Below are 72,089 nucleotides of genomic sequence, written 5' to 3' on the forward strand. Positions count from 1 at the left end.
TCAATCACCTCACAATAATCTTAATTGACTAGCGAAAGAAGATATTGTGGAATCACAAACGATGAGACGAAGGTGTTTGTGACTACTTTTATATCTTGCATATCAGAGATATCAATCTCAAGCCAATCTTATGATTGTACACAAATACGATAGAAACAGCAAGATCGGATCACACAACTACAAGAAAGTAGTATCGGTCTGGCCTCACAATCCCAATGAAGTCTTCAAGTCGTTAACCTACAGGGTAACGAAAAGAAACCTAAGATTAAAGGAGTATCGACTCTAGCTAATATAACTAGTATCACACAAGAGGTGTGGGGATTAGGTTTCCCAGTTGCTAGAGTTCTCCCTTATATAGTCTTTCAAATCAGGGTTTGCAATCAATGTTAGCTTAGTAACAAAGCATTCAATATTCACCGTCAGATGAAAACCTGATTAGATTCAAGATAATTTCTTTCAACCGTTGGATCGAAACTTAGATTGTTACACACAAATGAAATGCACGTTTTTAGGTTTGTGTAACCGTACCCAAACATGTACATCTAGTTGGTCCAAAATTAGTTAACCAAATGGTTAGTCGTATGAGCACTTTCATATCAACCATATTTTTATTTACCATAACTAGTTCAACTGACTCAAATGAACTAGTTAGAGAGTTTTTCAATTGCTTAGATCTTATAGAAGTATACAAGACACAATTGAAGCAAAAACGATTTGATTCACTCAAATCAATTCATGAACTTTATAGCCACAGTTTGCAAATATGCATTCCTTAGTTAATATAAGTTTAAGTTCACGAATAACCGTTTTTAGAAAATAACCAACTTAAGTATGCGGACTGGTACACGGACTTAAGTACCCGGAATAAGTTTGTTTTCAATTCACAAACTCCAGCATAAATTCTCGGTATGACAACTTCCGACAGTACGCGGACTTGGTTCGCGGACTCTTGTTCCGGTTTTCCTGAGCAGCAAAGTACGCATACTTTGGTTCAAGGAATAAGGACTTATACATGTATGAGTTACCTCACAATGTTTATATCCAACCATGTTTACATAATCTAAACTCTCATTTCAATCATTGAAACATTCTTAGAGGACGTTATATGATTGTTATTCACAAACCATTTTTCGTCAAAGCCATTTTCAAGTAATTGAAACGTATCATGACTTTCGTCACTAGTAAAGATGAACTTGGCCAAAGAGAAATCTTACCAACACATATTTCGAGAAATAGACAAACGAGATAAACTCGACTCGAAATAGCAAATGTGTATAATCAAAGTCTATATAGCAAAACGACTTTTGTCTTAAGATATGAGATAGAGTAGATAGACTTTTGAGTGATAGATAAGTTCAAGTTTCCACATACCTTTTAGTCGATGAAGTTCCACCAGTTCGTTGAGTAGTTCTTCGTCTTTGTATGATGATCGTCATGGAGTCTTGAGCTCAACTACACTCTCTATCCTAGTCCGAGACTTAGCTATAAGTAGACTAGAAATCAAGACTTATAGTTTTGATCACTAACATTGACAACATGCTTGAGATGGCAACGCATGCGAGCTCAACCGAGCAGTGCTCTAACATGAGGCAGTATACCTGGCAACACAGTAGTGAGTGTTGAGGAATTTGAACGTCTCAATACTAAGAGGAAAACGTGTTGAGGAAGTATGCCTGACAACACAATAGTGAGTGTTGAGGAATTTGCACGTCTCAACACTAAGAGGAAGGATGTGTTGAGACAGTATGACTAGAAACACGGTAGTGAGTCTTGAGAAATTTGCACGTCTCAACACTAAGAGGAAATCGTGTTGAGGCAGTATGACAACACAATAGTGAGTGTTAAGGAATTTGCACGTCTCAATACTAAGAGGAAGGATGTGTTGAGGCGGTATACCTGGCAACACAGTAGTGAGTGTTGAGGTGTTTGCACGTCTCAACACTAAGAGGAAGGATGTGTTGAAGCAGTATCCTGGCAACACAATAGTGAGTGTTGAGGGATTTGCACGTCTCAACACTAAGAGGAAGGATGTGTTGAAGCAGTATTCCTGGCAACACAATAGTGAGCGTTGAGGTATTTGCACGTCTCAACACTAAGAGGAAGGATGTGTTGAGGAAGTATGCCTGGAAACACAGTAGTGAGTGTTGAGGAATTTGAACGTCTCAACACTAAGAGGAAGGATTTGTTAAAGAAGTATTCCTGGCAACACAGTAGTGAGCGTTGAGGAATTTGCACGTCTCAACACTAAGAGGAAGGATGTGTTGAGGCAGTATGCCTGGAAACGCAGTAGTGAGTGTTGAGGAATTTGCACGTCTCAACACTAAGAGGAAGGATGTAATGAGGCGGTATGCCTAGCAACACAGTAGTGAGTGTTGAGGAATTTGAACGTCTCAACACTAAGAGGAAAACGTGTTGAGGCAGTATGCCTGACAACACAATAGTGAGTGTTGGGGAATTTCCAAATCTCAACACTAAGAGGAAGGATGTGTTGAAGCAGTATACCTGGCAACACAGTAGTGAGTGTTAAAGCATTGCTCGGTAGAACTCGCATGCGTTTCTATCTCAAGCATGTTTTTCAATGTTAGTGATCAAAAATATAAGTCTTGATTTCTAGCCCATATAGCTAAAGGTCTCGGATTAGGATAGAAAGTGTAGTTGACCTCAAGACTCCATGGAAATCATCATACAAGACGAAGCACTAGTCAAGGAACCGGTGGATCTTCATCGACTAAAAGGTATGTGGAGACTTGAACTTATCTGTCACTCAAAATTCTATCTACTCTATCACCTATTCTTGAGACAAAAGTCGTTTTGATATATAGACTTTCATTATACACATTTGCTATTTCGATCCGAGTATAACTCGCCTATCTATTTCTCGAAATATGTGTTGGTAAGCTTTCGCTTTTGCCAAATTCATCTTTACCTAGTGGCAAATGTCATGTTATGTTTTAATCACTTTGGAAATTGCTCTGACGAAAAATGGTCTGTGAATAACGGCTATATAACGTCCTCTGAGAATGTTTCAATGATTGAAATGAGAGTTTAGATTACATAACCATTGGTAGGATATAAGCATTGTTGTGGAAACACATATATGTATAAGTCCTTATTCCTTGAACCAAAGTTTGCGAACTTTGTTGATCAAGAGAAACGGAATATGGCGTGAGCGAAGTCCGCGAACTGGCGGAAGTTCTCGAACCGAGAATTTCTGCTGTAGTTTGTGAACTCCTTCCGTGCGCTTAAGTCCGCGAACCCAGTCCGCGAACTTGAGCAGGTTATATCTAAAATCGGTTGTTCTTGAACTCATGTTTATATAAACTAAGGAATGCTTTTGCAAACCGTGACTATAAAGTTCATGAACTGATTCGAGTGAATGAAACCATTTTTGCTTCGATTGTGTCTTGTGTAGTGACATAAGATCTAAGCAATTGAACAAATCTCTAACTAGTTCATTGAGTCATTTGAACTAGTTATGGTGAAGAAGAATATGGTGTATACGAAAGTGATCATATGGCTAACCATTTGATTAACTATTGTTGAACCAACAAATGCTAATGTTTGGGAACGGCTACATAAACCCAAAATTGGACATTTCATTTGTGTGTAACAAGCTAAGTTTTTGATCCAACGGTTGAGAAATATCAGCTTGAATCTAATCAGGTTTTCATCTAACGGTGAATATTGAATGCTTAGTTATCAAGCTAACATTGATTGCAAACCCTGACCCTGATTTGAAAGACTAAATAAAGGAGAAATCTAGCAACTGGGAAACCTAATCCCCACACCTTACGTGTGATACTAGTTGCATAGCTAGAGTCGGTTCTCCTTTAACCTTTGGTTTCTTCTTCTAAAAACAGGTTAATGACTTAAAGACTTCATTGGGATTGTGAAGCCAGACCGATACTACTTTTCTTGTAGTTGTATGATCTGATCTTGCATCTTCTATCGTTACGAGTACAATTGTAATAATTGGCTCAAGATTTATATCTCCGATAAGCAAGATAGAAAAGTAATCACAAACACTTCGTCTCATCGTTTGTGATTCCACAGTATCTTTTTTCGCTGCGTCGATTAGGATTATTTTGAGGTGATTGATAATACTAGGTTGTTCATCGGGAATATAAGTCTGATTTATCAATTGGTTCCTGTTCACCTTTATTTATCAAAAGACGGAACAAAACTCGTAGGTATATTCGAAGGTAACTCCAGTGAAAAGGAAGCTAGGGTTCAAAACCTTAATTCCGATTGGGAAAACCTACGTATGAAAGATGAAGAAACATTTGATGAGTTTAATCACAAAGTATCTGAAATTGTTAATGCATTTTTTGCATTGGGTAAGACTATTCCTGAAAAGGACATTGTGACGAAAATAGTCAGTTCGCTGCCATCTAGATACGACTCTAAGAAGCATGCCATCATTGAGGGAAATAACCTTGATACTCTGTCCAGAAATACTCTTGTTGGAAAGTTGAAAATTTTCGATCTTGAACTTGAACAAAGAGAGAAAATACATCAGTTTAGCAATCATGTTGTTGCATCTGACCGTAAGTCTCGACGTTCTAAATTGACTGATAAAAGTAATGAGAATTGCTTGAATTCGACTTTGTCACTGTTTATACAACAACTTAAGAAAGCCTTTTGACAGAGGAAAAGAAAGTCTCAAAAGAAATCTCAGTCAATCAATAAAAAAGTTCAGAAAAACTATGTCAACAATTCTAGTTTCAAGTGCTATACAAGTGTTCACAATGCTTCTATTCATCCTGATATGGAGAAAAGCGAGATAACTAAAGCATGGATGTCTACTCTTGACTACTGTCCTGAGGATGAAATCTATGAAGGTTCTCTTAATCTATTTGCTGATAGTCATGTGTGTCCTCCTAACAGTCCTGATTATTCCATGATAAACAATCTTACTTCCTCAGAAATACTTCAACTTGAAAAGGAAGTCTTAATTAAAAGGATTGAAAATCTGGAATGACAACTGTATAACTTAAAATTGGAGATGAACAGTCGTGATACTTACAAGATGACCTTGTACTGCCAGCAAATTTCTCCTGATTTTATATCACTCTTAAGTCACCTTGACGAAAAGAATCATACAGAAGATCACAAGGATTTATCTAATCTCAATATTTACTCATGTGATCATCAGGATCATCCTAAAACCTTTGACACCTTGAAACAGGAAAAGTACTCCTCTGTTAAACGTCGTTTGCAGAAGAAGAACAAGAAATCTCGTATAAAACCCTCATCTTTTGTAAAAGAGATTTCAAAAAAAATGCATAGTTTACGAAAATCAACAATCAAGGTATTCAAATATGTGCTAAAAGAAAGAAAGGATGAAGTACATAACTCTTCTTTCTTAAAAACAAGACAGAAACAAAGTATATCAAATACTTCATCCCCTCGAAAGATGTCACCCAGTCCTGCAGAGGATTGGAACAATTACAGTTTGTAATATTGTTTTAATGATTCTTGTCTATCCCTCTTAGACAAAAATCATGATCTTCAAGAGGGTTGTGATAAGTTATTTCTGTTATTGCTTTAGCCTAGAACTGTTTTGTTTTCAAACGTTTTTCTTCTTAAGACTCGTTCTTAGGATAATCATTTAGGGTTTTGGTCAAAGGTTATTTTGGATATTTATCCTTATCCTCAGTTCCTCTTTAAATGAAGTTTTCTCCCTTGCATAAACATTTCATCTATCTCTTCCATCATGTCCTCTTCAAGTCTTTCAATCAAGGAAAGTGATGTTTGGACTGTTCTCTTTCCATCTAAGAAGATACAATTTGATTCTTCTGATAATGCGATGAGCCCTGATCTTCACGGCTCTTCTCTGGACGGGAACGTCTCTGATTCTCATTTTGATAAGCTCTCTTTAACCATGAATCTCGTTTTGGAACAAGTTCGTGCCCTAAAAAGTGAACTCGAAACTTCTTCCAAGAAACTTGAAGAAAAGATGGATCATCTGGAGTCGAGAATTGATCTGATCGAAGATAAGCTTGATGAATACAGAGAATATGAGAAGAGTATTCAAAGTAAATGAAATGCTTTATAGGAGTTTATTTTCCTAGTAAATCTTCTATTTTCTTGTTTTTATTAGAAGAATAACTAGAGCTTGGAATAGCCATTATTGTGATTACACATAGCTATGTCCAACGTTTTCATCTTCTTGTTTTTAGATTTATTGGTTTAAATTCTAAATTTGTTTGGAAGATGATTTTTGCAGTATTAATCTTTATGGTTTTATATATTACAATTTTGTTATGGGATATGTGTGTTTGCGTACGTGAACTATGACTATCCCATACCTTGTCAAAAGTAAAGTCTTTCGTATGTCGATATGCATGTATTGATAAAAGAATGAATAGACTTTTGAAAAATACAAAAGTTAAGCCTATTATGTCAATTGTTGATGGAAGATAGGTTAAAATCTTTTGTTTGCAAGTATTATGTCTATTAAATATCGTTATGCGAATAGTGGTGGAAAATAGAATGAATCCTTGTGTATTCCGTAGTAATTAATCTTCCCTGATCCATATTTTATGTATTACTGTGAGACTCCTTACAGTGTGTTATGTTGAGAATTGAACAACCAAGTTGATTATTTTCATGACTAGCTATGTTGTTGTTCTGTAAGGTACTTTATGTCGAGCATGTTCAACTAAATTAATCATCTTGTTTGGTTATTTAGTTGTTGCTCCGTAAGTTTTCTTATGTCGAGCATGACCAATCAAATTTATTACTTTTGTGATTAGTTTGATTGTGTATTTCGATTAGATTAATTATGGGTTCTCTTGTGATTAATCTGATTGTATATTTTGAGTCTCCATAAGTTCACTTATGTTGAGTATTTGTCGATTAAATTAATCATGGGTTCTCTTGTGGTTATTCAAATTCATACTTGTATGTGATTTGTTGTGTCCAAATAAATCCTTCTTTTCATTCGAAATTAAGGTCGCTCTTGTTGTTCTCTCGGGAATGACATTTTATGGGGGAGAGTTCTTTTGAACTTGTGCTTAATTGCCAAATCTTTGTGGGGAGTGCGGTTGTGGAATATTTTAGGGGTTATCTTGTATCTTTAAAAACTCCTTGATGAATGCATTTAGCTTCGGCTTTATGATTGCATCTAAATAAGATGATATACTTTTTCTTTCTTTTGGTCAAGAAATGTCTCTTTCGGAAATTTCATTAGGATCCCCTTCTTGTATTTGCCAATTTTATTGACAAAAAGGGGGAGAATTAATATGTAGTTCACACTACAAAAACATATGGTTTTTGGATCATTATGTAAGGGGGAGTAGTTTCCGTGTGAGATGGAGTATTGACTAAGGGGGAGTGATACATATCACCATAATATTGTTGTTGAAGTTGTGATACAATTGGACTTTAACGTTGTGTAATGATACTATGACATTGTATAACAATGATTGAGGACTATTGTTTTCTTGTTGTTATAGCTACGGATTTTCAACAACGATGATACTAAACTTGCAACCTTTGGGATCATTGGAGTACTTGGAAGTGACGAAGATTTCGAGTAATGTTGAAGATTAGGCATGTGGAATAGGAGATACAAAAGTTAATTTATTTATTTTTTGTATTCCATATGTATTAATAGTTTCGTCACTAAAATTGACAAAGGGGGAGATTGTTAGAGCATTTTTCAGTCGAAATCGCATGCGTTGCTATCTCAAGCATGTTTGTCAATGTTAGTGATCAAAACTATAAGTCTTGATTTCAAGCCTATATAGCTAAAGGTCTCGGATTAGGATAGAAAGTGTAGTTGAGAAAAAGACTCCATGGAAATCATCATACAAGACGAAGGACTACTCAAGGAACTGGTGGATCTTCATCGACTAAAATGTATGTGGAGACTTGAACTTATCTGTCACTCAAAAGTCTATCTACTCTAGCTCCTATTCTTGAGACAAAAGTCGTTTTGATATATAGACTTTCATTATACACATTTTCTATTTCAAGCCGAGTGTAACTCGCCTATCTATTTCTCGAAATATGTGTTGGTAAGCTTTCGCTTTTGCCAAATTCATCTTTACCTGGTGACGAATGTCATGTTATGTTTCAATCACTTTGGAAATTTCTCTGACGAAAAATGGTCTGTGAATAACGGCTATATAACGTCCTCTGAGAATGTTTCAATGATTGAAATGAGAGTTTAGATTACATAACCATTGGTAGGATATAAGCATTGTTGTGGAAACACATATATGTATAAGTCCTTATTTCTTGAACCAAAGTTTGCGAACTTTGTTGATCAAGAGAAACGGAATGTGGCATGAGCCAAGTCCGCGAACTGGCGGAAGTTCTCGACCCGAGAATTTCTGCTGGAGTTTGTGAACTCCTTCCGTGGGCTTAAGTCCGCGAACCCAGTCCGCGAACTTGAGCAGGTTATATCTAAAATCGGTTGTTCTTGAACTCATGTTTATATAAACTAAGGAATGCTTTTGCAAACCGTGACTATAAAGTTTATGAACCGATTCGAGTGAATGAAACCGTTTTTGCTTCGATTGTGTCTTGTGTAGTTACATAAGATCTAAGCAATTGAACAACTCTATAACTAGTTCATTTGAGTCATCTGAACTAGTTATGGTGAAGAAGAATATGGTGGATATGAAAGTGATCTTATGGCTAACCATTTGGTTAACTATTGTTGAACCAACAAATGTTAATGTTTGGGAACGGCTACATAAACCCAAAAATGGACATTTCATTTTTGTGTAACAAGCTAAGTTTTCGATCCAACGGTTGAGAAATATTAGCTTGAATCTAATTAGGTTTTCATCTAACGGTGAATATTGAATGTTTTGTTACCAAGCTAACATTGATTGCAAACCCTGATTTGAAAGACTATGTAAAGGAGAACTCTAGCAACTGGGAAACCTAATCCCCACACCTTACGTGTGATAATAGTTGCATAGCTAGAGTCGATTCTCCTTTAACCTTTGGTTTCTTCTTCTAAAACCAGGTTAACGACTTAAAGACTTCATTGGGATTGTGAAGCCAGACTGATACTACTTTTCTTGTAGTTGTGTGATCTGATCTTGCATCTTCTATTGTTACGAGTATAATTGTAATAATTGGCTCGAGATTTATATATCCGATAGGCAAGATAGAAAAGTAATCACAAACACTTCGCTCATCGTTTGTAATTCCACAATATCTTTTTCGCTGCGTCGATTAGGATTATTGTGAGGTGATTGATAATACTAGGTTGTTCTTCGGGAATATAAGTCCGGTTTATCAATTGGTTCCTGTTCACCTTGATTTATCAAAAGACGGAACAAAACTCGTAGGTATATTCGTGGGAGATGGATTTATCTATTACCGTAGACTTTTTTGTGTGATACAGATTTCTTTATTAAAGTCTTCGACTTTGGGTCGTAGCAACTCTTAGTTGTGGATGAGATCATCTAAGGGAATCAAGTATGTAGCATCTTGCTGGGATCATAGACGTAGGAGCATAACTTCACCTTGGATCAGTATGAAATTGATTGGGGTTCAACTACAGTCCATACTGAAGTTAGTTTGGAGTAGGCTAGTGTCTGTAGCGGCTTAATACAGTGTGTGTTCAATCTGGACTAGGTTCCGGGGTTTTTCTGCATTTGCGGTTTCTTCGTTAACAAAATTCTGGTGTCTGTGTTATTTATTTTCCGCATTATATTTTGTTATATAATTGAAATATCACAGGTTGTACGTTGTTCAATCAATTAGAATATCCGACCTTTTGGTTATTGATTTAAATTGATTGACACTTGGATATTGGTCTTTGGTACCATCCAAGTTATCTCTCTAGTATTTGATAAAGACTCGCAGATTTCTATTTGCTTGAGTATATATCAAATCTAGAGATTGAGATATAAACTCTTTGATATACTTTTTATCTAGATTGAGTCTGACTGTCTAGTTGATCCTCTAGAAAGTATATTAGAGTTTTTCCATACAGATTGCTAAGCGAAATATTGGGTGTGGTTGTTCTACCCCCACTTTTTCAGTGAGTGTTGAGTAATTTGCACGTCTCAACAATAAAAAGAAAACGTGTTGAGGCAGTATGCCTGACAACACAATAGTGAGTGTTGAGGAATTTGCACGTATCAATACTAAGAGGAATGATGTGTTGAGGCGGTATGCCTGAAAACACAGTAGTGAGTGTTGGGGAATTTACACGTCTCAACACTAAGAGGAAATCGTGTTGAGGAATTTGCACGTCTCAACAATAAGAGGAAGGATGTGTTGAGGAAGTATTCCTGGCAACACAGTAGTGAGTGTTGAGGAAATTTGAACGTCTAAACACTAAGAGGAAAACATGTTGATACAGTATGCCTGACAACACAATAGTGAGTGTTGAGGAATTTGCACGTCTCAAAACAAAGAGGAAGGATGTGTTGAAGCAGTATGTCTGGCAACACAATAGTGAGTGTTGAGAAATTTGCACGTCTCAACACTAAGAAGAAAACGTGTTGAGTCAGTATGCTTGACAACACAATAGTGAGTATTGAGGAATTTGCACGTATCAATACTAAGAGGAATGATGTGTTGAGGTAGTATGCCTGGCAACACAATAGTGAGTGTTGAGGAATTTGCACGTCTCAACACTAAGAGGAAATCGTGTTGAGGAATTTGCACGTCTCAACACTAAGAGGAAGGATGTGTTGAGGCAGTATTCCTGGCAACACAGTAGTGAGTGTTGAGGAATTTGAACGTCTCAGCACTAAGAGGAAAACGTGTTGAGGCAGTATGCCTGACAACAAAATAATGAGTGTTTAGGAATTTGCACGTCTCAAAACTAAAAAGAAGGATGTGTTGAGGCAGTATGCCTGGAAACACAGTAGTGAGTGTTGAGAAATTTGCACGTCTCAACACTAAGAGGAAGGATGTGTTGAGGCAGTATGCCAGGCAACACAATAGTGAGTGTTTAAGAATTTGAACGTCTCAACACTAAGAGGAAAACGTGTTGAGGCAGTATGCCTGACAACACAATAGTGAGTGTTGAGGAATTTGCACGTCTCAACACTAAGAGGAAGGATGTGTTGAAGCAGTATGCCTGGCAACACAGTAGTGAGTGTTGAGGAATTTCACGTCTCAACACTAAGGGGAAAACGTGTTGAGGCAGTATGCCTGACAACACAATAGTGAGTGTTGGGGAATTTGCACGTCTCAACACTAAAAGGAATGATGTGTTGAGGCAGTATGCCTTGCAACACAGTAATGAGTGTCGAGAAATTTGCACGTCTCAACACTAAGAGGAAGGATGTGTTGAGGCATTACGCCTGGCAACACAGTAGTGAGTGTTGAGGAATTTGAACGTCTCAACACTAAGAGGAAAACGTGTTGAGGCAGTATGCCTGACAACACAATAGTGAGTGTTGAGGAATTTGCACGACTCAACACTAAGAGGAAGGATGTGTTGAAGCAGTATGCCTGGCATCACAGTAGTGAGTGTTGAGGAATTTGCACGTCTCAACACTAAGAAGAAAACGTGATGAGGCAGTATGCCTGACAACACAATAGTGAGTGTGGAGGAATTTGCACGTATCAACACTAAGAGGGATGATATGTTGAGGCAGTATGCCTGGCGACACAGTAGTGAGTTTCGAGGAATTTGAACGTCTCAACACTAAGAGAAAATCGTGTTGAGGAATTTGCACGTCTCAACACTAAGAGGAAGGATATTTTGAGGCAGTATGCTTGGCAACACAGTAGTGAGTGTTGAGGAATTTAAACGTCTCAACACTAAGAGGAAAACGTGTTGAGGCAGTATGCCTGACAACACAATAGTGAGTGTTGAGGAATTTGCACGTCTCAACACTAAGAGGAAGGATGTGTTGAGGCAGTATGCCTGGCAACACAGTAGTGAGTGTTGAGAAATTTGCGCGTCTCAACACTAAGAGGAATGATGTGTTGAGGCAGTATGCATCGCAACATAGTAGTGAGTGTTGAGGAATTTTCACATCTCAACACTAATAGGCAGGATGTGTTGAGGCAGTATGCCTGGCAACATAGTAGTGAGTGTTGAGAAATTTGCACGTCTCAACACTAAGAGGAAGGATGTGTTGAGGCAGTATGCCTGGAAAAACAGTAGTGAGTGTTGAGGAATTTGAACGTCTCAACACTAAGAGGAAGGATGTGTTGAGGCAGTATGACTGGCAACACAATCGTGAGTGTTGAGGAATTTGCACGTCTCAACACTAAGAGGAAATATGTGTTGAGGAATTTGCACGTCTCAACACTAAGATGAAGGATGTGTTGAGGCAGTATTCCTGGCAACACAGTAGTGAGTGTTGAGAAATTTGCACGTCTCAACACTTAGAAGAAATCGTGTTGAGCCAGTATGCCAGACAACACAATAGTGAGTGTTGAGGAATTTTCACGTCTCAACACTAAGAGGAAGGATGTGTTGAAGCAGTATGCCTGGCAACACAGTAGTGAGTGTTGAGGAATTTGCACGTCTCAACACTAAGAGGAAGGATGTGTTGAGGCAGTATGCCTGGAGACAAAGTAGTGACAGTTGAGGAATTTGCACGTCTCAACACTAAGATGAAGGATGTGTTGAGGCAGTATGTCTGGCACAGTAGTGAGTGTTGAGGAATTTGAACTTCTCAACACTAAGAGGAAGGATGTGTTTAGGCAGTATGCCTGGCAACACAGTAGTGAGTGTTGAGGAATTTGCATGTCTCAACACTAAGAGGAAGGATGTGTTGAGGCAGTATGCCTGGCAACACAGTAGTGAGTGTTGAGGAATTTGAACGTCTCAACACTCAGAGGAAGGATGTGTTGAAGCAGTATGTCTGGCAACACAGTAGTGAGCGTTGAGGAATTTGCATGTCTCAACACTAAGAGGAAATAGTGTTGAGGCAGTATGCCTGACAACACAATAGTGAGTGTTGAGGAATTTGCACATCTCAACACTAAGAGGAAGGATGTGTTGAGGCAGTATGCCTGGAAACACAGTAGTGAGTGTTGAGGAATTTGAACGTCTCAACACTAAGAGGAAGGATGTGTTGAAGGATTATGCCTAGAAACACAGTAGTGAGCTTGAGGAATTTTCACGTCTCAACACTAAGAGGAAATCGTGTTGAGGCAGTATGCCTGACAACACAATAGTGAGTGTTGAGGAATTTGCACGTCTTAACACTAAGAGGAAGGATATATTGAGGCAGTGTGCCTGGCAACACAATAGTAGGTGTTGAGGAATTTGCACGTTTCAACACTAAGAGGAAATCGTGTTGAGGAAGTATGCCTGACAACACATTTGTGAGTGTTGAGGAATTTGCACGTCTCAACACTAAGAGGAATGATGTGTTGAGGTAGTATGCGTGGCAACACAGTAGTGAGTATTGAGGAATTTGCACGTCTCAACACTAAGAGGAAATCGTGTTGAGGAATTTGCACGTCTGAACACTAAGAAGAAGGATGTGTTGAGGCAGTATGCCTGGCAACACAGTAGTGAGTGTTGAGGAATTTGAACGTCTCAACACTAAGAGGAAAACGTGTTGGGGCAGTATGCCTGACAACACAAAAGTGAGTGTTGAGGAATTTGCACATCTCAACACTAAGAGGTCAGTATGCCTGGCAACACAGTAGTGAGTGTTGAGAAATTTGCACGTCTCAACACTAAGAGGAAGGATGCGTTGAGGCAGTATTCCTGGCAACACAGTAGTGAGTGTTGAGGAATTTGCACGTCTCGACACTAAGATGAAGGATGTGTTGAGGCAGTATGTTTGGCAACACAGTAGTGAGTTTTGAGGAATTTGTTGCATATCTTTGAGAATATTCGGTTTTGGGAATTCCTTGGTGTCCAAACTTCCTTGTCTATAAATATTGAAGTTTGCATTTCTAGCAAACTAATCCTCAGAGCCAGCAAAACTACCTAGTTGTGTTGTTACTGGTGGAGCCGCCTATTCGGAGAGGAAAGTAACTTAATTAGGCGAAATCTCTTACGGTCGCTAAGTTTAAAGACTTCTTTGGGATTGAGAAGCTCTATTAGTACCGTTGGTGGTAAACTAGATAATTGCAGTTTATTTTAGTTTTCGATTGATTTGATTAACTAACTATTGTTGAACTTTGATTGCACCTAGTTTTTTTATGCTTGAGAATCTTCTCTTATGATATAAGATTCACTTAAACTAGATCGAAGTTTGACGGGGATTTTAAGACTGTTTGTAGATCTAAAGACATCTTGTGATAATCCAACGTTAACAGACTATGTTATGTGTGTGATTAATCACACGAGATTCAAGTTGATTGTGTGCAGGGTGCTGATTGAAGATTAAAGAAGATTTGAAGACAAGAATATTTTTTGGGTTCATAATCTTTGGTGTGCACAATACTTGTTTCGGCTAGAAAGGGATCCAACTATAATCAGTTTATCTTTGTGATAGAATTGATTGATTAGTTGAGTAGATCGGCATCAATACACTTCTTTGTGATTAATAGTATTGATTGCATAGTCTAACAATTACTTCGGTAGTTGTTGAGAGATTGATCTAAGGACCCGGCAAAGGAGTTTAGTGGTTAAACGGAAGAGCCTTTGTCAAACTCATATCACGTTGTTTGAAAAGAGTTGTTACCGAACAGATTTGTTGTTCCTTTACTGTTTGGAATACGAACCAAAGGAATTGTTCCAAGTGCGTGACTTATTAACAAATTGGAGGCGCAGGGACACTGAGGAAACTACGTGAACTATAGGTTTAGTTGCTTGGTCTCAACTATACGAAGTTGGTTTGATTTCGTATAGCGGCTTAATTCTGAGAGTATTCAATTCTGGACTAGGTCCCGGGGTTTTTCCTGCATTTGCGGTTTTCCTCGTTAACAAAATCTTGCTGTGTCATTTACTTTTATTTTCCGCAATTATAATTGTGTTTATTATAATTTAAAGTAAACCGCACAAACGTTAATTCCTATTTTACTTGATAGACGATCCCTAGAGTTTGGTTAAGTCCGAACCTATTATCAAGTAAATATACTTCGTTGTTGTATTGTCTCGATCTCGTATCCATAGAAGATCACACGAAGTGTGAACCGATTAGTTGTATTGTCTCGACTCAGTCCATAGACAATCACTTTCGGAAAAGGACTTATAGGTGGAAAAGTTTTATATTGAGGTATATTTGGGTACCCTCGCCTTTTCAGAAACAAAATCGGATTGATTCGTAATCGTACAAATTACTTATACCGAAATCAATTCATGAACATTAAGCCACGGTTTGCAAAGATTGCATTCCTTAATTTATTAATGTATTTGTTCATGAGTATGAAAACATACTTAACCGACTTCAGAAATTAACTAACTAAGTTTGCAAACGGATACGCAAACTATAGCTTCCGAACTTTGGTATTGTCCAGCAGTTTGCAAACGGGTACGCATATTGTTTTCCGGACCTTAACTCAGGCAGAACCGTTCGCATACTGGTATGCAAACTTGGTTCCCAGACTTTAATAGTTAAAACCGTTCGCATACTGGTATGCAAACTAGGTTTCCGGACCTGAATCATACCATAACAGTTTGCATACTGGTATGCATATTATGTTATATCCAGACAAAGGTTAATTGTTCTAAACTCTCATTTCAATCTTTGAATTATCCTTAGAAGACGACAATAGCTGTCTCACACAAACTATTAGCTTATAAATAATATTCAAGTGATTGAATGATCGATACGAAACATTCCGAGTCGACATCAAATGACTGTCTCACACAAATCATGTAAGATTTTTCAAGGCAATTTTCACATGATCATCTTTTTATTATTTAGTTTCCAACAAATAAATTTTTTCCAACTAAACTCATCAAGAATAATGATGAACATAGCTAAAGAAAAAAGTTTCCAACACATATTTCGAGAAATATATAACCGAGTTAAACTCAGCTCGAAATATCAAATGTGTATAATGTAAAAGTCTATATAGCTATACGACTTAGTCTCAATATGAGATAGAATAGAAAAGACTTCTGAGTAATAGATAAGTTTTAGTCTCCATATACCTTTTGTTGATGAAGTTCCTCAAAGCTCTCCTCAGTAGATTTTCGTCTTCAATCGATGAACGTCGTGAAGTCTAAAGCTCAACTACACATTTTATCCTAATCCGAGACATGACTATCAGTAGACTAGAAATCAAGACTTATAGTTTTGATCACCTAATTAAAATTGAAAAACAAGTTTGAAATAACAACGCTTGTGAGTTCGACCGACCAGTGCTCTACCAATCTCCCCATTTGTCAATTATAATGACAAAACTATCAATACATATGGATTATGAAAAGGCGGGGGTCTAACAACTTTAGGCAATCTATATGGACTAACTCCAATATTATTCTCAGAGCACCAACTAATTAAGCTAGCTCAATCAAGAAATATATTTAAAAATTATATCTCTGTTTCTTAATGTAATCAGCAAATCAAACAGATATAAATCCGTGAACCTGATTAACATAAGAAACAACTTGGACGGTATCAAAAACCAATATCCAAGTGTCAATCAATTCAATCAACAACCAAAGGTCGGATTCACAATTGATTGAACTTACGCACAACCTATGATATTTCAATTATATAGAAAATATAATGTGGAATAGAAATAACACAAACACCAGAAATTTTGTTAACGAGGAAACCGCAAATGCAGAAAAACCCCGGGACCTAGTCCAGATTTGAACACCACACTGTATTAAGCCGCTACAGACACTAGCCTACTCCAAGTTAACTTCGTAGTGGAATGTAGTTGAGCCCTAACCAATCTCACACTGATCAAGGTACAGTCGCGTTCCTTACGCCTCTAGAACCACGCCGGATTCTGCGCACTTGATTTGCTTAGCTGATCTCACCCACAACTAAGAGTTGTTACGACCTAAAGTCGAAGACTTGATAAACCAATCTGTCTCACACAAAAAAGTATATTGAATAGATAAATCTGTCTTCCACATAAATACCTCCGAGTTTTGTTCCGTATTATTTTGATAAATCAAGGTGAACATGAATCAATTGATACACTAGATTTATATTGCCGAAGAACAGCCTAGTAATATCAATCGGCTCACAATAATCTTAATCGTATGGTAGAAAAACAAGATATTATGGAATCACAAATGATGAGACGAAGATGTTTGTAACTACTTTTTATCTTTCCTATCGGAGATTAAATCTCGAGAAAATCTTAGAGATGATAATACTCAATACGATAGAATACAGCAAGATCAGAACACGCAACTACAGAGAAAATAGTTGGGTCTGGGTTCACAATCCCAATGAAGTCTTTAAGTCGTTAACCTATAATGGTTTTAGAAAAACCTAGGTTAAAGGAGAATCGACTATAGTCGCAACTAGTATCACACAAGAGGTGTGGGGATTAGGTTTCCCAGTTGCTAGAGTTCTCCCTTATATAGTCTTAAAATCAGGGTTTGCAATCAATGTTACCTTTGTAACAAAATATTCAATATTCACCGTTATATGAAAACCTGGTTAAACTCAAGCTAATATCTTTCAACCGTTAGATCGAACTTAGCTTGTTACACACAAATGAAAAGTGCCTTCATGTAGATATGAGTAACCGTACCTAAACGTGTACACCTTGTTGGTCCAACAATAGTTAACCGAAGTTAGCAATACACTTTCATATCGACCTTGTTCATCTTAACCATAACTAGTTCAAATGACTCAGATGAGACTAGTTCTAGAGTTGTTCAATTGCTTAGATTCTCATAGAAGTATACAAGACATAATTGAAGCAAAATCGATTTTGATTCACTCGAAACAATTCATGAACATTATAGCCACGGTTTTCAAAAGATTGCATTCCTTATTATATAAATGTATTAGTTCATGAACCAACCGATTTTAGAACATAACCTACTCAAGTATGCAAACGGGTACGCATACCTAAGTGGTCGGACTTGGTTTGGGTTCGGTAGTATGTGAACGGGTACGCATACCTCCAAACTCAGTTGAATTCCCGGACTTGAACTTTGACGCCGGTACGCATACGGGTATGCATACTAAGTTCCCGGACTTTCAACTAACCAACCAGTACGGATACGGGTATGCATACTATGGTTCCCGGACTTGGAATAACTTGCAACAGTTAGCATACAAGTACGCATATTATGTTATATCCAATCGTGGTTAATTGTTCTAAACTTCCATTTCAATCATTGAAACATTCTTAGAAGACAACAATAGTTGTCTCACACAAACTATTAGCTTCAAAGAAATTTTCAAGTGATCGAATGATCAATACGAAACATTCCAAGTCTACATCAATGACTGTCTCACACAAATCATGTAAGATGTTAGATATTCAACCTGAGGCTGTCCAAAACAAAATTTGTTATGATTGACGAAGAGGGAATGTTGTTGTAGAGTATATTGTACAATACGAAGGTGAGTGCAATGTGATATTAAGTCAGGACTACAAATAAATATATCATCGAAGAAAACAAGGATGAACTTTCTAAGATGGGGTTTGAAGATGTCGTTCATGAGTGATTGAAATGTTGTTGGGGTATTAGTGAGCCCAAAAGGCATGACACGAAACTCAAAATGACAATGATGTGTACGGAAAGAAGTTTTCTGTATGTCTGGTGGGTGGAATAAAATCTGGTGGTATACTGAGCAAAGGTATAATTTAGAAAGAAAAAAAAATTAGAGCCACGAAGATCTGCAAGCAACTCATCAATAATGGGAATATGGTACTTATCTTTGATGGTCATGGAGTTCAGCTTACGGTACTCCACACATATATTCCAATCACCATCCTTTTTCTTTACCAACAACACCGGAGAAGAAAACAGACTGCGGCTAGGCTGGATAACCCCAGCTGTGAGCATTTCTTGCACTAGTTTCTCAAGAACTGACTTCTGCACAAATGGAACATTGTAGGTTCTCTGATTTGGTGGGGATGAGTTAGGTAACAACGGTATATGGTGATCATGTTCCCTTTGTGGAGGAAGTGAAGTTGGCAGTTGAAAGACCGGAGAAAACTGATCCAAGATTTCAGCAATAGGAGCAACAATGTCATTTGAAGGAGCCGTAACGTAGATAGAAAACAGCTGACCCAGCAAGGCAGGTTCACCCTTTTTAATCATCTTCAGAAATGACTTACCAGTCATGAGAGAAACAGTATATGTCTCTGTGTGACCAACTAACTCTATATCCTTTCCCATGTGTTAAAATGCAATAGACAGTTTATTGAAATCAAATATCTTATTGGTCTTAACTCGCGCATCCAGTCTACCCCAAGAACCATATCACAACCACCCAAGTTTAAGAGATATAAATCATGAGATAATGTATGTCCTTGCATTACCCATGTAAATACAGGACACTTAGCTTGACTCAGCAGTTTATTCCCATCTGCTACTATAACTTGTAATGTCTGAGTAGGAATGATAGTGGTGCCACTCTTTTTTGCAACTGATGTATCAAGAAAATTGTGGGTGCTACCACTGTCCACTAGAATAGTCAGTCCTTGTGTCTTTATTAGGCCTTTAATCTTAATAGTGGTGTGGAAAATATTACCAGCCAAAGCATTGACTGAAATCTCCATGTCTTCTTTTAATTCCACGATAATTTGACCGGATCCTTCTCTCACTTCTGCAGAATGAAGTACTTCCACATCATCACCCACTATCATGTATAATTGTTGCTTAGTACACTTATGTACATCTGGTATACAATTCATCGCAGTGATAACATAGTCCCTTCTCCCTTTTCGCTCTCATTTATGCATAAGTTAGTTTCTTCACAGGTGGCATTTTTGGGCTTGTAGTAGGGCTAGTAAAAGTTAGGGAAGTGACCAATGGTGTCAGAGTAGAGGCCTTAGTTGAGGTGGGCAAAATCTTACCCCCATACGCAAATTTGTTTGCAAACTTTGGTTGAGATTGAGAAGCCTTGTTCATAATACACTCTTGTCTTCTATCCAAGAATATAGCTTGATGTAATGCATTAGGGGTAAACATTTGGACAACCATTCTTAAGTCTTCTTTTAACCCACTAACAAAACTTTGAATGAAATAATCTTCAGTAAGAGACTTATTCTTAGCTAACATAAATGCTTTAAGTTCTTCAAATTGTTCTTGATATTCCAAAACTCTATCAGTTTGATCCATCTTGTTAAATTCTCTTACAACACTATCATGACCTAATTATTGAAACCTAGTGCAAACATCTATAATAAAATCATCCCAATAAATAGCACCCTTACCTTCTTGATAGTCCTAGAACCACACATCTGCTTTCCCATCCAAGTAAAGAGTAGCCATGCGCACCTTCTGTTCATCACTCATCTAGTGTAGGAAGAAGTACTTCTTGAATTTTTGAATCCAAGCTCTAGGGTTAACGCCATCAAAACGAGAAAAATCCACATTTGGCCTGTAATTGGGAAATACCCCTTCACCCGTCTGATGGTTTGGGATGACTTGGTTATTATGAATCTGCCTGTAACCCACACTAATCTCATGATTCATGGTATGATTAAATTCCCGCTCCTGGTGATTGTCATGAAAAAACTCAGATTGATCAAGTAAGAGCTGCAATTTCTGATCCATGGAAGTAACACTAGAACTGGTGGTTAACTGGTCAGTACGAAGAAGCTTCAGTTGATTATCAATGTCGTCTCGCATCTTCTTTATATCGCCTTTAACAGATTTAAGGGATTGAACTTCAGTACCCAATTCCTTCAATTCCAAACTCAATTTCTTCGTAAGATCATCCAATTGTTTCAATCTAGTACCGTCAGCCATGATCTCTCCAAGAAAAGACCGTCTGATACCACTTGTAGTGATCTACACTACTGTTTGTGGGTGAAAACCGTTTCTGCTGGTTTTGGTAATTTTGGGTGTGTGAATGAGAAACGAGTCTAGACCCTAAACAATGTACTGCGTGAGAGTACTTTTGATTTGAGAGATCAATCTGTACAATCCTGGCCTAAACAAAGAAATGGTTGTTCCAGGCTTGCTTCGGTCACAAGGTGAAGGAGAAGGGTTGGTCTTAAGGAGGGAAGCGAAGAGAGTGTTGAGACCAGAATCGTTGATTCTGAAGGTGTGGTTGCTTATGACTTGTATCAGAAAGTAGAACCGGCTAGCAGAATGGAAAGCCACCAGGTGATTTCAAGATACTGTGTTGTTGCCGACCAAAACTTGTTGTTTGGTGGAAAATAGGTGAGACCTATTTATACAAGTCGCAACAAAACTTACCCTGGTCTCGTGGGAAGTGGAAACGATTGAGTGGTGTAAGAAGGGAGTAACGGTTAACGCCTGGATTATGTTTCCATAATGAAGGATACGTTTACACCATTACTTCTTGCCATTACTAACCGCCCCGCTTTATGACACTTTCTGTAACAGGCGTATTGCATGCCGCACGCTGTAAACTGCCGGACCAATACCCTGATGAGTATCCCCCAGTTTGTGACATGTTTTGATGTCTCTAGTGTTTTCGTGGAAAACATAGCACTTTTCTACGTGTGGAAAGTAAAAAATGAGAGGCTTGCCGTAGGTAAATAGCATATGTGATGCTAGGCTCGTTTTGGCTAGTCGCCTAAAACTTGTCACGAGCTGAACGGCTCGGTGACGAATTTTGATGGCTAAGATTACATCTCATGAGGAAGAGTGGCCATTGATTATGGGCGCATCTTGTTGTATAGCGAAGTGGCGCCATTGGCATAGTAGCGCCTGGTGGAGCCATGGCATAACGACATGCTAGTGGCATGCCAGTGGCGTAGCCATGGCATAGTGGCATGCCAATGGCGTAGCCGCTGCATAGAGGCATGCTAGTAGTTGTGGCATAGTGACATGCTAGTAGACGTGGCATGGTGTCATGCCAGTGGCCGTGGCATGGTGACATGATAGTAGTTGTGGCATGGTGGCATGCCAGTGGCCGTGGCACATGCTAGTAGCTGTGGCATGGTGGCATGCCAGTGGCCGTGGCATAGCGACATGCTAGTATCCGTGGCATGGTGGCATGCCAGTGTCCGTGGCATAGCGACATGCTAGTAGTTGTGGCATGGTGGCATGCCAGTGGTCGTGGCATAGCGACATGCTAGTAGTTGTGGCACGGTGGCATGCCAGTGGCCGTGGCATAGAGACATGTCAGTGGCATGGCCACGCCTGTAGTGTTTAGCATGGCCAAAGTTAAGATTTGGCTCCGTGACTAAAGTTAAGGCTTGGCGGCATGGCCAAGGTTAGGGGTTGGCGTCGTGGAAAAGGTTAGGGTTTGGCACTGTGGCCTAAATTAGGCGCCGCGGCCAAACAGGGATTTGATGACGTGGCCAAAGTTTAGGGTTTGGCAGCATGGTCACTCAAAAGTTACCACAATCCTGTTAGTTTGGTGGCGAACTTGGATGGCTAAGATCACATCTTAGGAGGAAAGGTAGCCATCGATCATGGCTACCTTTAATTGGCAGTGGCTCCTTTAACTTGCACTAGCAGGATGGATGGCATGGCTCGTGCATGCCCTTAGCACAGTTGCGCGCGTAGCCATAGCCACTGAAATTTGTGGCACGTTAGTGTGAAAATCTTGCCTAAATTAGGGTTTGGCTTGTCGAAACCCTAATTAGCCTATATGGCACATCACATGGGGTGAGTGGCCATGTTTGGCGCGTTTGGCATGTGCATCTAGCATGTGTGCCTGGTATGTGCGTTTGGCATGTTTGGCATGCTGCTTGGCATGCTGGTGCGTTTTTGGGAAGCCAATTGGCTTTGTGGCCATCTGGCGCGGTTTCCTTATTTTCAACATTGTGGCGAGTTTAAAGTAACCTGGTTGGTTAATGTAAGAGGGCCGGCCAGGCATGGGTGTGGCTACACTTCTTTGTGAGTGTGGAGGATTTAAAGCGACCTGATTGGTCGATGGAAAGTGGGACCGGCAATCTAGGGCATGGCCACATTTCCAGTGCGATGTGGCGGATTTAATCGCCTAGTTTGACTAAGCATAGTTTTTCGACCAACAGGGTCTAGTGTACTGCGCGGGGGGCGAACCCTAATTTTGCAAATTAAACGGGTTTATGAGCTTTTTGTGAGTTATCACAATAATTGGCTGGATTTTTTATGCTGCCACAAAAATCCTTATCTATAGAATGCAGTGTGCTTTCCGTCTGAGCATTTCGTTGGATGGTCTTAACTTTGGTACTTGGAGGTTCATGCTACTCCGCTGCGAGTGAACATAAATCCGTCATGCCATACCGATATTAAGGGTTCTGCCGGGGAACATAGCACAAGAAAGTACTCAGTGAGTCTTGTATTGGCGAGGTGCCGAAATTTACAGAGTGTTAGGGATGGTTGCTACATTCGCCAGTCTGGATAAATTTCATGTAAATATATCGAATGGCTCAATAAATATGCCGGTGGAGAGGTTAGTAGTCACGACGCCGTTTTCTTGCAGAGTGACGTCAGATGCAAGGTTTTACGATTTTAACCCTAAGCTAAAAACCACCATCAAAAACTACAAATGAGAATCAACTCGATCTACAGGATCTACTCTGTAAGATTGAAGGGTTAAACCCAAAAGAAACAGAAGAACAAAAACACAGATTCAATTCGATAAACTGAAAAAAGAAGAGTCTCTACATTACACAAAGGCACATGTGCCAGCTGTACGTGATACTCTGACTACCTACACTGGGGTTCCCTTATACATGGGTGCCCCATAAGCACAACAATAAGATAGTGAGTTTTACAGTTATGGGACATGACAAATTCCGAACAAGGGTTTAACATGAAGGTTTAAAGAATGTATATTGTGTATGGAAACAATGGTTTGATAGAAAATTAGGGAGGGGTATTGAAACATTTTCAGAGGGGGGATCACCAAAAACAAAAGTATAGGAAGGTTTTGAACAATCATTAAGGATACCCGAAAATCAAATCTACTTGTAGTGATATTGGTTCTTCAAATAACCAATCAGTTGTCTCAGATGAAAAATCTTCCGAAGGGTTGAACTTTGTAATTACCTGATGATGCATACCCCGGATTGGTTATTGTAAAAAAGAAAATATGCATGCTAGAGAGTTTTAAACATCATCACCAAGGTACCAAATAAAAATCTCTAGCAAAACCAAAAAGTAGATCTATTGAAGCCACTTCATCAAATCAATCCCAAAAATAAACATGATCATAAAACACATCTAATAGCTACAACTTCTTTAGGGACGGTGGATTAGAAGATTAGCTAGAGAACACGCAGATATTCATGGATCTTTTTTTTTTTTTGATTTAGGGTCTTGAAAAGGGGCAAAACACCGAAAAACAAGAGCAAGCTAAGGAGAACAATGTTAAGGAGCTAAGCTATAGACGGATTCCTACTCAGATTTAGTCCATAATGGACTAACTCTGAGTAAGAGGATGAGTGGCGGTGGTTTTCTCTTAGGGTTTCAGAGAGAGGAAGAGGAGCGATAGACCCCCTTATAAAGAAAGTAATTGTTGAAGTTGAATCGAGTTTTATCGAGATCTTTCTTAAGGAATCAGGTCCTCATGACCTAATTACTAGTATTGGGTTCCTTTCTAATTCAATTACTAGCCTTTCAATTATCCGAAACAAACACGATATAATTACAATCCAATTACAAATACTTATTAATTTTAGTGGTAGCCTCCAAATTATCCTAGAAAAATTTATTAGTTTTTGTCCGGTGAGCTTTCTTTTTTTAATGTTTTTTTCATTAGGAAAATTTGTATTTGTATTTTTAAGTCTGTTTTATTTATTTGTAGCCAATTGGACCAGCATATAGTAACTTGGATGGATAGTATTCCGCTAATGTGAAACTCACAGTCTTGATAATACCTTTCCTCCGATGGTATACTTTGCATTATCTATAGTTTAAATACTAAATGGGCGAAATGTGTCGCTCCTTCCATAGCGTCCAGCAAACATCGCAAACAAACCTCATCCAAATTAATCCGGAAATGGGCTGACCCAACATTTTATCCTGAAAAAATCACCGACTAAGACCCACATTGTACATCTTCACCATCCAAATGCACTGTACACCTTCACCATCCAAATGCTGAGACTCGATGTACACCTTTACCATCCAAACGCTAATATCATATCTCTATTGGGAGGTTTTGCCGGACAAAAACGCGGTCAATCTCTCCAAAAACTCAGACCAGCACCAGACGAATCATATCTTTGTCTGCAAATACTCTCATATTTCCAAAGCCGATGAGATGAGACATGCGACATAAATTTGGTGTTATCTCATCAACATATGGATGATTATCTTTTCGCCTTTTATATATGCAAAAAAAAAAAACAAAAAAAAAAAAGATATTTTCTAGAACTTTTTTATACAGTACCTTTCACGTATACCCCTCTCAAAAAAAAACAGTTCTCTCTATCGTGAAGGTTCCTCCTCCGATTCTCACGTTATATCGCAATTCTCGCACTAAGAAAAAAAAACGAACCCAACTGCATACGTAAACTTCGTTGCCTTGACCGAATAATGGGGATATAAAATATGTAAGAATTTAATATCATTACCATGAAGACTTTCATGTCATTGAATGATTATTTTTATGTCTTCTTATTTGTATATCTAAAGGGGTTCGAAGTTCACTGAAACTGCACAGCAAAAATCATTTACTGGAAGAGTGTAGAAGAAAAAAAAAGAAAAAAAAAGATGAATCTGCTTCTTCAAGTCCTAACTAACACCACACTATCCGACAATATTTTGATCCTCCTACCTGTTTTCATCTTCTCCCTGTTGGGTTTGCTTGGCCAAAACCTGAGAGGAAATAAAGATGGCAAGTACCCACCAGGTCCAACTAGGTTTCCTCTGATAAGAAACCTGCATCAGATTACTGAACTACCACATATATCATTTAAGAAACTTTTTGATAAGTATGGACCTATAATGTTTCTTAAACTAGGCTCGGTTCCAACTTTAGTTGTCTCTTCTGTAAGTATTGTGAAAGAGATGTTTACTGCACACGACCTCGTGTTCTCCAACAGACCCATGTTATATGCAGCAAAGAAATTCTCTTACGAGTTTGTGGATATAACTTTTGCTCCTTATGGTGACTAGTGGAGAGAGGTTAGGAAGATAACAATGGCGGAACTGTCGAGTGTGAAGAGTGTTCAATCGTTTCGCGCTGTCAGGGCAGAAGAGGTGGCTACGCTGATTGAACTCATTCATCGATCTTCTTCGTCTTTGACCCCGATGAATCTGAGCGAGATGATACTTTGTTTTGTTAACAACGTCATATGTCGAGTTGCTTTTGGAACGAAATATGAAGAAGAAATAGATACCAATGGCAAGAGTAAGTTTCACAGACTTATTAAAGAAACTCACGACTTATTGGCTGGATTCTGCGTGGCAGACTTCTTCCCAAGGTTGGCGTGGATGCATAAGATTGATGGGACAGAAGCAAAACTAGAGAAGACATTCAAGCAAATGGATGATTTCTATGAGAGAGTAATAAAGGGGTAATTTGGGTTACCTCCCCTGTAAAGATTGGTAATTTGCCTTACCTCCCTACAATAATAAAATTAGCAAAACCTCCTCTCGTCAATAATTTTTTCTATTCCAAGTTAGCTGACTCAGCACTAATTTACACGTGGTTTTTCGTAGAGGAGGTAATGCAAATTACCAATCTTTACAGGGGAGGTAACGCGAATTACCCCAAAGAAATAAAAACCACGTGTAAATTAGTGCTGAGTCAGCTAACTTGAAATAAACAGAACTATTGACGAGAGGAGGTTTTGCTAATTTTATTTTTGTAGGGGAGGTAATGCAAATTACGAATCTTTACGGAGGAGGTAATGCAAATTACCCCAGTAATAAATGAGCACCTTAATCCACAGAGGCTCACACCTGCAGTGGAAGACCTTGCTGATGTGCTGCTTCGGGTCCAGAGGTATCCTGGTCAGGGCATCACTCTAACTAGAGAACAAATTAAGGGGGGTTATCACTGTAAAGTCTTTTATCTTTTCTCCAGTTCTTTCTGCTCTTCATTCTTATTACAACTTGTTCTCTGTTTCCTCTGAATTTTGTTTGTTCTTTAATTGCTTAATTTACACAGGACATATTCGGAGCTGGAAGTGATATTTCTTCTGCAGCAATCGTTTGGGCTATGACAGAACTGATAAGGAACCCTGAAGTCATGAAGAAAGCACAGGAGGATGTGCAAAGAGGCGTGAGATTAAGAGGTGGTAGAAGAAAGTGATCTTCCTAAACTGAAGTACTTGAAACTAGTAACTAAGGAGGCAATGAGACACCACCCTCCAGCACCATTACTGGTTCCACGAGAAACTACCCAAAACTGCACAATCAAGGGATACCACGTTCCAGCAAAAACAAGGGTGTTTGTTGCTGCGAAAGCAATTGGAATGGACCCAAAAATTTGGGAAAACCCATCTGAATTCCGACCAGAAAGATTCTTGAATAATGACAGATGTCAAAGGACAAGACTTCGAGTTGATACCCTTTGGGGTTGGGCGGAGGGGGTGCCCTGGTGTTAACTTCTCGGTAGTGCTAGTCGAGCTCACCCTGGCAAATTTACTTCATTGTGTTGACTGGAAATTGACCTCTGGGATGAAACCAGAGGAAGTAGATTTAGAAGAAGCGGATGGTCTCACAACGCACAAGAAGATTCCTCTTTGCCTCCTAGCTGAAACTGCAACGGCATGCAAGTTTGCATAGGAAACCATGTTCCGTCTGTTCTTTTTTTTCTGTTATTATTATTTTTATATATGAATAAACCCTGGGAAATTGAAGATTTAAAAAATAAGACAACCAGTGGTTACCTATATTTTCATGTACACAAATTAGTATCTACTTATATAAGGGGTTCCGCCAGCTCCATTTCATTTGAATTCTGTTGTTGTGTCTCAGGCTGTTGGTATCCTACATAGTTCAGTCCCAACCATTGCCAGGGCCAGCATGCATATCTCTGTCGGGTCCGATTTCTTGAATCTTCTCTAGTATCAGACTCTTCGATCTGCTGAGACAGTTCCTCGAGTCTCTCTCTCAGCCTTGAAGCCCGCAAATCTGCTAACCTCAATGACTTCTCTGCTGCATCTCTAGCGGCCATAGCTGCAGCTGCTGTTTCTTCTTTAAATTTGAGCTTTTTGTCAGACTCCAACATAGCCTGTTTCATTTCGTCCAATTCCTCCCGCAGAACTGACAACTGCCAGAAATGCAATCTAAACTATTAAGACTTAACCATTTAGATGTAAAATTCATCATAAATGTAGCACCTTTACGGCTTACACTACAATAAGCAACGATGTCGATGACCACAACAAGGATATTATTAAGTTGAAATCGAATTACCATATCATAATACAGAAAATTAAAAGATGTATAAGACTGTCTATGTTACTATGCTACGATATGAGGAAGTAGCATTTCGGGATAAAAACTAAACTGAAAGATACCTGTGCTAGGAACTCTTGCTCCACAGATCTTCCAGCTGCAGCTTCTTGCTCTGCTGCCACTTTCCATCTTGCAATTTCTTCTTCTGCAGCCGCAATGTCCATCATAAGGTCTTCAACCTTGAAACACAAATAAGTCAATCAGCAAATGACGAAAGAAACATGAATACCTATTAAGCGTGTAGAAAAAAATGTGCCTTCGTACGGTGACCAAGGAACAGCGAGTAAAGAAATATTACACTTTGATTAGCCATGCTCTCCTTCTCTTTCAGTTCTTCTATCAGAAGCTTTCTTTGGCTGAGCTCCCTGTCTTGAGCCTCCACTTGAGCTTTAAGTTGATTTGATTGTGAGCTTTATGCAGACCAGAGAATGTAAAAATGAGTGATATTATTTCCACAAGGGTTCAAAAGCTTATTCTAAATGATGTATAAGCACCACATGCAAGCAATTACAACCCAAGTAACAGTTCCTATTTCAGGTTTCCTTTGTGTGTTTATGTCGCAAACTATACACAAATCCTAAGAAATATGAAAAGACAACAAATTCAAGCTAACAGTAAGAAAAAGGCCAGCTGTTCCTGGATTGATCAACTGACAAAATGACCTGAGCTGAGAACCAGAGACCCTCTTCGTTTTTATTATTAGTAACACATATAGTGTGGCCCATGTAAGTAAGGATAGTTGAAACTAGCATAATGCGCCTCCATCTAATAGTCTACGTTATCTGAAGCCAAAACTAGCATAATGCGACTCCATATCCTAGTTAACCCTGAACTACCGATTCACTGGAGAAGTATAGATGCAGTCAAGAGCAAACGACCAAATTTGAGGATGGTACCTTAGTTCTTCAACAGAGTGATGCAGATCAATGATCTCTAGCTGGGATGCATTAACAATTTTTTCCAGAGCTCCAGCCTATGTAATTACAAAGAAAAAAGAACAAAACTCATAATGGAGAATGAATAAGGTTATGAAAGTAAATTTACGGTTGATCACCATTCACTGCAAAAGTGAGAAGTCTTTTACCAGGGTATAAACTTCATCCTCTTCTATTTCCTCTGCAGCCTGTTTTCCATGAGAATCCATCTTATCACCGTTCCCATATAGACTAGTGAACCTGACATCTAACCCTGCCTCTCTTAGACCGTTTTCTGCAACTTGTAGGACCTCACTCGTCTTGGACGAAGGATCCAATTTCATCTTTCTTGATAAAGCACTTCTGAGTAGTGTCCCAATATGGCTTTTCTCCTTCACCAATCGAGCAACTGTCTCATTTAAATTTTTTGCTTCACGGCCTTTGACTTCCACTTGATTCCTGACTTTCTCCATAGTAATCTTTATTAGCTCAGAAATAGATTCCATCCCAGCCAAAGAAGCACGTAAATTCTCATCCATATCCATTTGTGGGAGGAACATAGAATGCGACAAATCTGGATGATCTAATTTATTCTCATCCACTATTTTTATAATCTCGTACAATTGCTCATGTATGTTAGAAATGTACTTCAACTGCTCACTCTGTAACGGCCTTTGCGATTCCATCTTCGATTCTAAATTCTTTAGCTTACCATCATAATCATTAACTAGTTGCTTCAGCTCTCCCACCTCCTTGTCTGCCACATTTAGCTTCTCGTTCATCTCAGAGACCATTATTTCTTTATCAGAAAGCGACTTCTCTAGATTTTCGATTCCGGAAGCTTTTGCAGCAACCTCCTCCCTCAATCCACTAATTGCTGCTTCAAGCTGAGAAACCTCAATGGCAATCACATAATTCCGATGATCCATCTGTTCACGGGCATCATTTCTAGATTTTGTTGCAGTATCTATCTGCTTGAGAAGTTCCTCAACTATTTCATTTGTTCTCTTGATGATTCCATAAGCAACCGCTGGCAACCCAGAGTACTTCTGTGATCTAGGAAGTCCCCCAACAGAGAAATTTTTAAAATTACTCACTTTCCCTGAAATCTTCTCAATCCCAGTCACAAGTAACTGGGTTGAAGCTTCAATCTCCGACATTGTTGAATCTCTTGCCTTAACCACGTCATCAAGTTCTTGTGCACTCTCATCTCTCTGCTTCAAAAGCTCATCTTTCAACCGTACAACTTCTTCTAATTCCTTTAGAGTCTTCTCGTTGAAACTCAGAGCTTCTTCCTTTTCTCTCACTGCTTCATCTCTCTGCCTCACACTCTCATCTCTCTTCTTAATTGCCTCATGTGTCAACGCCTTTAATCGATTAAAGGAAACTTGAAGTTCAGATTTTGCCTTTTCCGCAACTTCTCTTGCTTTTCTCTCTCTATCTAGCTCACTTACGACTTCTTGAAATCTCTCTATAGAAACAACACTTTCTTTAGAAGATGAATGAGTATCTAACACGATAGGAACTGGATCGTCTCCCTCCACATCGCTTAGAACTGAATCAGAATTATCATCACCAGTAGCCATTTCAAAATATAAAAAAGTTCCCCCTATTCACTAATCAAGACCAATCAAAAAAACATAAATTACCCAGCTCCTCCTCCCAATTAGTTTAATTCTAAACTAAGATCCTAAATTCTCACACAAACAAGTCCTTCGAGAAGAAAACAGAAAACCTATAAAACAAAAAGAAGAGATTATATTGGTGTAAATGCAAACCCAAATAGATCAATAACTTGGATTGATATCAGCAATTAATGAACATGGAATTGTTTTTGATCGGTAAAGTTAACGAACATTGATTGAATTAAGCAACGATGAAAAGGAAATTTACCTGAAATTGGCGTGATTGAGTTGAATGGGAATAAGTTAATAAGAGATATAAATTAGGTTTTACGATTGAAGCGCTCTCTCTCTCTAAAACTTTTTAGAAGAAGACGACTGGGAGTTGAGAGAGCAGAACGTGATACGGAAGAAGATTTGCAGTCGTTTTACTTGATGAGCAGAATTAATTAATATAATATTTCCTTTACCTGTTTGGTTGGTCGGGGTTACAATCGATGTACGACTCCAAAACACGCACCGGATTTTCTGACCTGTATTTAAGATCCCGGCTTGTTTATATCCACGGTTTCCTTTCTTTCTTCCCTTTTTTTTTTTTTTTTTGAGTACTTTTTTATCTCAATCTAGAAAATAGAGGCTAACGCTAAGTCCCTATCTTCTAATCTAGCAGCTAGATTAACAGTCCACGTCAGTTAGGACAACCTCCTAAATCCTATGGGAGTGATAATCTAACAGTTAGATTAGCAGTCCACATCAGCTGGGACCACTGCCCAGCGTTGTTTGGTTCAGCGCTTTAAATTTCAGCCGTCAGATCGAATTTTGTGATCCGTGGGATTTTTGTGAGCGCTGAATAAGGTCACTTTTTCAGCGCTGTTTGGTTCAGCGCTTTAAATTTCAGCTGTCATATCGAATTTGTGATTTTTGTGATCCGTGTGATTTTTGTGATTTTTGTGAGCGTTGAACTGTTCAGCGCTAAGGTCACTTTTTCAGCGCTGAATCATTCAATGTTTCAATGTCGCTTCTAGTTGAAATGCGAGCACATGGTAGGAGAGAGAACTAGTGTTAACTTTTAGACCACACTTTTTTTTTTGAATTGCAACACTTAACTGCCAATCTAGCAGCTCAATCTAGCCCATAGGACTTAGCCTAATGGTCTGTTGTCTTTGCAGATGACTGCTCAAAAGTCAAAAATGGTATCCCCTGACATGAATTTCCAGAAAATAAATCTGGATGCTTCTTTTAAAAAGAAAACAAAGCTATCATTGGTCTAATAATTCGTAATTGTGTCGGTTTATGCGCTGGAGAAAAAGGACAATTCATTGATGCAAGATTGAATAAGGCTAAGTCATATAGTCTTTTAATTTGGAAGTCCACATCTGCTAAAATAACCCCTTAAGTCCTATGGCAGTTCTAATCTAGCATCTAGATGCGCTGAACCATTCCTCGTGGCTGGACTGAATGGAACAATGCCAACCATCTAAGCAGTCGGATCAAAAAATAAATCAATCTACGCTGAACCAAACAGCGAAAGGTTGATTTTCTCTGTGCTGAACCATTAGGCAAAACTATCTCGCTACTAGTTGGAATGCGAGATATATCTGGAAAGAGAAATAGTGTTAAAGAATAGGCAACGTTTTTTGTGTAATCTGCAACGCTTTTTGTGTAATCTAGTATCCAGATCTAGCCCATATGACTTAGTTTATGGATCATGAAGTGGAGCAACTAGAATGCCTGGCATTTAAAAATACAGTAGAATGGGCAAGTTCTATGGAGCTGGAGAAAGTAGTTTTCGAGTCTGACAATAAATGTTTAATAAAGTCTGTAAAGGAGCCTTCTCCTTGTGTTCATTGGTCAAATCATTCTTATATTTTGGACATTCAATTGTTTTTTCAAGACAATCCACTACAGATATGTCAGTCAGTACCTAGAGATAAGAATAACGACAGATGGTATTGTTAAGAAATCTAGGATAAGTAACTCTAGTTTTGAGTGCTATGTAAAGATAATCCTTACTATCAATTCTTGGATTAGTAAAGATAATCCTTTTGTAATTGCTCATTTATACCTCTCAATAAAATTTATTTTTGCAAAAAAAAAAAACAAAAAAAAACTACAGTTTCACAGGTGATAACTTTAAAAACTGTTGGGCACTCGCCATACAAGAAATATATATGCGTATAAATTTAATCAAACAGATTTCATCTTTCAATTCTTGTTGAATATTTGAAAATCTCAATGACTTTTTGTTGATTACGGTATGTATTTTTTAAAGTTTCTTTTGGTGTTGTCGAAGCTATTCCCTTCGTTTGGATGTAGAAATTGTGATTTCAAGGAATTTGTAATTCCAAGGGATTTCAAATCCAAGAAATCAAGTAAAATCCGGCATGTTTGGTAACTTAATATAAAAAATTTAATTTGAGTTTAAAATCCATTGTATCATTTGGTATGGTTTAATTTTGTAGGAAACTAATAATCCCTTATTTAGACCTCATGTTCGGTTAATAATTGTATAATAATAATTAAGAAATTGCTTAATGTTGATAGGGTAAAAGTGGGAAAGAGAAGCAAGTCCAAGCCACAGCAAGCCCATCCTCCTAGAAGTGAAGAGAGAGAATGGATGAGTTGAGAATGATTTTTTAAATATCCTTTCTTCCCTTTTATAATAATCTTTCCTCCCCCTCTTAGGAATAAGCACCCATAGGACCAATATATTACCAAACTACCACTTCCCTTTTCCCCAAGTTATTGTGGGACAAATAAAATAGGGTTTTTGGCTTGGAATGAAGCCCAACTATTTCAAGATTTTCCTTCTTGGGCTAGGTCCATCCATTATTCTATAGGTTGGACCTAGTCCCCAAGTTCCTTCTTCTTAAGAGGAACCCTTAGTAGGCTAATGGGATACTTCTTTTAGGATTAATTATTTTCATGTATCAACATTAGTCCCCTGACTGTTGACTGGTCATAGGCCAGGTCAACAGTCACATGTTGATTCGTCAGTTAATGGTTGCAACTGATGGAATTTTCCGACGGACACATCCGTGCATGTTGAACCCTCACGTGTTCCCTCCATCCTTATCCGATGGTTGGCTAATACATCCCAAGCGGATGTGTCCCCAATAGCCACCTTAGAGGAGGTACCTCGCCTAGAAACTCATATGGAGACTATATTTTTCCGGAAATCACACTTCGCTCGTCCGCTGAATCTCCGCCCGCTTGGAAGCCTTGGGTGGACTACATATACTCCAATCCCGATCATAGGGAGATGCTCCGCTATTTGGGTATAGAGGACGCCATAGCAGCCTCTCGGTATAATACCGTCTGGAGAGATCATGGAAATCTAGTGCGCTTGTTTGCTCGATGGACGGTTGATCCTCACATGTTTTTATTTGCTTGGGAGAAACGACTTCAATACTGGGAGACATGGTCGCGCTTAATGGTTTGCCTATTCATGGCGACACCTGTTATTCTGAGTCTTGTATCTTCAAAGATATAAATAAAAGCGATGGGGATCTTCGAGATTATTTGATTCTATCCAAGGCAAACTCAATAAACTTCCAAATTTTGGATGAAGTAAGTTGAGGCTCCGGAGAAAGGGAAGGATAAAGAAGAGTTTGGAGCTTCTTGCTGATGGCAAATCTTTCTTAGAAGGTTATTAGAAGGGTCAGTTCTTTTCCTCCCTTGTCCGGCTCAAATATGAGGAGGCGTCCTTCCGCGCTGAAATAGTTGGTAAGATCAATGCAAGTTGGTAAAGCACGATGAATGGTTTATATCCATGCATCCGAGTCCCCAGGACTATCATTCAAATCAATGTTTGTCTTGTTCCAATACTAATCCAATAAGATTATTATATTCAGTAACGGGCTTTGCGTTTGCATCCCTGTAGGCACAGGGTATTATTAGCATAATATGTGAAAAAGGCGCGGGCGATAGAGAAGATATTGACGTTTTTATAATGCAATCCCTGAGTGCCCAAACGAACAGATTCTGAGTCATGGTGGGTAGTTTATGCTTTGCGCACTTGCATATGCGACTATTCCACATGAGGCACGAGTATATATGAGCGTCACGATATATGACAAGGAGGCTTACATGGAGTGGTTTTAGTTACAACATCCAAGTGGTTACATATCGATCGGATAGCTCAAGCGGACATATATTCTTACAGAGAATATATGCGCGTAAATGTAAATGAACATATATTATGTGGTTTTATTTTGTCGCTTTCACCCTCTCTCTCTTTTGAAAATTATAGGGCGAACGAATGCTTAATATGAAAGTTTTATTTAAGTGTTCAGGTGGAGCGCGGATGAGTGCAGGCTGCGGGCCTCCTAGAATAAATGTTCAAGTGGAGGGCGGATGAGTGCAACCTGCTCGCCTCCAAAGCATACGAATTCTATATTTGTAGAATAAAAGTTATTAGTAGGTTTGGAGGTGAAGCACCTCAATCATCTAATGAGCGTATTCCGCGTCACATGCGATCATTTTGATAGTGAAAATATACTTTGATATTCCCGACTGATAAATATCGACCGGCTTGAGATACAAGCTCACAGGAGCAGTGTACTACCTTCTTCTCTGCTTCTTGACGGCATTGTGAGCGGCAACTACTTACATATTTTCACCATTCGAGCATATATAGGCCGACACGGTCGTCCAATCCGGCGTTTAATGATGTACGCTCAGCATGCTCGCCCGTTAGTTGAGAGGGTTGTCATTTGTGCACTATTATTGGAATCATTTGACGATGCCGATACAGATGGGTGATCATAAACGTGAAATGACATTTGCAATTGTCCGCTTAGTGGGTGAAAGCGCGTCAGTGTCCTTGCATAAAGCCTAGCCATACTCGGGGATACTTGTGCATTTCATTGACCATAGAGCAGGATGAAGAGAGAATCATCAAGTTGCAAGTGAAGATGCGCAATCGCAAGCGAGGGCTTCTTGAAGCAATTATGTCCGGATGTATCCGCTTCGTAGGATTTGAGGATTCATTCTCAACAAGTCAAGTGTTGTATTTGCAGGGTATGAGTCTTGCGCGAGTGTTTAGGAGCTCGACATGCTCCCTTATCAGGCGCGAGAGAGACATAACATTTGCACGCGGATATTGGAATCGAGAGAGACATAACATTTGCACGCGGATATTGGAATCATTTATCAATGATCGAAATAAGATAGATTATTATAAGCGTGAACTAGCATATGTGTATGTCCATTTAAGTTCTGCCTTAGCTTCTATTGGTGGTCACATATGATGTACTTGAAGTTGGCAAAGGCGTGTTGAGGGCCTTGCGCTCAATGTACTTGAAATGTGTTGCATGAATAGTAGCATTACATTTTTATTTATTTTTTTATTATTTTTACTTTTTTTTTTCAGTTCATGGCTATTTTCGGTTCATGGTGTATTCAAGGCCATCATTCAAGAGCGTCTTATCTCATCACTCGGCTATTTTCAATTTATCGATCGTACTCGCATCCTAGTCATACTCGGGGGTTTATTCATTTTATGGGTTGTACTCATAGCCTAGCCTTACTCGGGGCTACTGGTGCACTTCATTGGTCATGCACGGAACCTAGCTATACTCGGGGCTATTGGTGCACTTCATTGGTCATGCACGGAACCTAGCCATACTCGGGGCTATTGGTGCACTTCATTAAGCCATGCACGGAGCCTAGTCCTTTCTGGGACTATTGGTGCACTTCATTTAGCCATGCACGGAGCCTAGTCCTTTCTGGGACTATTGGTGCACTTCATTTAGCCATGCACGGAGCCTAGTCCTTTCTGGGACTATTGGTGCACTTCATTAAGCCATGCACGGAGCCTAGTCCTTTCTGGGACTATTGGTGCACTTCATTAAGCCATGCACGGAGCCTAGACCTTTCTGGGACTATTGGTGCACTTCATTAAGCCATGCACGGAGCCTAGCCATACTTGGGACTTTTTCATTTCATGGGTTGTACTCGTAGCCTTTTTCCTTTCTCACGGTGCATTCGAGGCCACCTTTTCTTATTTCTCATGGTGCATTCGAGACCACCTTTTCTCATTTCTCATTTCTCATTTCTCATTACTCGACTGTAATCATGACTATTCACAATTCATGGTATTATCACATTCAAATTTCTAAAGTTCAATACAAGATGGCGCGCATACTCTATGTATACTTGGTGAAATTAGTAAGATGGCATGCGATTGGATGACATATGCACGTTTCATGGAGCTCGACATATCAATACACAAGTAAGTGCTAATTCATGCATTATCTACTAGATACGTGGGATGATGCGTGGGATGATGCGTATACGATGATGGCGAGATCAATCGCATCTTTCATTCTAAGAAAAATATAAACGTGAAATTCAGTGAGCATGCTGATATATAACCCGCGAAAATATTTGATGTTGCAAAGCGGTGTAGGTATACCCGTGGATAAGAGGGGAAAAGCTAAAGTTTTTCATTTAATCTAGATAGTGCTAACTAGTGTTACAATGTAAATGATTCCAGTGTATTAAATAAATCATCACAACATGCACAATAAAATGGTTTTGACTAAGATGGAATCCAATGGAAAAGTAGTCATGGTCTGTATGAGTTGCGAAAGCATAAACAGTTAATTGTCAAACATAAGGAATACGATAATTCGTCCATCCCTTGGCATGTTCAAATAAAAGAAAGTAATAGAAGAGTCTTAGTCCAAGGGTGTACCGGACGTTTATGGCTGCACAAGACTCGAGGGTCGAATTCATCTATCATACATTTCAAGGCTAGCTTATATCCCTGCCCTAGCATACTGGTTAGCGAAATGGATTCAAAATTATATAAACGCAGATCATGCAGAAAAAATTGCTAACTAGATATAACTTTATTGACATCTAACAATGAGCTTGAGCCTAAAACAGCCTTGGCAATTTCGATAACTAAAAGCAGTAGGCATATGCTTAAATATGGCCTAAGTTAAACTACTCATTATGTGATCCAAATTAAACTGTCCATTCAAAAGGGTGTCATCACATAAATGTTCTGCCACAGATTTGCCATGCATTCTAAGAAGTTTATCCAAATGCACAGATATGAAGGCTAAGAATCAGTAATGCTAAAGATAAGCTAACTATGACGGCTACAGATCCTGCGTATACTAAGGTTTCAGTTAAGCTACATCACTTCAATTACATGCTTGTAAACAGATTATCATGCTTTTTTAGAAGAGATTTTTAAATGTTTATTCAGCTCGATTTATTTCATCTAAGTACACAGCTTACTAGATTTCATATTGCTAGCATAAATAGTTATGTGAGTCGATTCAGACTTAAAGATCTCAGATCAAGTTCATGAGGTATAACATTAAATGTCACTCGGATGCAATTAGAAGCAATAGACCAGCTCATAATATAGAGATATATAAAAAGCAGATTTGTGTTATTCAAGCAAGATATACATGGCAGACACTAATTGAGCAAATTTATTCACCTAGTTCATTATGCAGATGTTTTATCCATATGCAACAGTTGTACCTAGCTAAGCAAGCTCGTGCTTTATGATCTAAACTTTTTTTTTTTTCATTATAAGGATATTTAACTTTTCTCTAGCATTCAAGCATTGATTTTAATTATAAGGCAATTCATGCTTTTACAGATCTAATATAAGTCAAGTTATAATTCAATTATGCATTTAGCTAAGGTGAGACACTTATATGGTAATAAAAGGCAGCTTAGTGCTTTCCTAGACAATTTATATCATGCTGTTTCCATTAAAACATAAACTGTCATAAGGTGCTTCTTAGCTTTGGTGATCAAATAAGTCAAATTACAAACTTGCTAAATGATGGTGAACTATAAAATTACGGGGCCATTACCAAATGATGGTGAACTATAAAAGAAATAACTACGTTAATATGCGTGCATTTGTACATTCAAAGGGTATCAGGTTATTCTATGATGCATGTAAGACCAAGTATAGTGATGTTGCGTTGGCGAGTATGCTTTCTATAGTGTATTTTTAGCGGCAACAATCAATAGGAGTTACATACCCAGTTCCAGTTCAATAATTAACTTTCACGGCACATGTGGGCAAAAAATCATTGTAATACAAATAATTTAAGTGGTGTACATACACAGCTGCCGATGCTTTAAGAAATAAGTGAGCTTTCACAGGTACCCATGCTTATATGATACACATTCACAGGGATATTAGGCAGTAAGTCGCTATCATAAGCAAAGCGCTATGACATTTTAGATGATATTAGCTACTAGACAACAAAACCAGCTCATCTTAGAATCTTCAATCTTGCAAAAATGCTAATAAACTATTTAATGAAGTGACTGGCAGAATCTAACAATGATGAATCATCTTGAATTACATGCGGGCAACATTCAACAAGTTTGGCGGATGTATAGGGCAATTACGCTACTGACTAGAATGCCAAAGGTATGTACACGCGGTGATGTTTAGCAACATATGCATTGAGTAGTGCTAACTTAGAGCTATACCAGAGTTTTTTTTTGTTTTGTTTTTTTTGAAAGATGTTCGGCATTATTGAAACAATTTTAACAGTTATGGTTTAAGTAAGCTTAAAATGCACAGGTTTGTATTCTAGAACAACCAAGGATCATAAGATAAATGCTAAGTGAGAATAACTAAAGACAGTAGGTACTTAAATTTTCGAAGCGGTTTGAAACTTTTCTTACTCTTGGAGTAAAGATGAGAAGTGTTGGTGGTGTCGCGGCTAGCTGAGCTGGTTGCGACTAAGGATTGCTGTTACTGACAGTGGAGGGATGGCTCTTGGTATAGTCGAGCAGCGCTGATGAGGTCAGGTGGGAAACTGTCGGATGAAACCATGAAGGCGCCTTGACAAAGAAAGTGCAAAATCATCCGCCATGTGTCTTTACACCATGACGCCAGCAAGGATTACGATCCCCACACATAGATATCAAAGAAATTTTATGTTTTTTCAGTGACAAATAACCTTTTGCAACTTTATTCAATAACAAGGTTTTGTAAATGGAGATTCAAGTAAAGATCAAGTGATACTTATCTTTCAAATAATCCAGTTTTTTACAGCAGCTTCAGTGATTATGTATTCAAAGGTTCCTGGATGTAACTCATCCCTTTTCCAACATGTCCAATTATCCTTGGTGTTTTTGTTGTGATTCAATATTCACTTACAGGTGTTTATGAGGTTAAAATCTATGAGAGTTCAGCTCGTAGTTGTTGCGGATCGACAACATTAGATTAATAAAAACGATTTGCTGCAGAAAGTAATGTGCGGTGGTTTCAAATCCAAGACCCAATTAAAGTTTAGAATTTCGAAAACTTTTCCGATAAAAGCCATTAGAACGTTCTGACAATTATGAATCGAGGTTATGATATCGATTTAAAACAAAGTCTCGGAGTATTTTGATGCATTTAAAAGAAAATTGAATTGATCTTTTATTTTTGAATTTTAATCTCAAACTCAGATTGAAATCTGGATAAGAAAAGATGGAACTTATCTTTGTAGTTTCCCTTCATTGGGAGAAGGAGACCGCTGTCGTCTCTCTTTGATTCTCAGCCAGGTGAGCGCGCGCTGGTACTTTGAGGCAATCGGAGAATTGGGATGAAGCGGCTGATGTAGTGAGGCGCTGATGCAGTTTGGGGTAGCCGGAGAATGAGGATGGAGCGGAGCTGGTGTAGTAAAGCGCTGATAGTCGACTTCATATCCGGATCTGAGGAAGATAAAGCAGTTTCCAGTGTGGATCGGCGTAGGCGAGCGGAAAGAACAAAGAAACAGTTGGTGTTTGAAACATCGAAAGGCTCTTCTGTGTGGAATTTATACAAACTGTTCCGACTCTTCTCTGCTAAATTGAGACCAAATGTTTATTTTGTTTAAATCCGACACCCTCTGAATTTGTCTTCGATGAAAGATCATCCGGGTTGATCTTGGTGTGAATTCTCCGGATTCAAGGCGGTAATGGCTGCGACTGCTCCTGTAGCTTATCCTGAGATTTCGAATTAAAGCAAATAACTAAACTGATCAATTAACAATTGCAATCCGATTGATCACTTAACTAAACTGATATAGAAGAAAACTAAACCAAACACAACACTTATCTTCATAATCTCCGTTTGTTGGAAATCCGATTCACGGTTCATCATCCGCCTTATACAGTGACGTTGTTGTCGGAAAACAAACCGCAATAGTTCCACTTGGTGTTGATTCTCGGCCAGATGAAGGCGCTCGTTACTCAAACCAAATCACTTCTACGATTAATTGAGTGTGCCAAGGAGATGGAGCGAGAGAAGAAGATATCCGGCGCTATTTTGGTGTAACGCGCGGTGGTGGTGGTGCGGAAGGTACAGAAATTGAAAGGCTCAATCATCGACTCTTCATTGTTCAGGCTCTTCTCTGCTGAATTGAGACCGGATTGGTCTTGGTGTAGATTCTCCGGATTTAAGGCGGTGATGGTTGTAGCTTCTCTTGTAGCTTCTGTTGATGATGGGTGATGATGACTTGTTGCTAGGATCTGGTCGTTTTGGCGGAGCTGTGAAAATTGTTGTGAATTACTCATCGCTGATGAGAAGTAGGAGAAGAACGGAGACGAGTGTGAATTCGTGTGCACTCTTTAACGAGTGTATATTTCACATTTCAATCTCTACCTTGATTTAATTTAGGCATTTATGTAACGAAGGGTCGTGATTTTAAACATGGAGAGTAATGGGGTCATCAGTTAAATAATCAACCAATCAGAAGAATATGTGAAATATACACTCGTTAGAGGAGTGTGAACAGATTTGGACTCAATGGAAACTCCGGATAGCCTCTTAAGCTGAACTGATGACAACTATGGATGATGAACACGCGTGCCGTTGTCATCCGAGGAGAGGGACGACGCGACTTATTATTGTTGCAACTTGGACTGGGCGCCTAAGGATGGACGCGGAGAGCCAAGAAAGCCCAAAAGTTGCTTAGCGGACAGAGGGTTGTAAACGGAGAATGAAAGGTGAGAGGTGAAATATTGTGAGAATTAGGGCGGACGGGTCTTGCTGGGCGAGAGACTAAACTTCTCCCACTGTGGTCGCAATGTTGATAGGGTAAAAGTGGGAAAGAGAAGCAAGTCCAAGCCACAGCAAGCCCATCCCCCTAGAGGTGAAGAGAAGGAATGGATGAGTTGAGAATGATTTTCTAAATATCCTTTCTTCCCTTTTATAATAATCTTTCCTCCCCCTCTTAGGAATAAACACTCATAGGTTCAATATATTACCAAACTACCACTTCCCTTTTCCCAAAGTTATTGTGGGACAAATAAAATAGGGCTTTTGGCTTGGAATGAAGCCCAACTATTCAAGATTTTCCTTCTTGGGCTAGGTCCATCCATTATTCTATGGGTTGGACCTAGTCCCCAAGTTCCTTCTTCTTAAGAGGAACCCTTAGTAGGCTAAGGGGATACTTATTTTAGGATTTATTATTTTCATGTATCAACACTTAATATTTAGGTGACTTTCAGTTTGGGGTAGGAATTCCTTGTAGTGGTGAGGGCATCCTACATTTTGTTAGGTAATGGATTGTCATTTCCTAACACCGAGGCCTTCATCATAATTGGCTCCAGAGTTGATGGAAAACTATGCAGTTAAGCGTGCTCGGGCGGGAGTAATCCAGTGATGGGTGACCTCACGGGAAGTTACTGTTGGATTACCTCAACGATGCCTGATGCGTGTCGTGAGTGCAACAAATTAAATCACTTATTTCCACACAATTAACTGGTAATATAATAGAAGCAAGGATCGTTCTCATGAAGAGCAGAGAGTTTTCAGTTGTCAAATGTCACAAATGGGGGGTTTTTTTGCAGGTTGCAAATACAACAAAGTAAATAATAAAGAAAATAAATTAAGATGTAATCAATGATGAGCAGTATGATCGAGGAATCCTTCTTCGTTACTAAACATTCATCAAAGTAATAAAATTATCTATTCGTCATTAATCATAGATTATCACCAATCGTAGGGTAATAGGTACGCTTAGCTACCCTCAAGATTCCTAATATCACCGAATAACAGGTATGCTTAGCTATCAGATTCTATCCGTCTGAGCCACCCTGAGGTACACTTACAAGATGTAACTCAATTGAATGCTTTAGGGTTTATGAATCTAGGTACGGTCCTAGCAGTTAAACTCGGTATGATTGGTTCACTTACTAGTATTGTTCCTACACGCGATTGCTCCACAGAATCCCTCTGCAATGTCTCACGTTCTTTACTTGTGTAAGGGTTATTCAACAATTACGGATATCCTAACCCGTTACTAAAAATAGATCAATTAAGGGATCGGTTTAGTAGGCCTCCTAAATCAATCAATCAATCAATCATAAATATTCATCTTAATAAAAACAAACGATAATCATATGAAGAAATCAAATTAGATTCATATATTAAATCAAATCATGTTTAGAACTTAGAATTCATCTTCAATTAAATAGGAGTTTAGCTACTCATGGATTTAGTGAAACCATGATATACATATGATAAAACCAAAGATAAATAATTTCGGTAATGGAAGAACCCAAAACCCAAGCTTTCGCTCCTTGTCTTTTTGTCTCCACTTCCGCATCTTCATAAAATTCTCTTTTCCTCGAACTCGGAACTCTCTTAAAAAGTATTTGGAAGTCTCCGTAAATATCTCTAAGAATATTTGGGTTTGGAAAAACTTTGGAACTAAGAAAACCAATTTTGGCAAGTATTTTCATCACTTCTTTGAGGGTGTGACCGGTCACACACGTAGGTAGGAATTAGGTCCTATATGATCCAAACGGTTTTGCCCATAACTTTTGCATACGAACTCGGAATGACCTCATTATTTTTGCGTTATTTTCGTCCCTTCATTGTGTACAATATAGAGTTGAATACTCATGAATTTGGTCCAGTTCCTCCTGGTCCTTAGTCCAAGCTCACGTTTTATGTCCTCTTTAGCACTCTTTTTGCTCCTTTTGGATGATTCTATCTAAATAAGACAAACAAAAGAAAATAATAGTAATACAAGGTATATTGCAATAAATATAGCAAATACAAGCATGTAATTGATAACAAAAGTATAGTAAATTATGCACTTATCAAATTCCCACACACTTAGCTTTTGTTAGTCCTCGAGCAAACTACCCAACCCGAACTAAATCCTAATTCACTTTCGCTGGAATCACGATTAAACTTAGCATGTGCAACAAGACTTTAAGCCCCTAGGTGTCCCTAGTGGACGAGTTATAGTCTCGTGAGGGTTTACTAGAGGTATACCCACAGAACCTACTCCAAATTCTAGCCACAAAAATAATAATTAAAGATCGACAGTGATCAAGCTAAATAAATAGCCTACAAATGTTCTTTAGCTAACAATATACCACATGAATTACAATCATCACACATCAGAAATTTCTTGTGTGTGACATTCATAAAAATAAGCAAACTCTACTCAGATGGTCGTTGACATATACTTAATGCAATGTCTTTTGACGTTACGCACAACACTAGCATATCTATTCAGAAAATACACATAAAATGTATATGAAACTTGAATCACATGGATAGATAAGAGAGTGGATGGAAAAGTGAAGTGTGTAAATGTTGACTAAGATGAACAATGTTTACCCATAATAATTGCATGAATTGTCAAAGGATTATTTATACATAGCGCAATAGTTGAGAGCAGTTCCCATTTATTGACAACATGATCAGATCTTTTGGATCTAAGATAGTTCCCATGGATCCTTATTCCACGGTTGTGTAGGTGACGGAGACAGGGAGAACATTACACATATTCCCACCCGCCCACATCAAAATCCTTTTGATTCGGATTCCCTATATAACAATGATGTGGTTTCACTCAATTTATCAACAACTTGACAAATATGGATCCTTTGTATCCAACGGCATATACATGATAGTTCTCATGGATCCTGCATTCCACGCTTGTTTAGGCCGTGGAGACAGGGAGAACACACACTATTGCCATCAAGTGTCGAATACCACATCAAATCTTTTAGAATTGCTACAAATAATAGTAATGTGGTAATAATAAAGCCTGATTTTTATGTGTTGGCTCACTTTTTGAGTGTATAAGACAAATTTGCAAATTACTGCATATAACCAACCAATTTGATCGGTTTTCATTATCTTTGGGGCTTCTATCTCGACCAATGATTTTTCCTCGCGACAACATCAAAGCAATACTAGAGCCTCACCAAATCACTTAGAAAAACATATAAACTGCAAAAGTAAAATGAAGGTGATTCAGTATTGATAGGACTTACAAGTAATGCTCGCACAAGTTCTTGTATTAATGTTTTCAACGATTGGCATGTTATTTCTAGCAACTGAGTTTTTCATATGAATAGATTGGATCAATTTTTCTCGGATATGATAAGAAAATAAATTCTATATCCAAAATAATCGAAATTATCAGCCCGGAAGGCAGATTTGGTGTCATCCTAGTTAGCTCAGAAACCTCAAAGAGATGAAGTTTCAAAAGGCCAAGAAATCATAGAGTTCTATTTTATTATTTTTTAAGTATATAAAATACTAATAATATCCTAAAAAGGTGAATACTAATACTGGTATACTGCCCAAACATGCTTAACTACTCCCCCACACATTGTCCTCAATGTTCAAAAACCGAAATTTCTGATTTTCTGACGCAACATCCTGGAAAACTTGAAAACTGTACAATCCAGTAAGGAATTTGGAAAAACTTTCTTGATGAAAATTGTTTGCCTATGTCTTTTATATAACGTGTCAAAATGGCACAGTGTTTCTATAAATGATCTGACATTTATGGCCTCTGGACTGACAGACGTGCACTATGAAAAAGTTCTAAAAAATACCGAAATTCAAATGTCCAGGCCAATCGGTCCAACTTAACAGACTCCAAATTCAGATTTTCTTTTTGTAAAAGAAATATGAGTCCATCCTCTTTAAAATTTGGGGTCAACCACTTAAATCAGACTCTAAATGAGTCTCGGGAGTTGTTTTAGCACCAAGTGCGCAGTCAGAATTTTTCTGACGAAAAATAGCTTTCCGTCAAAAACATTCATTATAGAAATAGGACTTTGTAACAATTTAATATGGGAATGCAAGATATGTAATCAAACAAAAACAAAAACAAAAGGGATAGAGATAGAGATACAAAACCGATGGGTTGCCTCCCACGTATTGCTTCGTTTAACATCGTCAGCCCGACTTGATATTTCGGCTACACTTTAGCCTACTTCCACGACTTCAACTATCAATCAAGAGATCACATCACTTGGATACCTCTTCTCCTCAAATATATTGAAGTGTACAACTTCTCCATTGAACTCCATGGTCAAGGTACCTTGTTGGACATCAATCTTCGTTCCAGCAGTGCTCATAAATGGTTTACTCAACAACAAGGGTGTAGACTTTGATGAGTTTGCATCACTCATGTCTAGAACATAGAAGTCCACTGGAAATATTAACTCATTCACCTGCACCAAGACATTCTTAACAACCCCATTTAGGGTAAACATTAGATTGGTCAGCAAGTTGAAGAACTACATGAGTCTCCTTGAGAGGACCAAGATTAAGAGAATAATAAATTGAAGCAGGCATAACATTAACAAATGCTCTTAAATCTAGCAAAGCTCGTGTAAACCTGGTTTTACCAATTGTGCATGGTATAGTAAAGCTACCGAGATCTTTTAACTTGGGTAGGAGTTTTTTTTGAAGACAAACTGATGCATTCTCCCCCACACTCATTACCTCATTACCGATCAACTTTTTCTTTTTAGTGTACAACTCCTTTAAAAATTTGGCCCACCTTGGGACCGTTCGGATGGCCTCAATGAGTGGGATATTGATTTCCAACTTGCTGAAGATGTCCAAAATCTCTTTGTCTTGATCCTTATTTTGGACTTGGCAAAACGACTCGGAAAAGGAGGTGGTGTAATAAGTGTAGGAACCGAAACCCTAGGTTGGCTGGACGAAATTGACTTTTCTTTAGGCTCGGTTTGCGCCTCTTCTTCCTGATCTAAGTCATCAACAATTTGTCTCTGCTGATTTGGCTCTAACTGCTACTCACTTCTCAACATAACCGCATTAACATTCTCAATTGGATTAACAAGAGGTTGAGATTGAAGTTTAGAGAATACATGAGCCTTCAATAAATTTATTTTTGTAGCCATCTGCCCTATCTGATTTTGCAAATCCTTAATAGCATAATCGGTTTTCTGCTGATTTTGTTGAAACAAGGATGTGATTCCTTGCGTCATAACATTCAATTTCTCGTTAATATTAAGGCTTTGACTCTGTGGTTGAGGTTGAGATTGTGGTTGTTGAAAACCACTTTTCCTCGCATAAGGGTCAGGAACTGCAACTTGCTTATTTGCATAACTGAAATTTGGGTGATCTTTCCAACCAGGTGTTAGAGCATTGCTCGGTCGAACTCGCATGTGTTGCTATCTCAAGCATGTTTGTCAATAATAGTGATCAAAACTATATGTCTTGATCTCTAGTATACTTATGACTAAGTCTCGGTCTAGGATAGTTAAGAATAGTTGAGCTCCAGACTCCATGGCGATTATCTTGCAAAGACGAAGAACTACTCAAGGAACCAGTGTAACTTTATCTGACCAAAAGGTATGTGGACACTTGAACTCATCTTGTCACTCAAAAGTATATCTACTCTATCTCCTACTCTTGAGACAAAAGTCGTATAAGTATGATAATTTTCATACATACACATTTGTTATTTCGAGCCGAGTTTACTCGCTTATCTATTTCTCGAAATACGTGTTGGTAAGATTTTGCTTTAACCATCTTCATCTTTACCCGTGACGAAAGTCATGATGACGTTCAATCTTGAAAACAGCTTTGATGACTATAGTCGATTCTTTATGTCTAACGACTGTTATAACATTATAGAAGAATGTTTCAACGATTGAAATGTAGAGTTGAGAATATGTGACCACCTATGGATGTAAGCATATAGTGTGTTCGCACATTAGTGTCTAAATCCATGTGTCGGAAACCAAGTGCGTGCATATGTGTGCATGCGGTATTGGTGAAGGAGACAGGTTGGGTACGCGTACTGGCGGAAATTCACGTACGTGAAATTCTGCTGAGTTTGAAGTTTACGAACTCAAAAACTAGTAACCTTAGGTACGCGTACCCGTACACGTACTGGCGGAACTTTTTCACCCGAAAAAGTCTGCTGAGTTTGGAAACTAAAACCAACTCAAAATCCGGTAGCTAAGGTACGCATACCTGCACGTGTACCCAAGCTAGTTATTTCTCAAATCGGTAGTTCATGGACTTCAACAATAAATTATAAGGAATGCAATCTTTGCAAACCGTGGGTATATTGTTCATGAATTTATTCAAATGAATCAAACCGATTTTGTTTCAATTGTGTATATGTATAAAGACCTAAGCAATTGAAAAACTCTTGAACTAGTTCTTATGAGTCATTTGAACTAGTTATGAGAAAGATGAATACGGTTAATATGAAAGCACTCATATGCCTAACCATTGGTCAACCATTTATGAATCAACCAATGTACAAGTTTAAGTACGGTTACTCAAACCTAAATGAATACATTTCATTTGTGTGTGACAAGCTAAGTTTCGATCTAACGTTTGAAAGATATTAGCTTGGATAAATCAGGTTTCTCATCTAACGGTGATTATTCAATGCTTTGTTACCAAGGTAACTTAGATTGCAGACCCTGATTTGAAAACTATATAAGGAGACGTCTATCAACTGTGTAAAACTAATCCCCACACCTCCTGTGTGATACTAGTTGGTTTGATAGAGTCGATTCTCCTTTAATCGTAGGTTTCTTCTCGAGACCCTATCGATTAACGACTAAAAGACTTCATTGGGATTGTGAAGCCATACGAAACTACTTCTCTTATAGTTGAGTGATCTGATCTTGCCATTTTCTATCGTCCGAGTTCAACTGAATAATTGACTTGAGATTATATCTCCGATAGGGCAAGATAAAAAGAAATCACAAACATCTTCGTCTCATCGTTTGTGATTCCACAATATCTAGTTTCGCTACCATACGATTTAGATTATTGTGAGGTGATTGATAATACTAGGATGTTCTTCTGGAATATAAGTCTGTTTTATCAAAAGACAGAACAAAACTTTTAGGTTTATCTGTGGGAGACAGATTTATCTATCCTTTTAGACTTTTCTATGTGATACATATTTGTTTACTGAAGTTTTCGACTTTGGGTCGTAGCAACTCTTGGTTGTGGGTGAGATCAGCTAAGGGAATCGAGTGCGTAGTATCCTGCTGGGATCAGAGACGTAAGGAGCACAACTGTACCTTGAATCAATGTGAGATTGGTTTGGGTTCAACTACAGTACATACCGAAGTTAGTTTGAAGTAGGCTAGTGTCTGTAGCGGCTTAATACAGTGTGGTGTTCAATCTGGACTAGATCCCCGGGTTTTTTTGCATTTGCGGTTTCCTTGTTAACTGATAGACACATTTTTGTGTCTAAATTGTACTCAATGTCTCTATTGTTATTTGTTAGTGCTCGATTATTGTACTAATTTTGATGCTTTGTGTGTTTGTAGGTGTTTTTGGAGAAATACACTTGTGTGGAAAAAGCTGCTCAAAAAGTGCTATTTGGACTCCCGGAGAAAAGTACTAAAGGCACCCTCAATTTGGATAAGGGGCACCTCAGTTGGGCACCTGCTATTCGCACCCCCAGTTTGGTTAGGGGGACACCATCTTCAACATTTCAAAAATTCGTTTTGGCGGGAAAATTTTATTCTCAACTGTGTAACTTTCGATCGATTCTTGAAGGAGTTCTGGGTAGACTAAAGGGCTGAAACTTAATGGGTAGTTGTGATATGTCCTAACAAAGCTAGTATGGGTGTTTGTTTCGATCAAATTTGTCTGGATAACTTGGTTTAATCCAAACAGGGAGTTGGAGGAAAAACATGAGCTTACACGAGTTGTGGTGAATCTAAACGTGTACTGCACGTGTTTGGAAGCCTTAATCAACACTTTGGAACGTGAAGAAGATTTATAAGGAATTTAATCCAGCTGCAGATGCGTAAAAATCAAAATCATTGATAAAAAAGAAAGAAAATATCCCGAGTAAAAGAAGATTATTTGGGATTAATGGAGGAGATTCAACGCGTGTTTTTTCTTTAAATAGATTCCCTGGGAGTCCTAGAGAGGGTGTCGAGAGTCTGGGGGGCTGAGGAGAGCCAGCGAAGAAGAAATTCGAGTTTTCCCAAACTCGGTTTCTGCTGTTGCTGCTGCTGCACCAAGAACACGAAGAACATAAGACCCACACAGAGCAGTCTTATTTTGCTACAGTTTCAGCGACTGTCGTCTGACAGTCTTATTTGTTACAGTGACAGTCTTATTTGTTACTGTCGCAGGACAGTCTTATTTTCCGAGGGTCGTAGTTCTCTGGTTTGTAACAAATATAATTGTTACAAACCCGGTTTTGACTTATTTCTCCCTTTTCATCATTTGTAAACACCCTTTGAGCAATAATAATGATTTTTGAGCGTGTTTCCAACATGATGAGCGGCTAATTCTCCCACAACCAAGGCAATGAGGAAGCTATTTACGCATGAATAATTGGTAACTATTTTATTTTCTCTAATATTTAATTATAATTCACTCAATCACTGCTTTTGCAGAGTTTTAAATTGTTTGCGTAATTTTCCTAATCAGTTGTGATTCAATTAGATAGGTTATGCTTTGTTCAGATAATCTATGCTTAAGGGATACAATTGATGTTTGAGAATTTGCTTGATTATTAGTGAGTTAAGATATAAAGGACTTAAAAGATAATTAGAGTTTTGGATTATTTACCATCATTAATTGATGTGTAATAGTGGAACCAATGTCTTGGTTGTTTTCTCATACCTCTCGCCACTTTGTTAATATTTTTGTATATAATTTTATTAAATCTTTAAATTTAATCTTCACAAGTCCGAGAGTTTGAAGCTCATTACTACAACATCATTCAAAAATTAATATCATTAACAAAATTTCTGGTGTCTGTGTTATTTCTATTCCGCATTATATTTTGTTATATAATTGAAATATCACAGGTTGTGTGTTTGTATCGATCAATTGTGAAATCCAACCTTTGGTTGTTGATTGGAAATTAATTGATCCTTGAATATTGGTTTTTGGTACCATCCAAGTTTATTGTCCTTGTATTTGATAAAGACTCGCAGATTTCTATTTGCTTGAGTAAAATCAAATCAAGAGAGAGATGTTAACTCCTCGATATACTTTTCTCTAGATTTGGCCCGACTGTCTAGTTGATTCTCTAGAAAGTATATTGGAGTTAGTCCATACAGATTTCTAATCGAAATATTGGGTGTGGTTGTTAGACCCTCGCATTTTCAATTGGTATCAGAGCAGGCAAACACGTTCAAGACCTCAAAAGTATGTGTTTGTAGCGATCTGGCTCTATGGACAGAGGTGCTATCTCTATTAACGTACCACCAGTCTTCGATGGCTCTAATTACTTATGGTGGAAAATTGCTATGCGAGCGTTTCTTCAAGCGCGTGATTTTCAATCATGGGTATATGTTGTTAATGGCTATGATGCTCCCGTTGTTGCAGTAGGTAACGTTAATGTTCCAAAAAATATTGGCGAATACGATGCTGCTGAGATACTTGCTGCAAAGCAAAACTCCGACGGTTTGAATGCCATCATACATGCCATTACCCAAAATCTTAAGCACTATGTGTCAAATTGCACTAGGTCTAAAGATGCGTGGGATATCTTAGAAACCGTATTCGAAGGAAATACCAGTGAAAAGGAAGCTAGGATTCCAAACCTTAATTCCAATTGGAAAAACCTTCGTATGGCAGATGAGGATTCATTTGATGAGTTTAATCACAAAGTGTCTGAAATTTTTAATGCATCTTTTGCATTGGGTAAGACTATTCGTGAAAAGGACATTGTGATGAAAATTCTCAGATCGCTTCCATCTAGATACGATTCTAAGAAGCATGCCATCGTTGAGGGAAATAACCTTGATAACCTCTCCATAAATACACTGGTTGGGAAACTTAAGATCTTTGATTATGAACACTCGTCCAAATCTAAGGATGTTGCGTTCAAAGCACTAAAAGACACAAAATTACTTGATAAAAGTAAAAATGTGTATATATTTGACGATGATCACTCTGAGACGGATTCATCAGATGAAGATCTTGACAAATCAGTCTCGATGATCACAAGACAGTTTAGAGATCTTTTGTTGAATAGAAGTAAACGGTTCTCCAGAGATAATCCAAAAGCATCAGTCAAACCTCATAATCGTATTCCTCCCAAAAACAGGGACACAGATGAGACTGATGACGAGGATATGCCTCAGTGCTTTAAGTGTAAAGGATTTGATCACTTTGCAAACGAATGCCCAAACCGTAGAAAATACACTGGGAACAAAGGTCTTGCTGCGACACTTGACGAGATGTCTGACAATTATGATTCTGGTGAAGACAAGAAATCAAGTGTTGCTCTTCTGTCTGAAAATATTAATTTTGATAATTGTAGAAATACGTACATCAATCTTGATAATATTTTAGAAGAGAGCCCAATCAAGATGGAAGAATCAATTGACCCGTCCTGTGGAAACTCTTTTCTTAATGTTTCAGGATCTACTTTGTTCCTAGCAGCTTGCGTTTCAAAGGCCCCTGAACCATCCTTTGCGTTGACATGCTCCTATTGTTCTCTCAAGGGACATGAATTTTCAAAGTGTTTCAAGTACAAACACAAGATGATATATGTCAACAAGCTTCAACGAAGAGCAGATCGTCTAGCCAATAAGCTTAAACTCGCGGAGAAAACAGCTAAGGTATGTAAGATCTTGTCCTCTTCGAAAAGACTAGTTTTCAAGGAAAAATATAGACAATTAGAGAGGAAAACCTGGTCTAAACATGCGAAAAGGCAAAGATCCATTGATTCCGTACAAAAAGGTCCTGGTGGACAAATCATTGTTCACCGCAGCACAACCTGATTGTGTTGTTTTTGTGCATCTTGTCTCATGTGCCTGTTCAAAAGAGACAAGATCTTGCACACCTCATGCTTTAAAATAAAAAATATATATTTGTTTTTTTTAGCTTTGAGTTGTTTGGCCTTGAAATTTCTTCATATCACTATTGATATTGGAAGGGACCGATTTGCCAAAAGAAGAGGGTTATTATCGACAATTCCTCTCTTTATAGGGTTGTGAGTTGGACGTGTACGAACCTTTTTAAAGGTTTCGAATCCCTGCATTCTTTTTTCCTTCTCTGATATTCCTTATATCTTAAGACTGCTTGTTGAAGTTGAATTGTGAATTTCTCTCACACAACCGTGCTTTCATGGATACTCCAAGCATCATGTCTTCATATGGAAAAGATATCAATATGATTGTTAAGCCATCAATCACCAAGGAAAAAGAAAAATCTCTGGTGTTTCCATCCTTGAAAATAAAAAGAAGGAATGTGAGGAATCCAAGGGCAGTTCCTTCTAACTCTCAGAAATTCTCTGATGTTCTTGATGAGTTGAAAGAGACAAGAAAAGAGATTCGACAAATAAAGGCTTGTGTGTTAAGATCTTTGGAAATTCAGAAGGCTCTGGTTCGACATCTTCATCCAAGGCGGTTTGTTGGTATTGACTCCTTCCTCCACGAACCATATGTTCCAATGGCTGTTGACGACAAGGAGTTCGGGAACGATACATGATTTCTCAAAGATATCAATGTCTAGAAAGTCTTCTTATGAGAATTTATTTCTTATATTTTAGGAAGAATAACTAGAGTTTGGAATAGCCATTATTGTGAGTACACATAGCTATGTCCATCGTTTTTTCATCTTTATTTTTGAGGTTTATTTATTTAAAATTCTAAAAAATTGTTTGGAAGATGATTTTTGCAGTATTAATCTTTGTGGTTTTATATATTGCAATATGTTATGAGATATGTGTGTTTGCGTCCGTGAACTATTATTGTCCCATATGATGTCAAAAATAATCTCTTTTATATGTCGATATGCGAGTATTGATATAAGATCGATGAACTTTTGACAAACAAAAGTTAAGCCTATTATGTCAATTACTCATGGAATATAGATTAAAATCTTTTGTTTACAAGGATTATGTCTATTTTATGTCATTGTGCAAATAGTGATGGAAAATAGAATGAATCCTTGTATATGCCGCAGTATTGATCATTCCCTGATCCATATTTTATGTGTTTACTACAATGCTCCATAAGTTTTTCTTGTGTTGAGCATAAGATGATTGAGTTAATCATTCTTTTATGGTGAACTTAGTCGTATCTCCATAAGCTCTCTTATGTCAAGCATTTCCAACTAGATTAATCATAGATTCGTTTGTGGTTATTTTGGTTGTGTATTCCGATTAAATTAATCATGGGTTCTCTTGTGGTTAGTTTAATTGAGAATTTTGGATATAAAAAATCATTTCTTTATGGTTTTTGGTGTCCAATAAAATCCTTCTTTTCTTGTAAAAGTAAGGTCGCTCTTGTTGTTCTCTTGGGAATGACATCAAATGGGGGAGAGTTCTTTTGAACTTGCGCTTAATTTCCATATCTTTGTGGGGAGTGCGGCTGTGGAATTATTTAGGGGTTATCTTGTATCTTTATAAACTCTTTGATGAATGCATTTATCCTCGGCTTTATGATTGCATCTAAACAAGTTGATATGTACTTTTCTTTGGTCTTGAAGCGTCTTCGTGGAAATTTCATCAGGATCCAGTTTTCGTACCTTTGCCAATTTTATTGAAAAAAAAGGAGAGAATTAATGTGTAGTTCACACTACAAATACATATGATTTAAGTGCTTTACGGGTCATTATGTAAGGGGGAGTGGTTTTCATGTTGAGACGAAAGTATTGACTAAGGGGGAGTGATACATATCACCATAGTATTGTTGTCAAAGTTGTGATATGAGAACTTTGATGCTGTGTAATAATACTATGACATTGTATAACAATGATCGAGAGCTTTTGTTTTCTCATTGTTATGGCTACGGAACTTCAACAACTATGATGCTGAATTGGACATCTATGGAATCATGGGAGTACTTGGAAAGACGAAGTTTTCAAGTAACGTTGAAGCACCAAGGAGATCAAGCATGTGGACGAGAAGCTACAAAGTTTTATTTATTTTGTAATCCATATGTATTGATAGTTTTGTCACTAAAATTGACAAAGAGGGAGATTGTTAGAGCATTGCTCGGTCGAACTCGCATGCGTTGCTATCTCAAGCATGTTTGTCAATATTAGTGATCAAAACTATATGTCTTGATTTCTAGTATACTTATGACTAAGTCTCGGTCTAGGATAGTTAGGAATAGTTGAGCTCCAGACTCCATGGCGATTATCTTGCAAAGACGAAGAACCACTCAAGGAACCAGTGGAACTTCATCAGACCAAAAGGTATGTGGAGACTTGAACTCATCTTGTCACTCAAAAGTCTATCTACTCTATCTCCTACTCTTGAGACAAAAGTCGTATAAGTATGACTTTCATACATACACATTTGCTATTTCGAGCTGAGTTTACTCTCCTATCTTTTTCTCGAAATGCGTGTTGGTAAGCTTTTGCTTTAACCATCTTCATCTTTACCCGTGACGAAAGTCATGATGACATTTCAATCTTTAAAATAGCTTTGATGACGATAGTCGATTCTTTATGTCTAACGACTGTTATAACATTATTGAAGAATGTTTCAACGATTGAAATGTAGAGTTGATAATATGTAACCACCTATGGATGTAAGCATATAGTGTGTTCGCACATTAGTGTATAAATCCATATGTCGGAAACCAAGTGCGTGCATATGTGTGCATGCGGTATTGGTGAAGGAGACAGGTTGGGTACGCGTACCCATACGCGTACCGGCGGAAATTCACGTCCGTGAAATTCTGCTGAGTTTGAAGTTTACGAACTCAAAAACCAGTCACCTTAGGTACACGTACTGGCGGAACTTTTTCACCAAAAAAAGTCTGCTGAGTTTGGAAACTAAAACCAACTCAAAATCCGGTAGCTAAGGTACGCATACCCGTATGCGCACCCAAGCTAGTTATTTCTCAAATCGGTAGTTCATGGACTTCAAACAATAAATTATAAGGAATGCAATCTTTGCAAACCGTGGGTATATTGTTCGTGAATTGATTCAAATGAATCAAACCTCATTTTGTTTCAATTGTGTCTATGTATAAAGACCTAAGCAATTGAACAATTCTTGAACTAGTTCTTATGAGTCATTTGAACTAGTTATGAGAAAGATGAATACAGTTAATATGAAAGCACTCATATGGCTAACCATTGGTCAACCATTTGTGAATCAACCAATGTACACGTTTAGGTACGGTTACTCAAACCTAAATGAATACATTTCATTTATGTGTGACAAGCTAAGTTTCGATCTAATGGTTGAAAGATATTAGCTTGGATAAATCAGGTTTTTCATCTAACGGTGATTATTCAATGCTTTGTTACCACGGTAACTTAGATTTTAAACCCTGATTTGAAAATTATATAAGAAGACGTCTAGCAACTGTGCAAAATTAATCCCCACACCTCCTGTGTGATACTAGTTGGTTTGCTAGAGTCGATTCTCCTTTAATCGTAGGTTTCTTCTCGAGACCCTGTCGATTAACGACTGAAAGACTTCATTGGGATTGTGAAGCCAGACGAAACTACTTCTCTTGTAGTTGAGCGATGTGACCTTGCCATTTTCTATCGTACGAGTTCAATTGAATAATTGACTTGAGATTATATCTCCGATAGGGCAAGATAAAAAGAAATCACAAACATCTTCGTCTCATCGTTTGTGATTACGCAATATCTAGTTTCGCTACCATACGATTTAGATTATTGCGAGGTGATTGATAATACTAGGCTGTTCTTCGGGAATATAAGTATGGTTTATCAACTGGTTCTTGTTCACCTTGATTTTTATCAAAACACAGAACAAAAATTTTAGGTTTATCTGTGGAAGACAGATTTATCTATCCTTGTAGACTTTTTTGTGTGTACGGATTTTTTTACTGAAATCTTCGACTTTGGGTCGTAGCAACTCTTGGTTGTGGGTGAGATCAGCTAAGAGAATCAAGTGCGTAGTATCCTGCTGGGATCAGAGACGTAAGGAGCGCAACAATACCTAGAATCACTGTGAGATTGATTAGGGTTCAACTGCAGTCCAGACCGAAGTTAGTTTGTAGTAGGCTACTGTCTGTAGTGGCTTAATACGGTGTGGTGTTCAATCTGGACTAGGTCCCGGGGTTTTTCTACATTTGCGGGTTCCTCGTTAACAAAATTTCTGGTGTCTGTGTTATTTCTATTCCGCATTATATTTTGTTATATAATTGAAATATCACAGGTTGTGCATTTGTATCGATCAATTGTGAAATCCAACCTTTGGTTGTTGATTGGAAATTGATTGATCCTTGCATATTGGTCTTTGGTACCATCCAAGTTTATTGTCCTTGTATTTGATAAAGACTCGCAGATTTCTATTTGCTTGAGTAAAATCAAATCAAGAGAGAGATATTAACTCCTCGATATACTTTTCTCTAGATTGAGTCTGACTGTCTAGTTGATTCTCTAGAAAGTATATTGGATTTAGTCCATACAGATTGTTAATCGAAATATTGGGTGTGGTTGTTAGACCCCCGCATTTTCACCAGGATTATAAGTATTAGAGTAGGGATCATACCTTGGCCTTTGATTAGGGAACACAACATTCACATGTTTAGCCTCTTCCTCATAAGGAGGAATAATAACTGCAGCCATTCGTTATACTACCTTCTCTATATTGTTCAATCGCTGCTCTGATTGTGAAGATCCTCCCATTTCACTAACTCTTCTGATATTCGAGTCGTTTCTGGTATAAAGTTGTTGTGCATTTGAAGCCATACTCTCAATCAAACTAGTTGTTTGTGAGAAAGTCTTTGTGACAGCCCGGATTTTTGGACTTCCAGCGGACACGGATTCGACCTTGTGGGTCGGGTCCGATCCAGCTAGAAAGTCCAAATTCCCGGACCGCCACTCGTGTAGGACCATATTTTTCATTCCAAAAGATCTTAATAAAATACATAACTCAACTCAAATGAAATTTATTAAATGAAATATAATATTACTTTTAAAATTAAAAAACTGTAAAATACTAATTATAAAATAGAAAGTACACAATCGAAATAGACCAACACCTCGATTGGATTTAAAACGCAATGCCAAATCCCCGTGATACATAATAGTTTCTTTTACGGCTAATCTTTCTTCATTATCTGTGGAAAGGGAGGAAAAAGGGGTGAGCAAACCACAACCCAGTAGGAAGTTTCAAAAAATAATAGAGTGCACGGAAAAACAAACAAATGCAGTAGATACAATAATAAAATTCATGCACAAAAATCCACAACAATACTTACGCCAATCTCAACCACGAATACTTAATATTTCTTACTCAAAATCCTCAACCTCAAATTCTAGATCATTAATCTAGTTGCCATAGTTATTCCGGTAAACAAACTACAATTATCCCCCAACAGTCTTCTTTTTTTTTTCTTCAAACGATTCTTAATATAATTGTCAGAGTTATTCCGGTAAACAAACCATTATTGTTCCCCGAACAGTCTTCCCAGAGTAGCCACCAGTGGTAGGATGCCATAAAGGCCTGACATTTCAGTAGCACACATATATATTAATTCTTAATCTATTTGTCAGAGTTATTCCGGTAAACAAACCATTAATGTTCCCCGAACAGTCTTCTCAGGGTTGCCACCAGTGGTGGGATGCCATAAAGGCCTGACATTTCAGCAACAGATATATACATATTTTTCTAGAACTCATTTCAAATCAGTGCATTTAATCCTACGTGTACCAAACCGAATCCCAAAGAACTAAGTGAAGCAAACCCCATTCACTAATGCATTAAAATCATTTTCGCTAATATAAATTCACTTCCATTCACTAATGTAATACATCAAAGTGACTTTCACAAACTAAAACTCAATTTCATTCACTAGTAGTATAATGCATCAAATCAATTTTCACAACCCAAAAACTCAATAAATATGCATTAATATATTTCCTATCTTGAGAAAAAACATTACTACCCACATTAAATGTTAAAATAAAAAATCTAGAGTAATTTAACAACAATGGTTAATAATCAATATATAGAACTCACAAATAAATCAATTTATGCAAAAAACAAAATAACATAATAAATTTGAAACAAACATCATGATTATTAGCTTGAAAATCAAAAAGAAACCAATATAATTTTAATGCTAAAATAAGTTTTGATTTTGATATTAGGTAGAAACCCCCTACCTCAAATAGCCTTCCAAAAATATTTATGCAAGTAGAACACCTTTTCCCAAAGATAGAAAATCATATATCTTTATTTTGATGGTATTGAAAGTGATGGGAAAAAAAAGGTTTTGATTTTCTTTTTGTTATTTGAAAAGAAAAATCAGAGAGAGAAAGAAAAAGAAAAAGGTAGAAAGATGAAAATGATTGATAACTTTTGTTTTATATAAGAGATAATAAAGAGAAAAAGTAGAAGGAGAGAGATGAAAGTGATGGCTAAAAGTGTTTTGGGTTTCTGTGCTAGGAGACAAAAGAGAAGATGACAAAAATTGAGAAGAAGAAAGGACGCCACTCTTTGTTTTCTTTTTCTTTGTTTCACGTTTTTGTAAACAAAACCCTAATCAATTATTATCAACCACTCAAGTTTTGATAAGGGGTCACACTATTTTAAACGCACCCCACTATTAAAAACACACCCCATTATTAAAGTACATGCACATCAAACACATAATATAATAGTGACACAAAATATATAAAGATATATATATATATATTACACCCCACAATGCACACATTCACCACAATTAAAAATCATCTTTATCATTTTATTTTATTTTATTTTTGCAACCATAAATATACTCAAAACTAAATATTTATACACAAAAATTAATTTTTAGATTAAAAACTCGAATCGAACAATATGGATGGGTTTTAGCCGCGAAAATCATATTAATAAAATTACCGGGTTTTACACTATTAACTCCTTAAAAAGAATTTCATCTCGAAATTCAAAAATAAAAAATACAGGGTGTTACAGTCTTATCACTGAGTGCACCACCTGATGCTGCATCAATCAAACACCTATGTTCTGGAAGTAACCCTTCATAAAAGTATCGAATGGTGAGTGTTAGAGTGATGTTGTGGTGTGGACAGCTTGCCAACAACCTTTTATACCTTTCCCGATATTCATAAAGAATTTCTCCTGTAATCTGCATAATACAACTGATCTCCTTACAGATTGTTGCAGCTTTAGAAGCAGGAAAATACTTCTCTAAGAAGAGTTTCTTCATGTCGGACCAGGTTGTAACACTTTTAGAAGGAAGATAATATAAAAACGAATCTACTTGGTCTAACAATGAGAATGGAAAAGCTTGCAACACAACCGTTTCCTTGTCTTCGGTACCTTTCCGTAAACTTCTCATCACATTCTCAAATACTGTAAGATGTCGAGTCGGATCTTCGCCTGAAAACTTTGGTAGATGGTGAAGCACATTCTACTTTAGTTCCACTGTGTCAGTCAGGGTAATACACAATGGTTGCGAATCTAAGCATGGAGATGTCAATTCTCTCAACTTCTTCTCTGGAGGTGGAGGATTTTCGTTCACCATTTCTTCTAATGGCGAATCTTGTAGAATTGTTCCGTTTCGAGTAGTAATACCACACTGTTCATAACCAGTGCGATAACCGGAAGCTAAAGTGAAAAGATGAGGGTACCCAAATACGCCACAATCCTTTTATTTCAACCTATAAGTCCTCTACCGAATGTGATCGTCTATGGACTGAGTCGACACAATATGAAAATTCGGTTTACATTTTGTGTGATCGTCTATGGATATGAGATCGAGATAATACAACAACAAGATAACTTGTGTGATTAACTATCGATACAAGATCGAGACAATACTACAACAAAGTGTGTTACTTGATAATAGGTTCGGTAATAACCAAACTCTATAGGATGACTATCAAGTAATGCGGAGTAAACGTATATGTGTATTTTACTTTATTATAATAAATAATTATAATGCGGAAATCAAAGTAAAATACACAGCGAGATTTTGTTAACGAGGAAACCGCAAATGCAGAAAAACCCGAGACCTAGTCTAGTTTTAAATAATCTCAGAATTAAGCCGCTATACAAAATCTAATACCAACATCATATACCAAGCAGACTACCCGTAGCTTCTTAGTTCCTTCACTATCCCTGCGCCTTCGACTTCTAGAGTCACGCACGTGAATAGCAAGTCCTTTGGATCGTATTCCAAACAGCAAATGAAGAATCTGTTTGGTAACCACTCTAATCAATTTTGGTAAAAGATTTAGATGAGTTGTTGACTAAGGCTCTTTCGTTGGACGAGAGTTCCAGCTCGATGAGTTGGACGAGATTCATAGAGATGCATACGATAGTGCTAAGGAGTATAAAAACAAAATGAAACTTGTGCATGATAAGTATATTTTAAGAAATTCATTTTCTCCAGATCAAAAAGTTCTTCTATATGATACTCGTTTTCATCTATTCCCCGGGAAGTTGCGCTCTCGTTGGACCGATCCTTTTGCGGTCCGCACTGTTTTTCCTCATGGCGCTGTTGAAATTGAGACACTAAATAGTAGTAGTTCTTCTAAGGTTAACGGTAAGAGATTGAAGCCCTTCTTAGAACCTTTGCATACAAGTGATATTGAAGAGGTCCCTCTAGAGGACCCTGTTTACCTTGATTGACCATCGAGGTATTTGGTATTTGTATGTTGTATATTATTTTTGCTTTTCGCTTTCCTCCTTATTTTCCGTGGAAGGATTGTTACGCTTCACCTAGGTACTATCTCTCTGACTTCTCTCTTTATTGAATCCTCTTGTTACTCATACTTTTGGTATTGCTCTTTAATTAGAAACATTGAGGACAATGTTAGATTTAAGTTTGGGGGTGGGGAATAAACTTTTTTTTGCAATAATTAAACTCCAGAGCCTTGAAATTTATGCCTATTAAAGATGGCACTAACCAATCTAAGTGGATGGAAGCATCTAAATAGAGTCTATTCATAAAAGCACAGAGCTCAGGTGTTAGAAATAACATGGTAGTTTCGTCATATCTCGTTGAGTCCTTTTCACCTTCTGTTTTTATTTTATTTTCTTTTTAAAATATGTTTCTCTAGGTGATTTGGTGGGGCACACGCATCGAGTTGTTACCACCACCGGGATGAAGTAGAGTGATTGAGATACTTTATGAAGAAAAAAAATTAAAAAAAAAAAGAGTTGAAAAAGTTGAAAAAAAAAAAATTAGACCAGACCATCAGACGAACCAGAATAAATTGCTCAATAAAATCGACCGCTGGTTCCCTTGTATATGTCAGCTGAGTTGATCTAGGATTGTCGACTACTGGTTCCCTTGTATATGCCAGTTGTGTTGATATTAGTCAGACCAGTATCTCAGTCCATTAGGATAGGTTCATCCTGGCAATGGCCTTCAAACAGATATGGGAAACACCGTTCACCTTAGTCAACATATAAAACCATCTATGTTTTCTCTATTTCCATCTTCTTAATCTGCTCATGTGATTTGTTGATTCCGGATATTGATGTCCATAGTGCAACTATCTGATTAGAGCTCTGTCACTTATATATGAATTTTAGTATGTGAGTGCAAACTCATGTACATCAATTGGAATTTCGCATCAGGGTACTTCCTCATGTAGTCAATAAGAGTATGCCAACCAAGGAGATTCTTTAGTGCCTTCCAAAGTTGTGCGTAGATAGCTAGGGTTTGGAGTAAAGGTTTTGTGGGTAAACCTTTGGTAAACCATCTCGAGACTATAACTCGGCCACTAGGGCCACCTAGAGGTTCAAATGCTTGTTGCACACGCTAAGTGCAATCACGATGCCTGCGACAATGAGTTAGGATTTTAATTTTTAGATTAGATTTGTTCGAGGACTAGCAAATAATAAGTTTGGGGGTATTTGATAGACGCATTTATGTGTCTATTTTGATCTCAATTTTATATATTGTTAGTGCTCATTTTTGTACTTATTATGGGTTTTTTATATCTTTATAGGTGTTTTTGGAGAAATAAGCTTTTGCGGAGAAATTGCTCGGAAAGTGGTATTTGGGCTTGCGAGAGAAAATTATTACAGGCACCCAGAAGATGTGTTAAAGGCACCTTGGAAGCACGTTGGAAACACCCCAGAAAATTACTAAAGGCACCCCAAAAAGAATTGTTAAAGGCACCCCATCAGTCAGATAAGGGGCTCTCATCTTCAAGAATTCAAATTGATTTTGGCGGGAAGATTTGCTAAAGTGTAGAACAAATTAAGGTTGCGATTTTGGGCAAGTTTTAAAGAGACAAAAGCCCTGATTTTTCTCGGGCTTGTTTCTTATCCCTAAACAGATCTCGTATGTATGTTGAAATGGACCCAAATTGGTTAGAACTCGGATTCGAAACAAAACATGGACATGGGTAGTTCTCGGGTTTTAGTTTGAAACAAGGAAGGAAGTTTTCCAAGCTTTTATCGGAGTTTTTGTCGTAGTTTGATTGGGAATGATCTTTTTCACTAAAACAAGATAGGTAATCTTTTCAGAATCGTAAAAAAAGGAAGCTACCATATGTTTCTCGGTAAAACATGGCATGAAAACTATTCGGTCTTTGTGTGTTGAGATGGGAAGATTTGAGAAGATATTACGCTGAGATTTAACTATATGGAGGAGTCCTTAGATAATCTATAGGGATTATGGAAAGTTCAGAAGGAGCTGGAAGATGCGTTGAAGAGATAAAAAAGGGAGGAAATCTTCGTTTATTTGGTAGTTTACTAAAACAAGGAAGAAAAGTGTATCCATGGTAACATGGTAGGAATCTCAGCTCTGTACAAAAAGTACGTGTGATTAAAGGGAAGATATCTGATTTATTATGTAAAGAAGAGAGTTTAAGAAGGAATGAAACAACCCAGACACATACGGGTAGAGAAAAATTGAAATAAAAATTCGAGACTTTGGGTGAAAGAAAAAGAAGATTTTCTTAAGATATTTTTAACATGTTGGTGTTGATGGTGGATTTTAGTTCAGGGCTAAAATTGTAAAACCAGTATTTAATGCGCTGACATCCTGCAAAGGGTAAAGCTGTTTGATAAGTGATGAGTACCTCTTCGCTTCATTTATTCGAAGCAATTCAATAAATATACAAAATTCACCCAGAATGGTGCATGTAGCAACAATCCCAAATATTCTGTGAATTTTAGCATTATTAATTAATGCATGATTTGCCTAGTTTTTCTTATGCTGTTCCTCGCCGAACTTTCATTGTTAGCATGACATGATGACTGAGTGTTCACTCTCAGCAGAGTAACATGAATCTCCAAGTGCTAATTTTGAGACATGTACGAAATACCCGTACATGCTACATCACTCTCTGAAAAAGAGAATTTCGAATCGATGCACTCTCAGCTCGATCGAACGTATTTAATTTCCTTAAGAAAAATCTGGACTGTCCATATCAGTCTCAGAAACGATCGCATCCACACAAGTTGGCCGCGCAATTTAACAAGCCTAGACAAAACTTGGCAAGAATGGGAGATTGACGTGATGGTTACCGGTGGGCCCACTTGTGCCCTAGCCGGTCGAACATCACACGAACACCTCCCATCAACGTCAAACGCTAAACCTAAGTAGGGTGGCCGTACTGATTTGAAGAGGTTCGATCGAACATAGACTGTCCAGGGCAGTCTTAAAACCATCGCAAATGTCCAACTTCGCCAGCCTGGTTGGACGGATTAAATCATCCCGTAAATGATCAGGGAAGCGCTAATGCACACGTTGGCGGGCCCACTTCTCACCTACCTGATCGGCCTTTTCACGGCAATGCCATGGAGCAATGAACGTTTGCTCGAAAAATGGCTGGTGTGATGCTTTAAAGGGTCGCGGAAATTCAACTAGTGTCTTAAAACGATCACGACCATCCAACTTAGCCAGCATATTTGGATGGCTTAGATCGCGCCTAGGACCATCAAGAAGATGCACATATGTTCACCGTCAGCCCAATGTGGGACCCACACGGTCGGCCCTCCCAAAGGGGAAGCGTGGCTTGCCAAACCATTTGGCCAAAGTCACGCGTGCGTGACCGTTTAAAAACCCTAATTAGGGTTTGCGGCGATGCATATCTGTCGTAGTTCGATCGCGTCCATCCATCTTCGCCAGCCTAAACATAGGGTGTAGATATAGATCCAAGAGGTCCCAAGGATGTCGATGTGATCACCGTGGGCCCACCTGTGCGTGTGACCGTCCGGCCTAGGCGAACCATGGCCGAGTGCCTCGAAACGCACGCCCGAAGGTGGCATGTCACGTGGCTTCCAAATCCTTTGCGGCAATGGATTTCTGTCACAAATGGATCACACCCACTCATCTTTGCCGGTCAAATTGAGCGGCCTAGATCGAATCTTCGTGAAACCAAGAGGTGTAGACATGCTCACCAACAGGCCGTCTACACGCATGCCCGGTTGGTCCCACCAAAATTAACGCACATGCTTGAATTCGATCAAGCCAAAGAGGGACGCTTGCGCACCTCTAAAAACCCTAAAATCCATCAACGGCAGCAAACATGCGCCGTAAATCATCTCGTCCGTCCAAATTTTCCAGCTTGGACGGATGACTTAGATTTAAAGTTAGGCGGCCAATGAAGCGCCTCAGTGATCACAGTCCGCTATGATCGAATTTTATATAGTGGTAAATAGAGTTGTCGTTCACTCGGACTTGATAAATTGATTTTAAGAATTAATAAACTAAAAGAAAAGAAAAAATATACACAAAATATTGTCACGGGATGAAGAGTGTTACTGGGACTAGGATTTCGTCGAATTCATAACATAGGGTTCAATTTATTTATTCTCAACAATTAAAGCTCAATGAAGAAAATTAACATGGACTCTGGTTTTGCCAAGGTAGATTCTCAAGAGATTAGTTATAAATCCTAAGCAATATGTATCAAAACATTTAAGCTAAGTATACCTCATCAAATTAAATGTCAACCAATTAATTCAAATCATATATCAATCAAAATTGATGCAAAAGTCTTAAAAAGAATTAAATAATTTAACCCATGTATGAAATTCGTCTTCCTCCGTCGTCCCAGTGTTGGGGTTTAGCTCATCACGTCGAAAACACACTTAAAATATTTATTCATGGCTCAAAAAGTGTTTACAAGATGATGAAATGTAATGAGAAGAATAAAACAATGATTTTGCTCTCCCAAAACTCCCCTCTCTCGATAATCCTGTTTGGTCCTACTAGCACCCTATTTATACACAATAACCCATTACTCAAACATCTTTTCAAAATATTCTTCCATAACTCCATCAGATCTTCTCTTTAATGAAAGATATCTCATGAATAATTTCTTTCTCCGTTATCACAAATCTTCTTTATTTGCTAGAATAAAATCCTTGGGATATTATCTTTTTTTATTTTTTAAATAAAACCCCAGATTTTCTTTCTCCTTTTCAATAAAAACCAACTTATAAATATATTATCTCTTTTACTTTCAAGATATGGAAACTTTCGGTATAATAGGCAAGAAGATATCTTTGCCTCGAATCTTTAAAATCTCCCATAAATTCCGTGAATCTGTTTCAAAATGAAGAAGGAGAGGGCGCCTCTATCCATTTGATGGGTGCCTTTAACAAGATTGGTGCTCTTATCTGAAATGAGGATGCTTTTAACACTTTTAAGCCAATTCTTCCAAAAATGTTTATTCCCCAAAAATACCTACAAACACAAAAAAACACTGTAAATAAATATGAAATCGAGTGCCAACAATATAAAGTATTGAGATCAATTTAGACACAAAAATGTGTCTATCAAATACCCCCAAACTTATTAGTTGCTAGTCCTCGAGCAAATCTAATATAGAAAAATAAAATGACCACACTTAGTACGTGCAGCAAGCCGTTAAACCGCTAGGTGGCCCTACCGGGGGAGTGTTGTCTCCGGAGGGTTTACCAGAGGTGTACCCACAAAACCTTTACTCCAGACCCTAGCTATCTATGCAGAACCTTGGAAGTCACTAAAGAATCTCTTTGGTTGGTATACTCTCATTGACTACAGGAGGAAGTACTCTGATGCGAAATTCCAATTGTTTTACACGAGTTTGCACTCAAGCATACTAAAATTCATATAAGTGACAGAGCTCTACTCAGATAGTTTCTGTACATCATAACCGGAGTCAACCAATCACATGGAAAGATTAAGAAGATGGATGTAGAGAAAAACGTAGATGGTTTTGATGTAGACTAAGGTGAACCCATCCTAATGGACTGAGATACCGGTCTGACTAATATCAACATAGCTGGCATATACAAGGGAACCAGCGGGTGATAATCCTAACTCTAGGTCAAAAAAAAAAAGTGAAAAGGATTCAACGAGATATGGCGAAACTACCATGTTTCTTTTTAATTCTAACACCTGAGCTATGTGCTTTTATGAATAGACTCTTTAGATGTTTCCATCTAATCAGATTGGTTCCTCAACTGCTACAACCAAGATGCTCCCATCCACTTAGATTGGTTAGTCCCAACCTTAATAAGCATAGATTTCTAGGCTCTGGAGTTTATTTATTGCAACTAAAAAGTTTCTCCTATACCCCCAAACTTAAATCTAACATTGTCCTCAATGTTCTAAAGATAAAATTAAAAACATGAACACGGAGAAACTATTACCACTTGAAGAAAAAGAGATAAGGAAAGATATTACCGTGTCGCAAGAATATTGGGTTACCTCCCAAGAAGTGCTAAGTTTAAAGTCTTCAGCCAGACTAAGAAAGGATTAGTCACCTGATGGAATCATAGAGTAATATCCGGAATAACTGCGGATCACCAAAACCAAATAGGGCTATCACAAGTAAAAGGAATCTGCAACATGCCAAGAAAATTAGCAAATAAAGCACACCATTGTCTAGTTTCCTGTTTAAGACAACTACATCTAGCTGTGGTTCAGGTTCTATAACTGGGTCTAGATAAAATATTTTCATGGGCTGGACTTCCTCAAAGGCAGGATCCTGAAGATCAGGTTGTAGAGTCTGAAAATACTCAACTAAGAACTTAGAAGCACATAACAATAACCTGAATAATTGGGGATCCTCTAAGTTAATCAGATTTGACTCACACTGTTGACCACAGTGGTGGTCATTCTTAAGCAAATGTGTCGACCCTAATTTTCTAAAGTAATTCGGTTTAGTCTCAAAACTTAATAACCGACACATCTGAAACTCATATGTTCCCACAATTGGAAGGAAAGTTTTTGGTGGGAAAACAAAGTCAATTTTGGTATCATAGCCTGGGTTAACCACATCAACCAGAGGATGGGTTTCTAACAACTGAGATTCATTCTGGACAACATGAGGTTCGGGAAAACGTGTATGAAGATAATCTTGTAAAATGGTTGAGGCATATATGTTAAGTCCCAAGTGAGGGACCTTTCTAAGAGTTAAAGCACATGGATAATAATCACCCCCAAACTTAGAGTTTTCAGTGTCTCTAGAAAGACTAATCACAACTTCCCTAATTTCTAGGTCATCAGATTCCTGAAAATGGTCAATTGATTCTTCTAAGTCGGGTTCATCCTCACTCATCTCAACGAGTTCATTTTCTTTTTCTAAGTCTAATATTTCTAAATCGCTAGACTCTAAAACAATATTCTCAGAATAAACTCGTTCCTCAAAACTATCATCGGCTTCATAAAAAGGAAATACTAAATCGTCTAAAACGGGGATACCTCTAGTCAAATCCTCATCCTTTTGAATAGGTAAAATATCATTAAAATTATTTGGATTTGAACTAGAAGTAACATGATTATTATAAAGCTCAGTTGGAGTAATAAATTCCTGATCACTATGCCTACAAATTTCAGATTCTTCATCAACATTATCCTCATCATAATCATTATAATAACATGAAAATGGTTGAACCTCATCTAAAGTAGTGTCTACATTTCTAACCTCATCATTAGGTGAATAGTAACTATCCTCATTTTCAAGGGTGAAACTGGGAACACTGTGTTGGAAATTCAGATTATTTCGAGCAATTCTTTCATTCGTCTCTAACTCAAGTCTACGTTTCGACTCATCTATCCTCTCAAGGGTCTCTTCTAAAGAAAGTTCCCTTAGTGTTGGATCTAAGTTTTCAGTTAACCTATTGAGGATATCTAAAGAAGATTCAGTCGTTGTTGCATCTCTTTCGTCCATAACTACGTTATTCACCTCAGCTAAATTACATGTCGATTCAGCTAACTTACGTGTCGACTCAGCTAAATCCCTGAGGGACTCTTCTAGAGAAGGAATAGGAACAGAAGGATTATAAAAATGACTACTTTTCAATAGTTTGATTGTATCCTCTAGAGACGAAGAACTATTACTATAATTATTTTGCTCGAATGATCGATGCGCGTGTGGATAGTAATTGGGCTCACCATGGTATGACCCATAACCTTCAAAAGGTTGGCGTTCCCAACCACTATTCACACTATGGTCATAAAAGGAGTAATGTCCATATTGTTCAGTTGGATATTCATTGTATTGGCTATTGTAATACCAGTTTGACATTCTCAACACAAAATAAACCCACTGACAGGGGATTCGCGGGTGTTCATAAAACCTTACCTCCCGTTCCAGACGGGGGATGAACCGTTGAAGTCGACTCGGGCCACGTCTTCGATGTCGTGTACGAACCCGAGGGGCCGAGACAGTATCGTAAATGTCGTCCTTCCCTGCAGCAGTTTTATTTAAATTAACCCTTCCTTAGGGTTTTAAAAATAGTGTCCAAAAGAAAGTCCCAAAAATAAAGTCCAAAATAAAAATGTCCAAAAATAAAAGATTACAAAAATATAACCCTAACTACAGTTCAAAAAAATAAATAAAAAATATCTAATAAAAATAAATTAACTATATACAAAAATATTCTTCTTTACTCCTTTGGATTTCTCTTTTCTTTCCTTCTTTGGCTTCACTTTACATTTCAACACTTTCTATTTTACATAAGCTCCGCACCAAGTCTGAAAGAAAACAGAAAAATAACAAAACACATAAAAAAGAACAAAAATAATAAAAATAAAAGCAAAACCTAAAAACAAATCTATACAAAAGTCCGCGTCGGCGTCGCCAAAATTGATCGAATTTTATATAGTGGTAAATAGAGTTGTCGTTCACTCGGACTTGATAAATTGATTTTAAGAATTAATAAACTAAAAGAAAAGAAAAAATATACACAAAATATTGTCACGGGATGAAGAGTGTTACTGGGACTAGGATTTCGTCGAATTCATAACATAGGGTTCAATTTATTTATTCTCAACAATTAAAGCTCAATGAAGAAAATTAACATGGACTCTGGTTTTGCCAAGGTAGATTCTCAAGAGATTAGTTATAAATCCTAAGCAATATGTATCAAAACATTTAAGCTAAGTATACCTCATCAAATTAAATGTCAACCAATTAATTCAAATCATATATCAATCAAAATTGATGCAAAAGTCTTAAAAAGAATTAAATAATTTAACCCATGTATGAAATTCGTCTTCCTCCGTCGTCCCAGTGTTGGGGTTTAGCTCATCACGTCGAAAACACACTTAAAATATTTATTCATGGCTCAAAAAGTGTTTACAAGATGATGAAATGTAATGAGAAGAATAAAACAATGATTTTGCTCTCCCAAAACTCCCCTCTCTCGATAATCCTGTTTGGTCCTACTAGCACCCTATTTATACACAATAACCCATTACTCAAACATCTTTTCAAAATCTTCTTCCATAACTCCATCAGATCTTCTCTTTAATGAAAGATATCTCATGAATAATTTATTTCTCCATTATCACAAATCTTCTTTATTTGCTAGAATAAAATCCTAGGATATTATCTTTTTTTATTTTTTAAATAAAACCCCAGATTTTCTTTCTCCTTTTCAATAAAAACCAACTCATAAATATACTATCTCTTTTACCTTCAAGATATGGAAACTTTCTGTATAATAGGCAAGAAGATATCTTTGCCTCAAATCTTTAAAATCTCCCATAAATTCCGTGAATCTGTTTCAAAATGAAGAAGGAGAGGGTGCCTCTATCCATTTGCTGGGTGCCTTTAACAAGATTGGTGCTCTTATCTGAAATGAGGATGCCTTTAACACTTTTAAGCCAATTCTTCCAAAAAATGTTTATTCCCCAAAAATACCTACAAACACAAAAAAACACTGTAAATAAATATGAAATCGAGTGCCAACAATATAAAGTATTGAGATCAATTTAGACACAAAAATGTGTCTATCAAATACCCCCAAACTTATTAGTTGCTAGTCCTCGAGCAAATCTAATATAGAAAAATAAAATGACCACACTTAGTACGTGCAGCAAGCCGTTAAACCGCTAGGTGGCCCTACCGGGGGAGTGTTGTCTCCGGAGGGTTTACCAGAGGTGTACCCACAAAACCTTTACTCCAGACCCTAGCTATCTATGCAGAACCTTGGAAGTCACTAAAGAATCTCTTTGGTTGGTATACTCTCATTGACTACAGGAGGAAGTACTCTGATGCGAAATTCCAATTGTTTTACACGAGTTTGCACTCAAGCATACTAAAATTCATATAAGTGACAGAGCTCTACTCAGATAGTTTCTGTACATCATAACCGGAGTCAACCAATCACATGGAAAGATTAAGAAGATGGATGTAGAGAAAAACGTAGATGGTTTTGATGTAGACTAAGGTGAACCCATCCTAATGGACTGAGATACCGGTCTGACTAATATCAACATAGCTGGCATATACAAGGGAACCAGCGGGTGATAATCCTAACTCTAGGTCAAAAAAAAAAAGTGAAAAGGATTCAACGAGATATGGCGAAACTACCATGTTTCTTTTTAATTCTAACACCTGAGCTATGTGCTTTTATGAATAGACTCTTTAGATGTTTCCATCTAATCAGATTGGTTCCTCAACTGCTACAACCAAGATGCTCCCATCCACTTAGATTGGTTAGTCCCAACCTTAATAAGCATAGATTTCTAGGCTCTGGAGTTTATTTATTGCAACTAAAAAGTTTCTCCTATACCCCCAAACTTAAATCTAACATTGTCCTCAATGTTCTAAAGATAAAATTAAAAACATGAACACGGAGAAACTATTACCACTTGAAGAAAAAG

The 72,089-nt window shown here is 37.8% G+C and overlaps 1 protein-coding gene and 1 pseudogene across 3 annotated transcripts; one reads left to right on the plus strand and one right to left on the minus strand.

The window, feature by feature from the left end:
- Positions 1-25,627: 25,627 nt before the first annotated feature.
- Positions 25,628-27,670, plus strand: LOC113295878 (annotated as a pseudogene).
- Positions 27,641-31,440, minus strand: LOC113299475 (paramyosin-like). 3 transcript variants are annotated; one of them, XM_026548494.1, is made up of 6 exons: positions 31,331-31,440; positions 29,409-30,973; positions 29,221-29,297; positions 28,623-28,734; positions 28,387-28,503; positions 27,786-28,136 (listed from the first exon to the last, which is right to left on the minus strand). In XM_026548494.1, exons 2-6 carry the CDS (start codon positions 30,822-30,824, stop codon positions 27,786-27,788), a joined length of 2,073 nt encoding a protein of 690 aa, XP_026404279.1. In that variant the 5' UTR covers positions 30,825-30,973; positions 31,331-31,440. The 3 variants fall into 3 exon arrangements, with proteins under 3 accessions (XP_026404280.1, XP_026404279.1, XP_026404278.1); XM_026548493.1 differs by lacking the exon at positions 31,331-31,440 and adding an exon at positions 31,132-31,318; XM_026548495.1 differs by lacking the exon at positions 31,331-31,440 and having other exon boundaries at positions 27,641-28,136; positions 29,409-30,824.
- Positions 31,441-72,089: the final 40,649 nt, after the last annotated feature.

This window comes from Papaver somniferum, chromosome 7, assembly GCF_003573695.1.
Source record: "Papaver somniferum cultivar HN1 chromosome 7, ASM357369v1, whole genome shotgun sequence".
NCBI classification, from domain to species: Eukaryota; Viridiplantae; Streptophyta; class Magnoliopsida; order Ranunculales; family Papaveraceae; genus Papaver; species Papaver somniferum.

Bases quoted from the DNA above. Each gene is read 5' to 3' on its own strand.
- LOC113299475 (XM_026548495.1), bottom strand. From the start codon at position 30,824: ATGGCTACTGGTGATGATAATTCTGATTCAGTTCTAAGCGATGTGGAG. The intron at 29,298-29,408 runs GTAAAAGACTTC...GTAATTACATAG, and splicing joins AGGATGAAGTTTATACCCTG to GCTGGAGCTCTGGAAAAAAT. The intron at 28,735-29,220 runs GTACCATCCTCA...GTCTGCATAAAG, and splicing joins CACTCTGTTGAAGAACTAAG to CTCACAATCAAATCAACTTA.